The sequence below is a fragment of the Magnolia sinica genome, chromosome 4 (genome assembly GCF_029962835.1).
Source record: "Magnolia sinica isolate HGM2019 chromosome 4, MsV1, whole genome shotgun sequence".
In the NCBI taxonomy this organism is placed as follows: domain Eukaryota; kingdom Viridiplantae; phylum Streptophyta; class Magnoliopsida; order Magnoliales; family Magnoliaceae; genus Magnolia; species Magnolia sinica.
Window position 1 is genome coordinate 113,272,930 of NC_080576.1, and position 71,320 is coordinate 113,344,249.

A 71,320-nucleotide genomic window follows, 5' to 3' on the forward strand; every position below is an offset into this window, starting at 1 on the left:
TCCAAAACTTGTATGGCTCCCAAAACATTTTTAATGGTCAAAATTCATTAAACACTGTTTCCTATAATGTAGTCCCCTTGAGATTGACATATACTTCATTTTTTCTACCATATCATAAAATGATATATGAAAATAGATGGATGGCATGGATAACACACATACATTATGATGGGCCCCACAGAGCACTGACCACTGGCCAATGGCTGGTGTCAGGGGGAGTAGCCAATCCGTTCCCATACAGGTACATCACGGTAGGCCCGCCAACAGAACTGCCGGTGCAGAGCTAGGGATGGGCATGTCAGTTGCATTAAATGCAAGAGTCATATGTGGTGTAGTCCATTTAATAGTTGGATCTACCTCATTTTTGTTTTAATGCCTTAAAATAATCTAGAAAAATGATAAACAGTTTGGATATACGGGAAAGGATCGGCTACTCCCCCTGACACCAGCCCTGTGGTTGGTGGTTGGTGCTCTGTGGGCCCCACCATGATGTACGTGTTTCATCTATTCCGTTCATCAATTTTTACAGATAATTTTATGGCTTGATACAAAAAATTATAGGAATATAAATCTTAGGTGAGCCACACTACAGGACAAAAATAATGAATGAATATTCATAATTAAAATCCTCCTAAGGCCCACTGTAATGTTTATTTGACATCCAATCTGTTGATTTGGTCATAAAAACCCAGATGAAGGGAAAAAATAAATATCAGCTTGATCCAAAACTTTTATGGCTCCCAAAACATTTTTAATGGTCAAAATTCATTAAACACTGTTTCCTGTAATGTGGTCCCCTTGAGATTGACATATACTTCATTTTTTTTACCATATCATAAAATGATATATGAAAATAGATGGACGGCATGGATGACACACATACATTATGATGGGCCCCACAGAGCACTGACCACCGGCCATTGGCCGGTGTCAGGGGGAGTAGCCAATCCGTTCCCATACAGGTACATCACGGTAGGCCCGCCAACAGAACTGCCCGTGCAGAGCTAGGGATGGGCATGTCAATTGCATTAAATGCAAGAGTCATACGTGGTGTAGTCCATTTAATTGTCAGATTTACCTCATTTTTGTTTTAATGCCTTAAAATAATCTAGAAAAAGGATAGACAATTTGGATACACAGGAAAGGATCGGCTACTCCCCCTGACACCAGCCCTGTGGTTGGTGGTTGGTGCTCCGTGGGCCCCACCATGACATATGTGTTTCATCTATTCTATTCATCAATTTTTACAGATAATTTTATAGTTTGATACAAAAAATTATAGGAATATAAATCTTAGGTGAGCCACACTACAGGACAAAAATAATGAATAGATATTCATAATTAAAATCCTCCTAAGGCCCACTGTACTGTGTATTTGACATCCAATTTATTGATTTGGTCATAAAAACCCAGATGAAGGGAAAAAATAAATATCAGCTTGATCTAAAACTTTTATGGCCCCCAAAACGTTTTTAATGGTCAAAATTCATTAAACATTGTTTCCTGTAATGTGGTCCACTTGAGATTGACATATATTTCAGTTTTTCTACCATATCATAAAATGATATATAAAAATAGATGGACGGCATGGATGACACACATACATCATGGTGGGCCCCACAGAGCACCGACCACCAGCCAATGGCTGGGGTCGGGGGGAGTAGCCAATCCGTTCCCATACAGGTACATCACGGTAGGCCCGCCAACAGAACTGCCCGTTCAGAGCTAGGGATGGGCTAGGTAGTACGCAATCCGCGTCCCATGCGGTTCCCTGACTGTTGGCCCACTGTGATGTATTTTTCTTATATTCACGCCGTCTAGTTCTCCTTATCATTTAAGAGCACGATCCTCAAAATGCAGCAGATCTAAAATCTCAGGTAGTGGTCCACGTGCCGCGTGCAAGTATATAAGGGCATGTGGCACGTGTCTAGTTGGGAGAGGGACGCGGATTGCCTAATTATACAGCCAGTAACGACTCGCTCCGCGGTGCAATGTGGGCCACCAATCCTCAGTGTCCGTCCATTTGCCAGCTCATTTTAGCACGTGAGTCTAAAGCCAGGCAGATAAAAATCCCAGGGGAACCGTACCCACATGAAACAGTGGTGATTGAACGTGAATCATTAAAAACCTTATTAATGCCACAAAAGCTTTGAATCAAAATTTATATTTGTGCCAGGTCTTTGTGACCGAGGTTGGATGGAAAATAATCGTTAGGGTGGGCGTTAGGAAGTTTTTTAATGGTGGGTGTTTAGTAAACATTGTTTTATTGTGTGGTGTGGTTTATATGAGATTTGGATCTACTTTATTATTTAAATCATGCAAATAATCATCCAAAATGGATGAACGAGGTGGATAAAACACATGCATCATTTTGGGTCTCATACGACATCGTCCAATGATGATGACTCTATTAGTAGTAGAGCTGAGTATCGAGTTGAGTTGAACCGAGTTAAGGCTAATCTAGCTTGACTTAGTTTTGAAATAGACTTAATCTAAACTCAGGTCAACTTGGTACTGAGTTCGGCATGTCTGATTCGATCGAGGCATGAGCCTTACCTAAACTAACTTGGACCGAGTCCGACTCGGCCACAAGGACCGAATCAAGTCAAGTCAACATCGAGTCAAGTTGAGTTGATATTTATTTTTTTGCTAACCTTTAGGGTTTAGGTTTAGGTTTAAGGTTACAACTTAAGGTTTAGGGTTTAGGTTTAACATTTAGAAAAGGCTTAACTCGAGCCAGCCCGGATGTACCATGATCAGCCCAGATGCACCTGAGTCAACCTTGATGGACTCGAACCAATCCAAACTAAATACAAGCACTCAACCCATTTCAATTTATTCATTCAATACTATCCGATTATAATTTCACAAAACCTAAAAATTAAAATACCTTAGCATAACGTATTTCACAAGAATAAATGAAAATCATGAAATATATGATTTTTTGAACACAAAATTACATTTATTAGGTGATTTGAAAAGTTGTGTGGTTGTCGAGAGTCAGCGGCGAGCGAGTGTTATAGGTGGGTGCGGCAGAGCTACTCAGGAATGGCCGAGTTGCTAAGCCGGTGGTTGGACCGTCATGTGTGGGAGATGAAGGAGAGAGTAAAGGAGAGTGAGGAGAATGGTGACCTAGTGGGGGTGGGCGGCTGTCAAGCTTCGAGAGGTAGAGGAAGAGGGATAGTGGTTGGATTGGGTGCGACGAGGGGGTTAGATTATTTCTAAATTTATATACACACCAGCACCACTCGAATCTGAGCCAAGTTAGGTTTCTGATCGAGTCGAGTCCGGTTACCGGGTGACCCAGGTTCGACTTGGTTTGAGTTCGGATTGGGTGAAATCCACTCGGATCAGATCCACTCACCCCACTGGGGTCCGGTCGAGTTGGATCAGTCCTCGAGTCGAGTCGACTCGTCCCGTGTCAAGCTCAAACTGGCATCGTCCGTGTGCAATCCGCGTCCGGAGAGATGGACTTATTTCATGATCCAGCGCGGTGAAACCGGCAAAAAAGAAGATTCGGAATTCGAAGGAGAGAAATCGAAATAGCAATCAGCTTTTTCGACCATTTTTTATTTCATCCAATCGGCGTCCAAACGCACCTTTTGGGAATGCGAACCGCACTGAAAAAGATACTCCCGCTTCAAATAGCATTCATTTGATTTTTTTGCAGATTCTGCTCATCATTTCCAACACGGTATCCTATTTAAGAGAGAGAGGAAGCGAAGCAAAATACGCTGGAGGTCATCTTAACTGCCGCGGGAGAAGAAGAAGAGAGTCACGAGACCTCTTCACTCTTGCGAAAAGAGGAGGAATCCATGGACGTGGAAGAATGTCCACCGGAAAAAATCAACGGTGATCAGAGGATCGGATTCGATGTCTCCGACGATACGGCCCATCAGATTAGTCACGGTATCTGATTTCTTGCTCTCTTTTTTTCGTTTTAAAGTTTGAATTCGATTTTTTCCTTATTGAATCGATATTTCGATCGAAGATGTGAGAAATTATTTATTTATTTATTTATATTTTTTCACGTCAAATTATGACCGTCCGATCAACCTCCATAGTGGCGCAGGCATGCGAAATCGGCACCCCTTATCAGGTAGACCTTACTTGATTGACACACGGTCGTCCAAAAATCATGCCATTCCGCCTATCAGGTGGACTGCATACGCACATTGAGTTGGGGCCGCTGACTGCTCAACCACCATTCACAAACACTGAATAGAACCAATCCTCACTGCTACAGTGTTGAACTTGTGCGAAATCAGGAGTGTTCAAGAGGTGGGCCTTACTGTAAGTGACACCCAATCCAAAAATCATGCTGTTTCGCTGATCAGGTGGACCACCTGCAGACATTAAATTGGTCAACTGATTGTCCATTTTTAACTGTCCATTTCTTTAAACATGTTGGCCCACCTCACTTGTGGAATAGCTCGATTTTTTAGTAAACATTTGTTCACAGCGGGGTACTACCCATGGACAGCTTGGATCGTGCATGCGTTTATCACTTTGGCACCTATGGGACACTTGAAAATGGGTACCTGTGAGTAGCATTTCTCTCCATTCGGCGATAATCCCAAATTAATACAAGAAAACATGATAAACTACGCTCAATTGTAAAATCGATATCCTTTTCATAGAATTCTGCATTTGGTTTTATTTAAATTTCTGGGCATGCAGAAGAATATAGCTTTTACTGCTCCAACTCACAATTGAATTGGGGTTTAATTGCCTTTGTAAGTAAAAGCACCAATGGCAGTAGAATGCTCGGATTTTTATAGGAATATGTTAGGATTTTTCTCGATGCACCAAATGGAAATTTCCATAGTTAACATTCATATAAGGGAAAAACTCTAAATTGCAATTATTCTACTTCCAAGTTGGGCTCGAAAGGAATGCAACTGTCATTTTGTGGTACTTATGGATACGAAAATTTTGGAAGATAATAGCAAAGGGGTATTGCAGCAATAGGTAATAAGACGAGGGAAGTTAGAAATAGATGGTTTGGCTGTGTGTAACGGAGACGAAGAACGCACCTGTTGCTGTGCCTCAGTGTCAGTGGTTGACTCTACGCACCTGTTGCTGTGCCTCAGTGTCAGTGGTAGACTCTCAGGAGTTTTAACATGAGGTACGGGTTCAAGCATCCCTTGTGGTGCGAGTACGTAAGTGTGTTGGGGTGGGTAAGTGTGTGTGTAAAAAAACGGAGACCAAGAACTACATCAGTTAAAGGAATGTGTGAAAAGGCAACTAAGGGCCCACAGGACGTCGGTGGAGGTAGAATGAGAAGATTTGAGGACCTGTGGTTTTACTGAGGATATGGTCCTTAATATATTGGAATGGTGGGACAAGATTTGTGCAGACAACCTCCATTGGTTGGGATGAATCTTAGATGGTGATGAATTGCAATTTGGTTCTGTCATCTTTTTTGAGCTAGTCACTGCAACTCAATCTAATAGTGCGTCCAAACACAGACTTAAGTTTGCAATTCATGGGTCCACAACCGTATTAACTGATGGGATCCGCAGACTTCCAAGCTTGTGGACCGTATAACCACTCCTTCACATGAAGGGGCATACAAGATAAAGAATTGTTTTTGAAGCATTGAGAAACCTCGATTCAGAGGAAGATCATTAAATATTTCATATTATGGCTTTTTTCAGCAAAAATGCCATAAACATACTTAACATCACATCTGGCATGGTACAATCTTAGGCTATGTTTAGAATTTCCTGGTCCCCAAGGCCGACACAATGTGCTACGTCCAAGGACTAGTTAGAATGTTCAGGATCAGTATCTTCCAGCATGTACTTTTGACTTGGAACAGAGAAAGGAAAATGGAAGTCTGTTTGCCGCAGTTTCCATCTTCCAAGCTGCCCTAAATGTTGAGATTTGATGGCACATCCAAACACGGCCTTAGCAAGTATAATGATCATTTACTCTTTGGACAGTGCAAACTGCAAGCTGTGCATGCACTCATTGCATGGCCTACATAAAAAGACGATCTGTTTTTGTTACATCCGCCATTTTACCAATCTGCCAGTTAACAACTGTCATGGATCTTCATAACTTGACGTCTATGAAGTCTATGAAAATATTTTTCTAGGTAGATAGGCCACCAAATGTATGTTTATAACTCCAATCTGTGCTCACCAGAAGTTATTCCTTATTACCATATAAACCCAGGTGATATTTGTATTATTCTAATAGGCAAGATACTCCAAGCTGTTTATTTTCTAATTCAGTATTCAGTTTGCGTTTTGTTTTAATACTTTACTGATGATCTTGTCTTTTTATCTTGGTTGCTTAGATCCTTGGTATCAAGCAGCTTTTGTACTCACAACCGGTGTGAATAGTGCTTATGTCTTGGGATATTCTGGCTCTATCATGGTTCCGTTAGGTTGGATAGCCGGTACAGTTGGTTTAGTTTTAGCAGCGGCCATATCATTATATGCAAATGCTCTTCTTGCTCGTCTTCATGAAGTTGGGGGAAAGAGACACATCAGATACAGGGATCTCGCAGGTCATATATATGGTACGTTTGTGCTTGAACTTAACACTTTGCACTTCTTTTGTGCCCATCAAAGGAAAAGCATCAGATGTGGAAATGATTTAGATGTTTCTTACATTGATGTCCTTCGGTGTGCTATCAGCATGTTTGATTGGATGCTCTAAGAATGTCTTGATGCCTCTCATTTCTTTTGTGGAGTTCAAGGATGGTGGAGATCATAACTATCAGAATTTCTGACAGGAAATACCTCTTTTTATTCCTTGTGGTTTAAAATCTATAGATACACCCTTCTTGGTCCTCTAGTAGAACACAAGGTGGATTAATTGATTTCCAGCAGATGTCACTGTTCACTTCTTTGGTTTTCTATATTAATTTGTTAAATGTTACATATCTCAACTGCTGCAATCTTAGGCTGTGTTTGACTCCAAGCCATTTTGGATGCAGACAAAAATAATTTGCGATTTGGATATCTACTTCTATTAGAAGTTCAAAAAAATCTTGAAATGGCTTTATTTTTGTTGTTTTGGAACAAAAGAGCTCTTTCTCATCCACATGAGTATCACTCATTTCAAGATCTTTGAAATTGTACTAGGAGTAGAAATCCAAAAAATCATGAGTTATTTTTTCTCAAGGCCAAATCCAAATGCAGCCTTGAACTCACGAAACACATCAAAGTTGTTATTTGATGAGTTGGCGTTTATTACTTGGCAGTTCAATGCTAATCTCATTTAGTGATTGATATCGTTCACTTGTTTCCATCTACATAGAGAGAATTCATATTTACACCCACCTAGTTGGATAGATATTGCCTTGGATATGACTAGTGGATCCTAAATATAAGTCAGCATGAAATTGAGACTTTACACAAGGGATATCATCATTGTCATCATCGTCCACGTCATCATCAAGACATTGTCATAGCTATCAAAGATTGGTTTTATGAAAATCCCATTTCACCAGTCATTCCTATCTAAAGTGAACAAAGACATTGTCATAGCTATCAAAAATTGTTAGTCAGTGAACACGCCTTCATATCCATTCACACCACCTTCATCTAAGTCCTTTTGGGTCTCTCTCGTCTTTCTTTCTAGGCCCTTCAACCCTAGTCAAAGGTCTCCTTCTCAGGCATATATGTACGTGTATGTTTTTCTCTGTGCATGCATGCGTGCATTTGTGTGTAGACACACTTCTATGGAAACATCATCATCATCATCATCATCTAAACCTTATCCCAGCTGATTGGGTTCAGCTACATGAATCTTTTTCCGCCATTCCACTTTATTAAGGACCATATCCTCAGTTAAACCATAGGTGAGCAAGTTTTTTTCTTACTAACATCCACCCATGTCCTTTCAAGCCTTCCTCAGGCTTTTAGAGTTGTCATGGTGAACCAACTCACTCCTATCCAGTGTAGGTGCAGATCTTGGTCTTGCACATGGCTAAATCATCTAACTTTAATTTCCCTCATTACGTATTAGTGCAATTACTAAATTCCCTCTTGCATTCATTTCTAATTCTGTCCTTGTTTTGCAACTCATCAACATCCTCATCTCTGCAATGCTCATCCTATCGACATATTGTTCCTTGATTGCCCGGCATCCTGTCCCATAAAGCATGGCTGGTCCTATAGCCATCCTATAAAATTTCCCCTTCAATTTCATTGGTATGCGGCAATCACATAAAACTCTAGTGGCACATCTATGTTCCATCCACCCACCTCTATGAGCAACATCCTTCTTAATCTCTCCACTCTCTTGAATTAACAACACAAGATATTGAAAATGGTCGTTTTGGGATATTTTTTGGTCAGCGATCTTAACTACCTCATTTCCACTTCTGTTGTCGCTAACATTTCATTCCACACACTGTTTTGGTTCGGCTAATTTAAAACCTTTATATTCTAAAGCATCCCTCCATAATGCTAGTTTTGGGTTTTCCCCTACCTTTTGTTATCAATCAAAATTTCATCTGCAAACAACATATACCATGGGACTTTTTCCTTTAAATGCCTTGTTAACTCATCCATAACCAATGCAAAATTATACAGGCTCAATGCTGACCCCTGCTGGGAACCTACAGTAATTGGAAAAACACTTGTCTCTGCACTAGTGATCCTCACATTTATCACCGCTTCCTCGTACATATTGTAAATTATGTCAATATCATCTTGAGGCTCTTTTATATGAATATATGTATGTATAAACACACATATGGTTGTGTGATGTATATGTGTAAATACATATATGCATGTGTAGTGTCCATGCTCATCATTAGTTGGCTCTTCTTATATGTAAATGATTTTTTTTTTAAAATCTTAATGCAACACTACCATTTGATCTTCAATGCACAAGTTTTTGACATCATAATGGTGATATATTCTTATATTTTTGTTTGATGCATGCTGCAGGTAGGAAAATCTATTATCTTACATGGGCATTGCAGTACATAAATCTATTCATGATCAACACGGGATATATTATTTTGGCTGGGCAGGCTTTGAAGGTAAGAACAATCTAAATCACACACTTTGTTTATATCATCTTAAGATTATTACATAAATAGCAATGAACACCACTAGTCTGAATTTTTATTGCATGAAGATCTAAAAGATCCAACTATAAAACTATCTATTCACCCATATGGTGGAGTTGAGTACCTCTAATAATGCCACTAAATTTTCTTATTAACTAAGCTTCCATGATCATTGTGTACCACTCAAACCGAAAGGGAAATATTATAGGATAGCTGTAAGACCAGCCATGCTTTATAGGAGAATGTTGGGTAATTAAAGAACAACATGTTCCTAGGATGCGTAGCTGAAATGAGGATGTTGAGATGGATGAGTGGCAAGGTGAGTATGGATAGAAATAGAAATGAATGCTTTCTCAGGAAATTAGGAGTAGTACTAATGGGTAATAAGATGATGGAAAGTAGACTTAGATGGTTTGGTCATGTGCAGCAGAGACCAAGAACCATGCCGGTTAGGAGTGAGTTGGTACAAGTTGAAAGCTCTAAAAGGGCAAGAGGAAGGCCCAAAAGGACGTTGATGGAGGTAGTATGAAAAGACTTGATGACCTATGGTCTAACTGAAGGTCTGGCCCTTGATAGAGTAGAATGGTGGATCAGGATTCAGGTAGCCAACCCCAGTTAATTGCAATAAGGCGTAGATGATGATGATGATGATGTTACTTTCTACATGTGCAGATATGGTTGAACTCACCCAAGTCCTCATTGAGTCATATACTTTCACAAAAGACATACCTATACTCCTAGGGATGGTAGCTCCTAGACAAACGAATTTAGTCTGAGCCACCAAATGAGCCTTAATCAGATCAAGGATGCACCCAGTCTAAAGAGAGTGAGGTCTCTGGATCTTAGAAAATAGTGAAATTTGTCTCTGTACAGGTCCTCATAACCAAAATTCACCTATCAAATCATGGATACCTCTGTTCAGCATTACTCAAAAGATCATATTGAGTACATCCAAACAAAATTCCTCTGTTCTTACCTGTTCAATTTCTTATCCATGGCGCATCGGGTCGCATGATTTCAATTTAATTTGTGGGGGATGGCCCACCATAGTAGCTTGATGCTGGGGCCATTGCACATCGCCCATGTGTTGCACTACTGCATGGGCCTGGCACACCCCTATATAAAGAAAACCTCGGAACATCTTCCTTGTATACATCGCATCACACCATCATGCAGTCTCCAACTCAATTGATGGTAGTATGCATTTCTGATTGAAGTGTGAGTTGGTAACACTAGTGGATAGGGAATCCCCCCGGCAATCCCCTCACATGAATGCTAATTAGGGGATATATGAAAATGAGGTTAGGAATGTGCTTCCTTTCTCATTGTTTTCATTTTTTAATAAAGTGCCCTTCATCAAATTTTCATTTTTTTTTAAAGTGCTTCCATATGAAAAGTAAGGCCTTCATTTTCTAAAATATCCCAAATGCCTATTGTCAGAATCTTTTTAAAAAATAAAACAAAAGAGAAACTAAAAGTGAATATTCGGAAACTACTTCAAAAGCAGCAGTATATATCACTGAATAGAAGTTATTCACATTCTTCAAATTAAAGGTTCTTTAGAGGTAGTTATTCACAATATTCAATTAATATTTCTCTAAATAGGAACTAATACTGCAATAAATTGAAAAACACAATCTCAATCACCTAACCCCATGAATTTTTCAATCGAAAATTCTGCAAAGGAGCAACTTACAATAGGTACAATCTGATGAAAATTCAGCAAGCACATTTGACTATTTCAACCTTGTTGCATCCCAACCTTATCCTAGATCTTCCTTTAATCTGTTTGCTTGCTGTGCAGGCTATCTTTGTTCTTAACAGGGACGATGCTGTATTGAAGCTCCCATACTGTATTGCAATCGCTGGGGTAGTTTGTGCAATGTTTGCCTTTGGGATACCCCATCTATCCGCTTTGAGGGTTTGGCTCGGATTGTCAACATTCTTTAGTCTCATATATATAGTCACGGCATTCGTGCTGTCACTAAGAGATGGTATAAACTCTTTCACATCATTCAAAATAGACCCAAATTTGTTTGCCAGTATACCTGTTCTGGTACTGCCTAAAACTATATCAAGAGAATGTTATCAACTAATCTAGAATCTCCAAAACAGTTCTATTTATACTATTGCCATTTTCTTTGTCAACCTCTTCTTCTTTTTTTCTTTTTTTGTCAAGAAGGTGAATTCCAACTGGTTGGGCCATAAGTAATGTCCACCCAATAGATAACATCGAAAATTTTTGTGTGTGCAACATCCAACCCGTCCCGTGGCATCATGAGGATTGCCTAGTGCAATAATCAGCTACATCCACTCATCTGGTGTCTCATATGTTTATTTTGTTATTTATCGTTTCTATGGTGTAACCCACCTGATGAGTGGATGGGGCTGATTTTTTGCACTCGGTGATCCTCATGGTGGGGCCAACCTTGTGGAAGAGTTGGATGTCACATGCACATGATAAGTTGGAAGCTATTCGCTGGGTGGACCGTAAATTATGGTCCAACCGGTTCATCTTGAGACATGCTCTTTCTTTCAGCAATAAAAAGATTTTAATAAATGAAAGGGAAAAATCACATCAAAAGCAATTATCCCCTACAAAAAAAGGTGGGCAAGAGACCCCCTCCACAGATAAGAGCATCAGCCTCAATTTGCCTCTCTAATAGACATGGAAAAAGAATTCTGGGTTGATCTCCATAATTATCTCAACTCATTGACCGAAATTTGCTATATTCCAAGGGTACCCCTCTGGGTGCTGTTAGCCCATTTAGTGCCATTATAGACTACCTTATCCTTCGGCAAAAGTCCTAATATCTGAGAGGAAATAACACTGTGGTAAGTGACAACAGCTGACGGTGGCTATGGTTACATGCCATGTCAGCTTTTTGCTTTTCAACTGGAAATGCAGTTGGGTGAATTTTGGTGGAAAACTTTTAGCATTTTATTAAGAAGATTTTCATCATGTTTTTCGAGCTATTCTTTCGTTAAATGACAATGGGAAAAAGCTGATGTGTTTCTACTTGCAAACTGAACCTAATGTCAGTGTACTATGTCTTTACTTCTATAAGACTGTCATAAGAGGTGGATATCCTTTCAAGCCCAAAGGATAGTTCAGTCTGGATGTCTTCACTGATGGGAGATCTAGTATCTTTATTTCCACTCTCGTTCACAAATATCTGTATTCATTTGTAGACTCAAGCTTATCATGAATAGCAATCACTCCTACATGCTTCTATTTAAGATTAGCTTCAACTTTGCCACGGTAGCCTTTTCCTTTGGCCAGGATGTGGCTATTCTTCATTGTTTTTGCGGTCATTTTGGATTTTCATCTTCCTCATATGCATACGTCTCTCTCCCTCTCACCTTTCCTGCACGATTCGGTTTTCTTCTTCTTATAAAATAGAACTCTATTCATTACAACATTATTTTTTGACTCATGTCTATGTTTGACAATGGCACGTCTTTATCTTAGTTATATGTAACTATGAACTCCTGTTGGATCAACGTTCCATGGCAGAAAATGGGGTTGTTACCTCCATTTGCTCCCATAGACCATAGATCCATTTGCAAGACCACGTTGACATGGTCCAAGGGATTCCGTCTCATTCGTTCTTACACACATGTAGCTATGCTCATAGATGAGTGGTACATGCTCTCCTCATCCCATAACTTCAATAATGGTGAGAATGTCAGATGGGTTGTTCTTAGATGTACAACTGATATGACTTTCAATGAAATTACTTTATATAATTGTTTGAAGAAGCTCAATTACGGTATAGCATCACGATTCTCTATGAAAAAGAAACACGCCACCCCAGCTCATTTTACTGTGAAATGCACTTAAATGCTTTTCGGTTTGATGATCTCTTGATGCATGGTAGCATTCATTGAAGTCTCCTCACCATTTCTTATTGTGGATTATTTTCTGTGTGAGTAAATACATTTCTACTAAACTATTGGATGGATGACTATGCATTTCTTTGTTGTTGGATAGAGAAGTTCTAGAAGATAACTTCTGAACAGCGTTCATGGCTCACATACTTTATCTACTATTGTAGGAATAAATACTCCAAGTCGGGATTACAGCATTCCGGGATCAAAATCGAGCAAGACTTTTAGCTCTATTGGTGCAGCTGCTAGTCTCGTTTTTGCTTACAATACAGGAATGCTGCCAGAGATACAGGTAGGTCAAGCAAATCACAGTCATGGTTTACCCTGAAGAAGAAATATAGCCAACCGAAAGCCCTGTTTGGGATTGAGAAAATGAGATTGTGAATTTGGTAAATCCATGAACTTGTCAAATTCATGGATTTGCATTGGATTTGGATTTGACAAATTCCGGAGTCCATTGTTTGGGAATCAAACTACAAATCCATGGAGTTTGGGAGCATTTCATTATATATATATATATATATATATATATATATATATATATATATATATATATGGTTTGCGAAAATCAATGGATTTATGGAGGCATGGCCATAACAGAAACAAACAGGGGAGTTTGAGATCCATGGATTTCACAAATCCGTGCTCAAATTCCCTCAACCCAAATGGCCCCTAAGAGTACTGCTCACTAGACTCATGCATGTAGACATGGGCACACATTGCAACATGTTCTATGCATGCCCTGTAGATATGCTGGGTTCCTCGTCTGGTGTGCCACATGTATCCTAAAACATTAACAATTCTAGAAGTGGTGATGAGTGGGATGAAACATTGAACTTACGTGTGTGCATTCATCAGCTGGTGATGAGTGGGGGTGTCACCACCATTGTTAGTAGTATCCCTAATATTATCAAAATATCATCCCTGATATTATCTGTATCTCTAGCTTGGCGATACCGATAACACCGGTAGTATCAGAAATTCCAAGTATCGGCGATATATCGCCAATATTTTTTATTGTATAAATTCTAGGTGCCGCTTGTATCACAAGTGTATCAGTGAGATTTCAATAATATAGCCAATGTATCGATGTCGCTAAAAAACTGTTTATTACGAAAAATTCATTTCAAAATTTTAATGGGTACATGATTGTATGATGAAATGCACGTATATATATATATATGTGTGTGCATGCTTGCCTGGATGGATGGATGGATGTATGCATGGATGGATGGATGGATGGATGGATGTGTGTGCATGCATGCATGGATGGATGGATCATGCATGTGTGTTTGTATGATGTGTGTACATGCATGGATGGATGGATCCACCTTTTTCCCTATGTTTCCCCAATGTTTCCCTGAGTCAAAGATACATGCTTTTAGGCCCCATTAAAGTGAAACTTATTATTCGATTCCTCAATATGCAAATGTGTCTTTTTCGCTGTTATTTGATTCTTAAATGTGCAAATATGTGTATTTTAGCATCTCCTGAAGTTTCACTAAAAAAATCCACCATTTTCCCCATATTTTCCCAATGTTTCCCCACATTTCCAGGAATCTACGATATTATAGCTGACAACAATATTGTTTCCGTATCCCTGGCCAGTGAAACTCGTAGCTATACCGATACTTTGAACATTGGTCACCACTGAATTTCTCTACAACGCAGTCTGGTCATTGGAAATTCCATGAATTTTGGTCATGCCCAAGTTTTGAAAAACATGGGCATGTTCCTAATTTCACCAAAGACTTTTCTGACAGGAAATTGATGAAAATACTCATTCTGTATAACTTCGTGCATTATAAAATCACTTGTTTGGCCTTATTTTGTTGACAGGCAACAGTGAAACCTCCTGTCCTCAAGAACATGCAAAAAGCACTCTCCTTTCAGTTCACAGCTGGGGTTTTACCATTATATGCTGTTACTTTTATGGGGTATTGGGCTTATGGATCCTCATCATCGACATATCTTCTGAACAGTGTCAACGGCCCACCTTGGGTGAAAGTAACGGCTAACATTGCGGCCTTTCTGCAAACGGTCATTGCTTTGCATGTAATTTCATCATCTCTCACTTACTATTTTCTCGATTATTTTTCTAATTTAACTGACCAATTCAACCAATGTCTTTTTAACTTCTCTGTTTATTTATTTCTATTTTTTTCCACTTCCGTTCACTTAACACTGGCACTATGAGCAGATTTTGTGTTGTTAATGATTCTACAAAAGATAATAGGATGATAGTGATTTCCAAGATGGCAATTTAGGGAAAAAGATGTTCAACTGAGTTAATTGCAATAAATCAATTCAATAAAGAGGAAATGACCAAAGTGGGGGTGACACCATTTTTGTCACAATGATAACCAGCATCTAAGCATTATCACAACTAACTGGGGTTGGCTACGAGAATCTTGTTCTGCTGTTCCACTCGGCTGTATCCTCAGTTAAAAATATAGGTCATCGTCTTTTCTTACTACCTCCACCCTCATCCATTTGAGCCTTCCCCTTGCCCTTTTAGAGCCTTCAACTTGAACCAATGGCCTCTGTTGTACATTGCCAAACCATTGAACTCTACTTTCTCTTCTTATTACCTATTGGTGCTACTCATAAGTTCCCTCAGTGCGTTCATTTCTAATTCTCATGGTTTTAAGACTTGGTCGAGTCTGATGTGACTCAGACTCAGACTTGGTTGGACCTGATCTGATTAGGTACCCTGAGGCACCCCCGACTCAGCCGAGTCCCGACCCAACTCAAGAAAGGGCAAGTCAGTCCACGTTCCCGAGTCCTTTAACCATGCTAATTGTATCCTTCGTTATCTTGCTTCTCATCCATCTCAACATTCTCATATCAGCTACACTGATCCTTTGAACATTGTGCCTTTACTGCCCAACATTCCATCTCATAAAGCATGGCCCATGATATGGATGAATGGCAATTCAAACAATCATGATCAAAACACAAGTTGCAAGCCCATGTGTTTCAAGATAGAATATAAACAAATAGTAATTGGGAGATTGTTCCTGCATTACGAATGGCCTGGGGCGATCCCCACATTGGTCATTTTCTCTTTATTGAATTGATTTATTATTGCACACACAACCCAAGTTGTGAGGTGTGCTCGTTGGGCCGTAACCACTAATTGCACCAGGTCACACCTTAACCATACATTTCTTTCATTTCAAAACTGATTCCCTACAATTATCATCAGCAAACATGAAAGTCGTTGTCATCTAGTTCACTAAAAGAAAACCCAGCCTTCTCTCTATTTAGTAATTTTGAATCCAACTTTGTTCATGTTTCTAAAATCTAGTGTGAGCTTTCTCCATCCTCTCACCTTCCACCTTCATATCTTCGTCATTGCACTAACTTTTGAAGCTTCCATGCTTTGTAGATATTTGCGAGCCCGACATACGAGTACTTGGACACCAAGTATGGAAGGAATAAAGGAGGGGCGTTTTCTTTTCACAATTTGTCTTTCAGAATCATTGTGAGAGGAAGCTATGTGGCTATAACCACGCTTGTCGCAGCTCTCCTACCATTTCTTGGAGATTTCATGAGCCTTACGGGGGCCTTGAGCACGTTCCCGCTCACATTCGTTCTTGCAAACCACATGTACTTAATGGTGAAGAGAAACAAGCTAACGGCATTGCAAAGGGCATGGCATTGGTTGAATGTATGTGTGTTTAGCTGTTTGTCGGCCGCAGCGGCGGTGGCTGCATTTAGGCTCATTGCAGTAGATTCTAAAACGTATCATCTTTTCGCTGATCTTTGAAGCTTTTATCGCCTTATTGAGTGGCCTGTATGAATATTTGGAATTCATGATTCTTTGGGTGGGCCAGGGTTCTTTTTCCATAAACGAAAATCATGTACTTACAGTCCCTTATCTCAAGGGATTTGAGAAAGGTTTTCAACGGCAATGGTAAAGTTTTTTATTCTTTCTTCTTCTTTTCTTTTTTGGTTTTCTCATTGCAAGCTTATGGTCGTAACTGGCAGATGTGGGGCCCACATGATATATATGCACACCATCCAACCGTCCATTTGATGCATCACCTCAAAAAATCCCTTGGACCAAAACCTCAGCCTGATCCAAAAGTGTAATGGGCCACAAAAAGGGAACGATCTGGGATGTAACCCCGGCCCTTGAATTTCACAGGGACCCACCTGAGTCCCCGAACAGCGTGAATTCTGATATGACCCTTCGTCTGGACTGGATGAAACGTCTTAACGGCCTTAACATTGTGGGCACCCACACTAATCAACAGTCGGCGTTCCTTCTCAATATCTTCCCTGTGCTGTGGCCCATCTGAGTTTTGAATCGGGCTAATTCTTGAGATCTAGTGGTTGTTCGAGGTGACCCGTCTTATGGACGGGTTGGATTGCGTGAACATATCACGAGGCCCCACATCTGCCTGTTACCACTGTAACACTCCCTTCCATGTGATACATCAAGTTTTACGTGCGGGACCCATGGTTTGTTTATCTAAGCCATTAATCTGATGGCCCCATCATGGATAGAACATGGTCGAGAGATTCTACGGATTGGATTTTTTTTTTCCTCCGTGAATGTAGAACGGTGCATTTCTTCTTAACAATGGATGTGTAAATGCCAACAATGGAAAGGTTAGAATTTGACTAACTCAAAGAGTTTTTTTTATAGCGCGGTTCATCCATGATGGGGGCCATCAGATCAATGGCTTGGATAAACCAGCAATGCCACCCACATGAACAGATTCGGTACAAAGCAGGGAACTCGGCCTCCTGTATACTTGTTATTTATATTGCGGCTCCGATCAGAAGTATCAAAGCTTCCTTGCATTTCTGCAATCAGGACCGAACGAGTCTGTCCGAGTCAAAAGTTTGAAATGGGCCTAGCTAGGCCTGTTTATTTACTGGGCTTAAGTAGTTCAGTCCAACCCTAGCTCATTCATTCATAGACCCGGCCACTGAAAGCATTGACCATGTACGGGTCCAGGCCTTTAAAGATAGCTGTCAAGCCCAGGCATGGCCTAGGGCTGTCAATGTTTCCAGGCTGGCCGTTGGGCTTTTGGCCATAGCCTGTTTCAAGCCGGGCTTAGTCTGCAATATCAGGCCTGTAAGCTTGACCCTGGCCTAATATTTTAGATCTTATTCATCGGGCCCAGCTCAGGCCATGTCGAAGAGCCCATCGGTATACCGTGTTGCCCCTGTTTCGGAATCTTTCGGGCCAATACACCTAAAACCTGCATATTCGCTTGATGTGGCCAACTTAAATTTTGGAATGGTTAGATTTTCGGTGCTCCCCTTAATCCTGGTGGGGTTCGGGATCGGATGACGTATACACAACACAATGGACCCCACATTCCATCTAGAAGATTCTACGGTAGTTTTCTGCTCCCCAACTTCCAATGTTTTTCTATTTGGTGGTGCGCACACAGTATTTACATCCCTTTTCTGCACACCGACGTCACTATGGATTAAGTATTGGTAGAATAGTACTCACGTCCAAAAATAACTTCATTTGATCTTCCTTTGGGGATACGAAACTAATATTAATGGAATGGCACATACGCATGCCTTTAGATGAGCGAAACGTCACGTGCCACATGACCATGACTAGTGAGTTGTGATTAACGAATCAATTAATAAGCCAATGTGCTCAACACATCTATAAAGACTCACCAAGAGAAAGAATTCTACCACAAATTTGACCATGATTTACAAAAGAATCCTACCATGAATTTGGCTATGATACACTCAGTGAGACAATGTTCTGAATATTCGAAAATCATATGATATCCAAATGAACTGGTTGCAATATGGACCTAAATTAGAAGAGGGTGAATACCAGTAGATCAGGTCCCTTGCCATACAACAACTAGAAGTAAAAGAATTGAAGAGTTTGATCTAGTGGATTCGGCCCCACTAATTCCACAATCAGAAAGGACCAAGATCATGGAAAGATGTAGAACACCAATTGAGTCATTCAAATGCAACAATGACTTGATTGATTTGACGTACATGATGAACGGTAGAGATAGATCTGATTGATCCAAATCTAGATGCAATAGGGTCATGAAGGTCTCCAATATGAAATTATTTATATAAAAGTGAAGTTCTAAAAACCAACTGTTGTAGATTTACAGAGATCTTTTATTCGAAATGTAGAATGTAAATGTGAATGATCCAGAATCGGTAAGAAAACCCAGCAAGGGTTTTACTACCTTAACAACCTATAAAAGGAGCAGTCGATGAAGAGCTCATTGTCTATGCCAAACACAATCTATCTTTATATTTATCTCTGCGTTTATTTATTCATAACCTATTTTCAACATAGATCATTGTTGTCCAGTGTCGTTGCTATAGTATCATAAGATTAAATGCTAGATCTCAATCAACCGAGTTCTTACTTGGGCAATCATCTTTTTAATCACATTCTACTAACCATTTGCCTCGATTATTTTTACATATAGATGAAGTCTTTATCTATCACTTCGTTTATTTTTCTAATTTATCTAACACCTTGTCAATTATAATAAGTTTCATTTAAATATTAAGAAATTTGTCTTTGTTTTAACCTCTTATTTTTGTTCATTTTTTTCCCTTTATAAGAAATATATTTAGCTGTAATAACTAGTGAAGGAATAAGCTCTTGTGTCAAAGTAAAAAAGGAATTCATCAAATGGGATTATTTCCCCCTAATTCCTGAAACTGGATGGTAAAGTTATTATGCATTTTTGGGGCTGTCTAGCGTCCAATGTGGGGCCCACCAGATGAACGATAACACTTGTTCGGGGGCTTGACACGTTCCCAATACTCTTCGCTTCTAAGAAAAGGCTAGAATTTTCATTCAAACCAGCAAACGTGGAACAACAAACTCCACAAAACTATCGGAAGACTCCTGCCACTAATCCGGTGGCGGTGACCCACGTACTACCAATAGAGTCAAACCATACGACAACCGGCATGTTTGCCTTCGTATACTCGGGTTTTCAATTCTAACAACTGGATCCCATGGTTGGCTAATCTAGACCATTGGTTTCGAGTCCCACAGTGGATGAACAACGCCCCAAAAATCATCCCATACATAAGATCCCAGCGACCCCCTCTCAGTTGCATGTGCGCCGTTACCATGCATCTCAACCGTCCATGGTAGGAACTAACAGACCATGGTCTGGATTACCAAAACGTGGCCCCACTTCTCAGGATACAAAACCTCTGCGCAGACGCTGGCCACGTGTCATGTAATTCCTAACCTTTCGACTGTGCAGCCCACCAGAGCAAACGGTCCAGATCACTGATATGTGGGTCCCACTTGAAAAACTAAAAACCCTGAAAATTGAAAACCCGAGTATAGCATGCTATCATCCATTCGATCCTTCACCACTCTCACTCTATAAAACTCCTCCGGAATCCATTTTCCGACCTCAGAGGCTCAACTCATTCCACACAGAAGAAAATGGGCACCATCTTCGGCAAGATCGACGTCGAGACGCCGAAATTCGAACTCCTCCACTCCTCCCCTGACTACGAGATCCGCAAATACCCGCCGTCGATCGTAGCTCAAGTCACCTACTCCCCGTCCCAGCTCCGCGGCAACCGCGACGGCGGTTTCACCATCCTTGCCAACTACATCGGCGCGCTCGGCCGACCACAAAACAAGAAACCAGAAAAGATTGCGATGACGGCCCCTGTCACAACCCAAACACCAAAGGACACCACCGAGAAGATCGCAATGACAGCACCTGTCATAACACACGGAGCAAGCAACGGAGGAGATGAGACGATGGTGACGATGCAGTTTGTTCTGCCGGCGAAGTATCAGAAGGTCGAGGAGGCGCCGGCGCCGACAGATGAAAGGGTGGTTATAAGAGAGGAAGGGGAGAGGAAATATGGGGTGGTGAGATTTGGTGGGGTGGCAACAGATGAAGTGGTGAAGGAGAAGGTAGAGAAATTGAAGAAGAGTTTGGAGAGAGATGGGCATGGAGTAATTGGAGAGTTCTTGCTGGCAAGGTATAATCCTCCTTGGACACTGCCAGCTTTCAGGACTAATGAGATCATGCTCCCCATTGAATGAAATGGAAGCGGATTTGAAATATGAAGTTTATTATTATTATTATTATTATTATTATTTTAAAGAATGTGGTTTTGTAGAATCAAACTGATTTCCTTCCTTCTCAAAATGATTTTTTCTTTTTTTCTTTTTGGCTAGGAATGTGATTTTGTAGTTAGAATCAAATTGTTTCCTTTCCTTCTCATAATGAAGATTTTGTATCTTAAGGGTCGTTTGGATGCCTGTAAATGGTTTAAGTTGTAAATGATTTACAGCCTGTCTTGTTTAGCTTTTAAGTTGTAGATGATTTAAAGGTAAATGATTGTTTGTGTTTGGATAGCCTATAAATTGTTGAAGTCCTGCAAATGAAGAGCCAATCTTCTTTTTCATTTATAGTTGTTAGGATGTAAACAAAATCCCAACTTTTTTGCCTGTAAATGAGATGGGGTAAATGATGTAAATAATTTACAGCCCATAACTGTAAATGATTTAGTGGCAAAAAAGGCCATCCAAATGCAGAGTGTAAATGATTTACCCGTAAATCATTTACAATTTAGCCCATTTATAGGCACCCAAATAGGCATCCAGACGACCCCTTGGGCCTCTTTGGATTGGTGTAACTAACCTAAAAGGTAGCTGGTGTTAAGGGATCCAAGTAAAACCGTGTGTAGTGATTGTTATCAGTGGAAAAGAATCCTAAAGAAGGTTGCTTGTTTTAGTTTTTAGTGATTTTCAAAGAAAAGTGCAATGGTCATAGGTAAAAAAGTGAAATCTGTTTATCAAAACTGTGGAAATGTAAATTAACAAGTTTTAAAACAACAAAGGAAAATGCTCTTTTTTAGGAAAACCATGGAACAAAACAACACACTTTTCTGCAGTTGGCGTAAAACGCTTTTGGATTCCAACAATCAAACACAGGCCTTTTGTGTGTTTCTAGTATCTGGGATCTCTCTTAGGTTTTTACTGATAGTGTGAGTTAAAAAGAAAATTAATAATAAATAAATAAAACCCTCTTATGCACGATGATTAGAACATGCAAGCAAGCAACTCTGTGTGTGTGTGTGTGTGTGTGTGTGTGTGTGTGTGTGTGAGAGAGAGAGAGAGAGAGAGAGAGAGTATATGGGCATAGTCTGCAGCATACAGACCACTGCCTGTCAGATGAATCCTCTAATGCCGTTGGATTCTCGTTACGTTGACAAGACATGCTTCATGTCAAGGGGATATTTTATACTATAAATAAAGATTGCGAAAGAGAAGCTTACCATACTGTATCAGTCTCTGTTCAGTTGGTTTGGACTGAAATCCAACCACACAACATATGATCTGTGGTCAGTGTTGCAAGTTATCCATGAACAAAGCACATTGGTTATAAGGAATTTTTGTAGAAGCCGAGCACCACCAGATGCAGCCTACGGACACGGATACAGACACGGATTGCGTCCTACCACTCCCTCTCCAGCTGCGAATGGGCAGATCTGTGTGGAGCCCCACACTGTCCATCTCTTTTCTCATATCATTTTAAGATATGAACCAAAAAAAAATGAGAAAGATCCAACGCTCAAGTGGACCACACCACCGATGACTCTTGCATTTAATGCAACCCAAGTTTACTATTTGGTGTGGTCTACTTTAGCGTTTGATCTGCCTCATTTTTTTAAGTGAGCTGAGAAAAGGGATGGACCGCGTGGATAAACAGATGCACCAGCTCATACCTTAAATGATCTGCGGGGTAAGATGCAATCTGCGTCCGCAGCCTACAGCATGCATGGGACATCCAAGCCCTGCATGCAGGGCCCCACTGTGAGTGCACGACCTTTCTGAACAATCAGGACAGTACACAGGGCAAATGAGCCACACATTATGAAAGCAAATAACCAATGGACGATCTGAAAGAGAAGCCAACAGTCCATATTCAACATAGGCATGTTGGCACCAGATAAGTGGAGGAACCTGATATATGCCATGTCATCTATACGCTTGGGCTGACCTGATGCACAGCTCAGGTGTCCCACACGCCAAGGCTGCCGAGTGTGGGCTAGGCAGAACTCTGGTTATAATTCATAATTAGGCAGAGCAATATCCTGGTTAGCTGAACTGAAATTCGAGAATTATGTAAATGGGATTTTTACGGCACAATTCCTCGGGAATTCGGACTTTACCAAAAATATGCCCCGAGGAACTGAAATTCCGCCAGTGCTTTTCAATGGAGGAAATTATGTAAATGGCCTTTGCTTATCTTTTGTCTTTAAAGATTGGTATATCGAGAATTGTGGGCCCTCATGGTATGTGTCTAACATCTAATCCAGCTAATAGATGAGCCCCCACCGTGATTATCAAACTAACCAAATATCTGACAGATCTAATAAAAAAAGGTGGGCCAAACCATAAAAAATAACATACACCACTATAAAACATCCAAATTCATGAGTAGCCTATGTAATGATTCAATTGGCTCGATTTTTGGTTCAGTGATCAACTTGGTGGGTTGCATATCTTAGACAGGCCGGATGTTATACAAATAGTACATGGGCCCCACAATTCTGGACTTCACTACTTTTAAAAGAAAAAAATAAATAAACCAGGCATTGTGGTAATTTCATCCCCCAACAAGCATCTCCCCGAATTTTGATTCATGCAGCCATTATTTGTCAAAATGCAAATTTCCAAGGAATTCTGCAGTTAAACCCCCGTGTAAATACATCTCAACCAGGAAAAAATATAAAGAGATAAAGAGTAATTGAAGAAAATGAAATATGTTAATGTACAATACAACCCGTGAACCTCCCAAATGGCATGTAAGAATTCAAACATGCACTTTTCCATGACCTCTAAACTGGTGGGAACCCACATATGTAACCCAATTGACCTTCACCCAGACACCAGCATGACAATAATGGTGATTGCGTTGAGAGCCATTAAGGGAAGTCTCAAGTACTGGGTTGCATAGATGAGTCCAATGACCTGCCCCTTCAGTGACTTTGTCCTGACTCCAGGCACTTCAGAAAAGCTCCACCCTCTCGGAGCAAGGAACCGATCCTCATTCAGTATCGCCAAGGCATTTGCGAGGAGGAGGAAGCCTTCAAGCAATGTCCACAAACCCATCCCTGCAGGCAACCAACATTTTCTACTTCAGTTCAAAAACTTTCAACAGATTGCTCTGCAAATTTTCCGTTCATTTCAGAATCTGATTTAGAAATAGAAATTGTGGATGCAAAGATAGCTACAGAGAGCACTGAGGCAGTGAAATGAGCAACTGAAATCAGTAGAAATGGAAAAGGTTCGCCATTGACGTGACAGTTTAAGATTGTTTGCATGGCAAAGAGATGAGAGCATTCCACAAAGCAATTATTGTACTTTTCCATAATTTGGATTCTTAGGCATAAGAAACTAGATAACCGTTGTCTCACAAATATGAGATTTCCACTTGCTATTCAGTTGCAGGATGGTGGATATATTAACACTTTAAATACAAAATGGCATTCGCTATTTTACTCATGGCATAAAATTTTCAGTCTCTAAATTGGATCTTTGCATCAGTGGATCCTTTTTATGTTGCTCCTGTACCCTTTTTTTACCAAAATAAATAAGATTTGGTTATCTGTGAAAAAAAATAAAATAAAATCCCCTAAATCCTCAAATTTTAGAATCTTGACTACACCCCATGGTATCTTGGTTCCTGGACAGCCCTGTGCAAGATGGTGAAGACCCATGCTCTATATTACATTCACCTATCCCATGAAAGACCCTGCAGGCCAGTATGGATTGGTGGAATAAAAAATAGATTTAGAAAGGAAAACGTCACATTCAAGGAAAACCGTGGATAAGAAAATCTGTGAAAAAGAATCCTAAAAAGGTTGGTTGTTTTAGTTTTTGTGATTTTCAAGGAAATGTGGAATAGTCAATGGTTTTTAAGCAAGAAACTAAAATCATCCATTTGATTGGATCAAGGACAACCCCACCATCACCTGCTAGACTGAGATTGTCTCAGATAGAATCAGCAAATCCAACGTAAACCCATACTTAAGGTGGAATCCATATATTGCAAAGGGTCTAACAGCCATTGCATCAGCCAAGGAAGAACTTCAATGGAGTAGAGAGGTCCTTTCTCATTTACATCCCATATAGCTTGACTGGCAAGAGAAACTAAGAAAGACCAATTCTCTCATGCTGAAAACCCAATTACGTGGTGAACTTGCATGAAGGACATATTCAAAATGAGGAAGTGCGCAATGCAGGAGTTGATCGGTAGTAAGACTGAAGGTCCTAGTCCATTCACTTGTTCCCATGATCCCAAGCATTCTTGGGCATGGAATTGCCAATGCTTTCCTCACATGCGCAGAAGGAACCTCTGAAAACCTCAATAGAGAGACCTATATCTAAAATATCCCAAGTGCTGTCTGGAGATTCAGAAGGATGTTGCCCATAGAATTCAAGCAAGGGTGACAGAAATGGAGATGTGCCTCTAGAGTTTTATGTGAATGTCATGTAGCACTCAAACTGAGGAAAATTTTACATGATGGCTATAAGACCAGCCATGCTTTATGGGACAAAATGTTGGGCTGTTAGGATGAGTGCAGCTGAAATATGGATGTTGAGATGGATGAGTGGCAAGACAAGGATAGATTTAGAAGTGAATGCATTTGAGGGATTTTAGGAGTAGAATCAATAGGTAATAAGATGGAGGAAAGTAGATCTAAATCATTTGGAGTTTGGACACATGCAACAGAGACCAAGAACTGTGCAGATTAGGAGGAGTGAGTTGGTGCGACCGTGCAAGTTCAAGGCTCTAAAAGAGCAAGAGCAAGGGAAAGGCCCAAAATGGCCTTGGTGGAGGTAGTAAGAAAAGACTTCATGACCTATGGTCTAATTGAAGTTATAGCTCCTAATAGAGTGGAATGGCAGAAAAATATTCATGTAGCTGACCCGAATTAGTTGGGATAAAGCTTACATGATAATTTTTTATTTTTTTTTAAAGCAACGGAAGAATTCATTAAAAGACGGAAGAATTCATTAGTTGGGATAAAGCTTACATGATAATGATGATGCTATCTTATCAAATCTTCCTTGTCATCAACCCACCATATATTGATATGTAAACCTAGGTATTACGTAATGATATGGCCTTGTAACAGCCTTTTTTTGTGTTTTATTTTTATTTTTTCAGGGGGGAGTGGGATCTAAAACATTATTGGTAAAATTCAAGAAAAAATGTGAGGACCCAAAATATGTATTCTTTGGTCAAAATGTTGTTTGTCTGTCAGTGTCAACTTGACCTGATGAAATTTGACTAAATAGGCCCTAAATGAATACAAATCAAGCTTGATTTGGTGGTTAGGGCCCGTTACATATAAATACAAAAAATCAGATGGAATTATAAATAAATAAAACTAGCTTACCCTTCTTCCACTATTTACTAAAATGGTCCACTCCACTTCATTTCATTGCATCCCACTAAAATTTTGTGTTTTAATCCTCAAATTAGGCCTATATCTAATTTAAAATTAGTTTGTAAGATTCCTTCATGGTTGAAATGAATAAAGAAGTCAAAAAATGAGAGAAAATTGAAAATAAAAGTTTTCAAAATGGACCCTTTATGTCCATATGACCATATTGGCTTGTAACGACCATATTGGCTTGTAACGACCATATCAGCCCAGTAACAGTGCCGATACATGCTTTTAAGTCGGATTTTTTAATGGCGCATTCATGCCCGTGTCACATAAAGAGGATGATCATTTCCTCTACCTAACAACCAATATGGCAGTTAACTACTTTTAAGGCCTTCTGCAATTGCACAATTTCATCAAAGCTCTTCCAACAAAGAACCCATGCCCTGGAGTCCAACAGACCCAATCACCCTCCTAAAGAAACTATATAATACCCATACCTGCTTTTACTCATCGAATATCTAAAGGTAGGGAAAAAACCAAACCTAGCAGTTGGTTGCCACGCCACAAGTCAAACTAGAAGAAAATGGATACATTACCACCCAATCTAAACTATCCTGCAACAAAGACTAATCCCCAACCAAAACAATATGTGTAGACCCATCTTGCTTTCTTTTAATCAACACACACACCCCAACCTGCAATATTTCTCAATCAAGATGGAGAGCCAGCCATTCGACTATGACCAAGAGAAGATAGAATGTATATGAAATGTAGCACATTTTCCATATTGTGTTTCTTCTATTTCAAGTACATTTCAGATTTATCAATAGAAACAATTAAGAGTTTGATACTCTAACAATATATATATATATATATATATATATATATATATATAAGAGTTTGATGCTCATTACCCTTCAAAAAAAAAAAAAAAAAATCAGAGAAATGATGCATAAATAGACGTTGCTAAGAATAAGTGCATATAACTTTTGATTCAGGGTGCGTCTGGTTGCACCAAACATCATGAAATCTAATGATTTGGTGCAACCAAACACACCAGAAATGAAGAAGCTTATCATCCGCTGGATTTCTAATTTTCAATATTTCAATTAAATTATAATGGAATTAAGTTTATGAACAGAAACTTGTAATGTACTGTAATCTGAACTAAAGAATGGCCTTTCTACTCATGCCAGCATTCTGTACAGGCGTGGCCCAGCATTGCATACAGGTGGGGCCCTACTTTTAGCATCCATAACATCCAACACATGGAACCACGCAGATGGTGAAAGATAAATCGCCTCCATACACAGCCATCCAATCATTTCACCCTATTAATGTTGCTTACTGACGGTTGAGTATATCTTATTTGCAACCACCCATTCCCATTTACATTTCAATAACACCATGGCTATGGTTGTGCGATGGAAGAGTGAGTTTGAAGTACCAAGGTAGGGGCCCACCAGATGAGATTTCTTGAACGCTCGAAGGCAGGGCCCCATCTGTACATAATATTGGCCTACATTAAAAAAACGTTGGTCTTGTGGGGATTTATTAGTCTACAAGCCACTTGAACCTTGAGCCTGTAAAGGTGAGGTCCATGGCCCACTGATCTAGACCATCGATCTCATCAGGCCCACTGTGGATGGAGCTAGTCCCAAAAAACTTCTAGATTTGAACAGATCTTAACCATCCAATCCCAGCATTCCCTCTGGTAAATCTGGACTGTTGTTGATCTTTTTCGTTAACTGCCTAGCTGTAGGCCTCCAATCAACGGTTAGGATCGTGTGGCACAGGGAAGATTGGGGCATCAAGATACCTTATTTGATGGTCTGCTTCATCGAACTATGCCCCACTGTACGGATTCCAGGACGTGATGCAGATACTCGAGTCCAGGATCGCACTGCCCTAATTTGATATTAAAAAAAGGAAAAATAAAAAAAAAACCTAAAATGATCCCAGAAAGGACTTGTAACTCAGAAGAAGAGATTTATCAAAACCCTAGAAGAAAAGGATGAAATGAAACTGACCTGCAATTTTCTTTTGATCTTGTTTCTCCGCAATTTGAAAAATTAGGAAATAGATGGGGTTTTCTTGATTTTGTTTCTTTGACGGCTTTAGCTTTAGATAGTTTGAATCTGAGAAATTGCAAAATGAGAAATCTCTGAGAATTCAAAACGAGACGAATACAAAAGAAAGCTTTCGCACAGAGAGGTAAATTACCAGGTCACTTGAAATTGCGCTATCGTCGTACCGAGCAGAAGTGGGCCCCACATGATATGTATGTATCATCCACCCCATCCATCAGATGCCTCACCCCAGGAAACCTTAAGCACTAAGAAACCTGCTGGATAAAATAAAAATAAATAAAATAAAATAAAACTCAGGTGGGCGATTGCGTAGGGAACAAGTTGAAATGGGACGGTCATCCTTGATTTTCAGAGGATCCGCCTAAGAACAAACCACCTGATTTTTGGCCTAACCCGCCACCCGGACTTAGATGAAGGAAATGAACGGCCTGGATTCCATGTAACTAACACGTTGGCCGTCCACTCAAATCAACGGTGGGCGTTCCCTCTCACCTTGTTCTCTGTTATATGGCCTACGTGAGTTTCGGATCCAGCTGATTTTTGGACTCCGGTGGTTTTTTGAGATGAGTCATCTGATGCACAGGTTGGAATACGTTCACACAGCTCCAAATGGACCTCACATCTGCCCGTCTTAGATTACAGACTGCAAATGGACTGAGTCGACCTGACAATTAGAGGGCCTTGTGTGCAAAATTTACACCCCAGGGTGCAATTAGGCTTCATAAATTTGAACTGAGTTTCTAAATGTCCAGGGTTAGGTCCTCTCAAAACCCACTCGACCTAATCTGAACTAACCAGGACCCATTTTTAAATGAATGGGTCTAACTCGAGCCATAATAAAATGGACTTAACCCAAACTTAAAACCTGTTTATTATATGGTATTAGGTGGGATTAAGTGGTATGGAAGTGCATTTGTTCTTATGCAAATTCCTTACCGCAGTTGGAAATATGGGGAAGGATTAGATTAATTCAGGTATCATATCATCGGGTACCAATAGTTAATACCGTGAGATTTTGATGGATTTCAAAAGCCCACTTTGTGAACCTCACATTGATACGTGTGTTTTATTCATTGTCTATCCATATGTACCCTTTACACATCACATTTGAATTGCATATGTGCACGTGGTTAGCATCTATTGTGAAATCTAGAATATTAATTGCAACCTCATAATTCACCAAATGCAGGCTTCATTTATTATTGTGTTTTTCTTAAAGGAAGAATTTAATCCCAAATATATTTTCAAACATGCAATTTATTGAAACATCATTTGTACAAAAGTTCAGTTGTAATTTTTATACCTAACATGAACCCGCCTGACAAGTTTAATAATTGAGTTGGCTATTTTTCACTTGGACTTAATCTAGACCCAAACTCGAATTTGCATTCACTTAAAAACTACACCACATGGTATTCGTGTAATACAATCCATACAACTAACTTCTTGTCTCTCATATGGGATGATCCTAACCACGTGATCCAGACCATTTAACCCCGTGTAGCAGGAAGCCTCGCCCTTTTCCCTCTCCCTTTCTTTTTTATCTCCTATACTCCCTTTCCACCTGCGTTGCACATGCCATACCCCTGGTATTATACAACTTGAGTTGCTTAAGACAATTTTACTCATGGAATTAATATCTCCAGAGTCCAGAGTGATGAACTTTGGTTTTTAAATGGACACGGAAAGGATTTAAAAATAGTGCTGAGGACATTTACGTCATTTACTGGCTCGTGGCCAGTATGTCTTTGGGCAAATACAAATGTGCGTGGAAAGGGCATACATGGCCAGTTCAGACCAAGGTCAACCCAAGCCAAAAACAAGCACATTTCTGACCCGGGTCCTGATAGATTCGATCCAAAACCTGTGTTTTTACTCATTACCCACTACCATCCCCAGATGAGACTGGAACCAGAACAATGGCGGCGGGTCTCGGATGACACCACAAATTCCACTTGAAATCTCAGTGAATCAGTGCCGGCTGCGCAGAACACACACCCTCCACACATGCCGACCTGGAGCAAACATTGGAACCTTAACGTGTAGATGATTTAGCCCAAAACCAAGGCAGGTTGGCCGCACTCGTCGGTCCAATTGAAGACAATAGGTGATTTCTTTTTCACCATACCATTGCTCTCGTGGGTTTGTGGTCCACCTGATGAGTTGGTCATCCTAATTTTTGGGCAAGGTCATCTAGGCAGTTTGGCCCACCTGATGCTCAGCTCTGATGTCCAACAGACATGTGGCTGCATGTGGAGGAGCATGTAGAGCAGTCCCACAATGCTCTCTACTAGTATAGAATGGAAGAGAGGAAGACTTGAGAACCTCAACAATGAAAACCATTTGCATATATAAATACACAAAGTCCCACAGCAGAAACAAAAACGAAAACAAAATTTCACACCAAAACAATCAATACAACTCATACAAGCAAGGTTTTAGGAGACGCTCGGTGGGACCCGATCAGGTTCAGAACTGAATATAGGGTGACTCAGCCTGATCCAACTCAGCTCGGGACTAACCCATCAGTCTGAGTTCCCAAGTCTTAAACCATGGACACAAGCATAGAGTAAAGAACATGATATGAACAAAGAACTTCAGTCCTCCACTTTCATCAGGATTGTAGATTTGAGGAATTATACAATCAGAGGCCCACATACAGCATATGCAGGTTTTCAGTTCAAACAAGTCGGGCCTATGGTTCAGTAATCCAGACCATTTGTTGTGCCCTATCAGATGGATTGTGCCTTAAAAATCTCCTTGATAGGACAATCTTTAACCTTTCCATTGGGGAGAAATACAACAAGGATCCACATTCAATTGAAAAGTTGGGATCTTAAAGAGTCGACGAGATTTTTGGGGCATGCTCCATTCAAGATGAGGCTCAACAATCAATGATACGGAAGAGTGAACCATGGGCCCTACTTATCAAAATTGAAACACATGTATACCATGGGAAGATGTGGGCCACATCATATAATTCCTCTACTAGATCTGCTATATTCTCAACCAATCCAAACAAGGACAGAGGCCCCAGCAAAACCTTGAAGGGTAGTCCTTGATGTAGACCTCTCGGCTAAGTCCGATGATATAAAAACTGAATGAACGGCGACGATGTGCCATTGTGACACGAGTAACTGGCACGACGGAGATGGCATGCCGCTCGCATATGACCCTTGCGGTGGGAGGGATCGGTGGCCTGTCCGCAATAACATCAGAGGAGAACTTGTTGAGGAGAAACGAGTCAGCAAAGAAGGCAGGGGTGCATTGGTAGGCCTGCGTGTTGCACAGCTGGACCCCTTTGGCTCTGTGGAACACCTCGTCTGGAACCGAGGCAGCACCACTGGTTGCATATACTTTCCGGGTTGGCAGTGTCCTCCTGCACTTGCCACATTACACCATGTGTTCTTTTATCTTGAACCCAAAAAAGAATCCAGATGCAAGTAACTAGATAAGATAGGATGAATGATTGGGTACACCTTAGCGGATGGCAATTTACAGTTTACCAAAGGTGCAGTGACATGTCAAGTACAAACAATATCCGATCATCTTTCCAAAAAAAAAATATTCTGAGCCATGCAAACGATCAGTCCCACTGGAGGCAAAAATAGGCTGATCCGATCATCAGGTGGACCACCAATGCTAAAACAACCGACACTTTAAATTAATCCAGTGATACTCTTATTATACATGTCTCCCACCTGAACATTGGGTTTGCCCGATTTTTGCACCTGGTCTTCTTCACCATAGGATGCATCTTTTGCACCACTAGAATGTTGACATGACACCAGTGCTGCAATGGGCAGTAACTTGCCTGCACGGTGAGTGCAATCAACCAACCACATATGCATACTTAGATTTCTGCACTCAATGCATTCTTCCATGTATGTGTTCATTGTGAATTTATGCATGGTGAATAAGAATGATCATAAAAACAACTATTTACAAGTCCTACCATGCATCGAAATAATATATACAAGCGGAATTCTACAAACTCCAAATGAGTATTTGGGGTGGCAAAACCTGCATACTTTCTAGAAAAACAGATAAACCAACACAAGCACATATTTTAATCGATGTTGTTTCTCAAATCATCCTAGATGTGTCTTGCTATGAGATGTGATGTCAATATATATATATATATATATATATATATATATATATATATAGTTTCGAGAGAATTCGAGGTTCGTTTTTGTAGAACATGTGTTGTTGATTTTGTTCATTTCTATAATTCTGAGACCCATTCAACAACTGAATTATAGTTGCAGAGTGTGAAGTAAAGCAGCAACAGGTTTGGGAGCAGGAGCTGAGAAGTGACTGTTCTAAAATTTTGGCAAAGTGTAGATAGCCATGGGGCGGGAGCAAAAGTCTGAAGGTCACCTAGAAGCAGAAGCAAAGGGTCGAAATGGACCAGGTAGCCCATTCAACATGATGAGCCCAACCTGACTTTGGGCCGGGCCAGGACCTACTAGCTCAGCACATGAGCCAGGCTTGGGCCTCGCATGCATGGACTGATAAATTTTCAGGTCTGGCATGGACTCAAGTCATTTTAGCCCATCCTGGTCTGACCTGACTTCATAAGTACATGTGTTTCAGGTCAGGCATGGACTCGAGTCATTTTAGCCCATCCTGGTCTGACCTGACTTCATAATTACATGTGTTATATCCTACAAATATGCCATTCCAATACCAGTTAGGTAACTAATCTGCCTTGAATGTCGACCGTTGGTTGAAAATGAAAAGAATGTAGACTGTTGGTTCCATTCCTCCAAATGTCTATTTCTTTGTGCATGTATGGCCCACTTGATCAACTGATAGATTAGGAACATTATAGTGGATAATAGGGATTTTATCAATTTTTGGGCTAAACCAGGTTGGTCAGGTTGGGCCTGGGCATACCTCGGGCTTTGGCCTGCAGTGCTAGGCTGGGCTCAGGCCTAGGGTCTTGAATGTCGGGCCTCCAGCTCCTTCCCATCCATAGCAGGAGCAGCACCTCTAGGTTATGCAACAAGCATTTGGTCACCTACAACCATATCCTACAACCCATTTTGCAAGCATTTTGCCCTTGAAATTTTTTTATTTTTTATTTTTTTAAAAATGGTAAAAGTGGAAACAAATTCATTAGGTGTAAATACTATACGACCTGTTGTAGGTTATCAGTTCTCATTATTGAAAGAGGGCATTATAATTGGTTCTTTCAATCAAGGACATATTAATCAGCCTCTCAGTTCACACAAGTATTTTTTGTTGCTTTGTAATTTTAAAAACTTCTATATCACAAACAAGCACACATACCATCTAACAATGGCGACATTTCGTGTTACAAGAGAACCTTTTCCTTGACACTTGCCGCATTTCACAAGCCCACGAGATCCACACATTGTACATGGAAGCTTTCCCTTGCCGCCGCAATTTGCACACCTGCAACAGAAAACGAATAAACACTGATGTAAAATTAAACCGGGACTGAAATAGCATCACGAAAATATCATCTCACATTGTATCAGAGCCATCTCTATGAGCAATCAAACCCCTCCCATAACAAGCAGCACACTGGGCCATCTGATTTTCCTTGTAAAATCCAGGTTCTTGACCAGGATTACATGTAGGACAGGTGATCTCCCCACGTCCTTCACAATCTGTCAAATTTTTAAGATTACACTACGATTTGCATGGTAACTAAAAGAATATGAGATGATTTGCCCATTCTATAGAAAAAATATATATATATTGTTTTATGGCAGTTTGCTTGTTTCATAATGAGTTGTCTTGTTCATGGCAAAATCCAAACTAAAGGTTGCGTTATTACTCTATTTGTTATTACCAAAAAGGAATTTTGGACATTAAGCAATCAAGATTGGGGTATGCTATAAGCTTTTCAAAAACGGTGGGGGGGATAATTCTTAGAAAATAGACAGCGATTTCACTGTTTGAGACTCAAGAATCCAAGAATACTTTTGTTACTCCTGATTGATTTCTCTGAAGTGTCCAAGGTACCTTGACGACAACAATTATGTGGTTCTTTTTTTTTTGGCGGTGGCAGTGGCAGCGATGATGATTCAGAGAAATCAAGGTTCCCTTGGACACTTCAGAGAAATCAATCTGGAGTAACATTCCAGAGCCAAACTTTGTAGGATCCATGATTCTATATCCTTACCTGAACATCTCTCAATATTTTCGGAATGGGGAACTTTAGACCTGGTTTCTTTGTGAGGTATAAAAAGAAGTGGGAACTCCGACCTCAGATCCAATTCCCATATCCCTAGCTCAGGTCCATTATCCTTGCCATCAATTTTTATGCCAAGGTATGGCTCAGTTTCTCTTAAAATTTCTCTCTCCTCTATAAAAGTTTCTAAAGTTCCCACATAGACGTTGCAGTCTTCCACTGCATGTATTTTCCATTTCCGAGCCGGACGACTTCCCCAACAGCAACGATGCCCAACATGATCAATGAGTAACTCCCGAATTTCCACCTCATCCAAGACTTGCCTGTCAGGAAAATCCATCCGATAAAGTTAATTAAAAGAGAGTTACTACTTACTACTTGCTTGGTAAAATACTATAAAATGAAATCACTCTTAAGAAAGAAAACTCTTGTGTGTGTGTGTGTGTGTGTGTGTGTGTGTGTGTGTGTGTGAGAGAGAGAGAGAGAGAGAGAGAGAGAGAGAGAGAGAGAGAGAAAGAGAGATTCTTCAAGAAAAATATTCCAAAACAAAAGAGGGTGAACACTATATGATTATAAGAGTAAAGAAAAGGCCCAAGCCCTTCACATATACCCTAATGAATAATCTCAAAGCTACCACCAGCCTTTTTCTTTTCTTTGGCTTTTTTTACAGACAAAACCACCTGCTAGAGATACGTAAATGTATAATTTTACATTCCCAGTCTAAAAGAGCCAAGGGGTCGTCCAGGGCTCTAGCAGGCCAATGGCCACCACAACAATGCATATTTCAAGTTACTAGGGCCCCCGAGGATTTTTTTTTTTTTAATTTTTTGGTAGGCTCATGGGAAGGGATGAAGTTCTCACAATCAATCACCTGAGGAGCGGAAAGTGGCCAGCCCTAATTTGTGTATCTTTTCCCACCAGAATGAGGAATCTGTTGAACACCTTTTTCTTGCTTCGCAAGTTTTTTTAAAGAATTTTTGGTATATTCACAGTTGATTGGATGATGCCAGGGTGGATTCAAGACTTCTTCCAGGTGCAGCATGAGGCTCAGATGGGTCAAAGAAAAAAGATTGCTTTGGTGCCTCCATCTGCTTGTAGGATTATTGGGAAGGAACACAACAAAAGAACTTCCAAGTAAGAAAACAAAACTGAAGAAGGTAACCTTCCAGAGGACTAGACAGAGATTAAAATCTTTCGTGGCCACAGAAGGGAGCAAATTGACGAGAGATTGGGATGGCTAAGGCGTTGTTTATAAGATGATTCCTCATCATCTCAATCAGTTGCATTGGTCCTTTCAGCCTCTCTTGTTTTTCTTTCCCCTATAAGAAAATTTTATTCTTCGTTCCAAAAAAAATTTGTTCTTCAAACCCTTGAAGCATGCTAGAAAAAGCAAATGGCAAACATGGTTGTAAATATCAACTGCTACAACTCGGTATTTGCCAGGTTACGCTTTGGGTCCAAAACGGACAAAGTCACCACATCAATATGGGACCAAAGCATACCGATACGGACAGACACAGTGTGAGCCATTCCGGTTTCCGACCCCTGGTGAGATGCACTCCAAAACCACTACTTAAATCCATGAATCCAAATGAAAATAATCAAATACATAAATAAACAATAAACAAATACCCACTATGCTACCTACTGGTCGACCAAAACAAACAATTCATTAAATTCAATTCAATTCAATTCTAAAGGAGCAGATTACCCAACCTCACCTCCCAATTTCCTTCAAAGTGTTTTGACTAACACCTCCAATTCCACCATGAAAAACAAGTGCTTGCTCTGCATAAAGTGGTATATAAGGTAACATTAGATGGCAAGATCATAATCATCATCATCATCTAAGCCTTATCCCAATTAACTAGGGTCGGCTACATGAATCATGTTCCAACATTCCACTCTATCAAGGTCCATACCTTCATTTAGGCAGACCATGGGTCATATGTCATACAAACATGCTAATGGCAAATAGAGCAATTGATCAACTTCTACAACCAAAGGGTGTAACCAATTTACCATTGGATACATTATTCATAGGGGAATGCATTGCATCCATCAGCCACCCAATTTAGGCAGGCACATTTTTCATAATCTATTTAAGGTGCCTTTCTTCCCCAACATTAGCAACTGTATAGCTTCAAATTTGAATTGAATTTATCAAGATGGAGAAGTGAGTATATCACATTCCATCTCCACAAAAAGCAGAAACACCTATACAGATTCTTAATCTCTTATATAGATGTCGATAAATAATTTAAAAAATTTCCAACACCAAGTAAAATAGTAACTACAAAATCATTGTTTCATTCATTATATAAATAAAGAAAGCCTTCTCTCAATAAATGGCACAAGTCCATTGATTCTTCCACACATCAAGGGCCATAAAATGTGCCCCACCAAAACCTGGCACACATTGACATAGGAATATGGCAACAATTACCTGGGTGCATGCTTGTACTTGTAAGGCTATTAGGGTGAATCAAAGGGATGTTGTAAGCGGGGTTTGGGGTTCTTCTTCTTTGTAAGGGTTTTTTTTTTTTTGTAATTGGGATGAAGCCTCATCATCCATTTTTTGGTTTTAACAAATTTCTCTCAAAGCTAAACAATAAAAGATAGAAAAATTAATGGCAACAAAAAAAAAAAAAAAGTAATAATATATATATATGGGAAAAGTTACTATGCGCTCGACCTCACGAGTCCGTCCCATGATGTCGAGCTGTGTGGGCCCCACCGTGATGCGTTTCGAACATCTACCCCATCAGTCAGATGCACCATTCCATCGTGGGCCTAGGTCTCGCCACACCACATACAGAAGTGGGGAGGGGCCGTGCACCATTAAAACATTCATAATCATTTTTTGGGCCCACCGAGATGTGGTTTGCAAATCCAGCCCATCCATTATGTGTGTCCCACTTGGATGAGGGTTCAGACCAAGTTTCAGCAGCATTCAAAACTCAGGTGGGCCCCACCAAGTGCTTTTATATGTTTTAACGGTGTCTTCACATGATTTTAGATGGTATGGCCCACCTGAGTTCCGTATACGGCTGATTTTTGGGATATCCCATAATTTAGAGGGGACCCATCAAATGCACGGTGTTGATGGTCGACACGCATCACAGTGGGGCCCACACAGGTCGACCTCACGAGAGCTTATCATGAGGTCGAGCGCATAGTACCTTTTCCCTATATATAAATATAAATATATATATATATATATATATATATATATATATATATATATATATATTATATATATTATCGTTCAAAAAAAAAAAATCTTGGGATAATTAGGGTTATCCACCTGCCTTTTAGTCGATATTCGGAAACACGCCTACTTTTAAGTTATTTAAAGTAATGCGCCTACTGTTTGAAAACACGGCAAGAAAACCGCTCAGCTGATTTTGACAACTGTGGCAGACAGAAACACACCATTAATGTATGAAAATGACCATTTTATCCTTGAGGGCACACCTTTTCACAAATCTATCTTGTTGTTTGGGAACGGCATGTGAAAGAGTCTATGGGTCCCGTCGTTGAGTATTAGTTGATCGAAACTGTTCATCTGTTTTGTACACTTATATTAGGCCGCCATGAGCTAAAAGAATGAGGCTGATCTGAATTGCTAGTGGGCCATAGGAAGGTTTCAACAGTGGACAATCTTAGAACCGTAAAATAAATTTACCTAATGTGGTCCGCTTGAGCACTGGATCTACCTTATTTTCGGGGTCATACCATGAAATGATAAGAAAAAAATGGAAGGTCAATGTGGATTTTTCACAAACACCACGGTGGACCTCAACTACCTTAACACCCAAGGATGTGGGGGTGGAGTAGGTGTGACCTTGGCATTGGCCAACATGGTGTGACCCTAATGGTGGGGCCCACCTTGATGCATATATTGTATATCCACACTGTCCAACTTTTTTATAAGGTTACACAAAACTGGATGAGGGGGGAAAACAAATATCAGGTTTATCCAAAAATGTTGTGGCCCATAAGAAGTTTTAATGGTCAAACAAAACTGTTTCCTGTGTTTTGGTCCATCTAAGATTTGGATCTACTTAATTTTTGGGTCATATGCCCTAAAATGATCTAGAAATACGAATGGACGGTGTGGATATACAATACAAACATCAAGGTGGGCCCCACGGTTAGGGCAGCATCGTGTACAGTGAAACCGAGGTCGCAACCCAATTCACTCCCTGCCATGGGGACGCAGATTGCTTACCGGCACTGCCAGTAGCAACGTACGGCGCTTTGTGGGCCCACCATGATGTGTGTTTTATCCATACCGCCCATCCATTTTGGATAATTATTTTCGAGACTAAGATTTTAAAAAATAATAAGGTCGATTCAAGTCTCAAGTGGACCACCCCACAAGAAAATAGTGGTAATTGAACACTCACCATTGAAAACATCCTAGGGCCCATTTTAAGGGTTATTTGCCATCAAATATATTGATAAGGTCACAAAGACTAGGATTAAGGAAAACAAAAATATCATCATGATCCAAAACCCATGTGGCCCCCAAGAAGTTTTTAATGGTGGACATTAAATCATCATTGTTTCCTGTGGTGTGGTCCACCTGAGATTTGGATATGTCTCAGTTTTGGGATAACGTCCTAAAATGAGCTGAAAATACAGATGGATGGTGTTGATATACAATTAGTACATTAAAGTGGGCCCCACATTCAGGGCAGTACCTTGTTGGAGGAGATACGAGCTGCGCCTAATCCATGTCCCTCTCTTTGCCAGAACTGCCAGCAAATTACCACGGGCTGATTTGATGTTTGAATGATGTATCTAACCCCAATACAAGTAGGGCCCACTATGATGGTCAGAAGAAATTCACTCCGTCCATCCGTTTTGGCAGATCATGTTAGAACATGAGGCCAAAATCAGGCACATATGAAACTTAAGTGCGCCACATGATTGGCAACAGTGGGAAAGGGGGCTGCCTACCGTTCAAAACATTTTGGGCTCGACCGTGATGTTTATATGCAATTCAAACCATTTAAAAAGTGCCCCAACTGTTCATAAGAACATTAACACTGGGATGAATTGAAAGAATAAAAATATTAGCCTGATCCAAAGCTTTTGCGGCCCCACAAATGTTTCAATGGTGGGCTACAATCACAACCATTTTCTGTTGTGTAGCCCACTTGAGCTTTGGATCTGCCTCATTTTTTGGGCTCATACCATAAAATGATTTGGAAAAACATATGAATGGGGTGGATTTCTCACAAACACCATGGTGGGCCCCGCCTAACCTGGGATCCACTAACATTAACAGCCATTATCTGCTAGGTTACGTGTTTTAAATGAAAGGTATTTTAGCATTTTTTAAAAATACGGTTTTAAAACAGTATCCAGTGGCAACGGCATATGACGTTAGGCGTAAATTGATAACCGAGAGAAAAGGAAGGCAGATTACTTTAAATAACTTAAAGTAGGCGGTTTTTCATAAATAAACCAAAAGGTAGGCGGGTTTTAATAAATGACTCTAAAACAAAATAAAATATTTACCTTTCAAAAAAAAAAAGATAAAAATTTTATGGCAACAATCATTGCAAACAAATGCTGCATAAGCAGGGAAAAAGGAAGATTGCACCAATTCGCATTGAATTTATATTATTTCCACCTCGAACATGGTTTTCAGACTTGGAGACTCGGACCAACTCGCTTGGTACTGAGTCAAGTCCCAACTCAGCCAAGTCAGGTGGTGATTCAGTTTTCAATGCTCACTTGTGGAGCTGAACTGGATTGAACTCGACCAAATCCGAGTTGACTCGGACGAGTCATCAATCCGTGGTCTTGAAAGGTCATCCAATAAATTTTGGATCAGCATTGGGGCGCGTTTGGATGGACCATTGAATTGAATTGCAATAATTAGTACAGTTAAGTGGTAAAAACCAATCTTCAATCACATTTTTCATTGTTATAAATGGATGGATTAGACTCTAATTGCAATTATGTCACTTTCACAAGATGAATAATAAGCCAATTACAATTTGGTTTTTTATATTTAATTGAACTAGCCCATTGCCATTCAAATCAATAGTACCCCTAACGAAATTCCCATTTTGTCAAAATAAGATAACGAGAATTCATCCAACCACAGTTTTATCAAAGACCGAGCACTAAAAAAGCAAGATCACGAAGGAGATCTAAAACCCTAATTCCGTACCGTTGGGCTCAGGTTCAGGTGAGCTGATCAAAGCGCCATGGATTGAAGGCGGATACAGGTCGGAGATGGCTGAAGCGGATCGGATTTCCTCGACGCTTAGTTCGGCAACCGCCGGCGAAGGCGTCGGAAGCACGGAACCGCTCCTTCCGACGTACTGATACGAACTCCATTTCTCCTTCTCTATATCTACATATTCGCCTTTTTCTTCAGATGAAAGACAGAAGAGAAAATCATAGCTTTGTAAGAGAGATATATACCTGAGAGAAGAGGCTCTTCCATTTCTAGCTTCTGAGAGGGAGGGAGAAGAGAGACAGGAGAGAAAAATGCTGGAGAAGACAGAGGCGGGGAGAGTATAAATACTGTATGGTAGAACCATGGAGTCCTGATGCAGCAGAACCTTCCTTGCGAGTGGGCCCCACGTATTGATGATCTGAGCGAAATTTACGACTGTGACCCACCTTTTATCCAGTGGTTTTTACGAAGCAATACAAACTTAACGTACGCACTTAGACCTCCTCGTACGGACACCGAATTTAAGGACGAAAATACCCCTGCCTTCCTCGTGCTGGCGTGCAGGGACGAGCGCTGACGGACGGTCCGCCGATGGGAACTTAGGGGCCCACTGTGATGTTTGTGAGAAATCCTTCCCGTCTAAGTTCATTCATAGGGTCACAAGGACCTGGATGAAGAGGAAAAACAAATTTCATAATGATCCAAAACTTCTGTAACCCTGAAAGGGTTTCAATGGTAGACGTTCAATTCCCCACTGCCTTTTACAGTGTGGTCCACTTGATAGTTAGATCTATCTTATTTTTTGTCTCAAGCCTTAATATGAGCTCACCAAATAAATGAACGGTTTGGATATAACACAAACTTCATGATGGGACCCACAAAAGCAACCTAGAAAAAAGAAAAAACATAGACAGCCGCGGCACTATCGCCGGTTTGGTGGCAGTGCCGCGGCTGTCCGGCAGATTTTTTTTTTATTATTTACAGAGAGAACTTTTTCTCTCTTACATTTTTCTCTAATACATAATTATGTAAATATGTATATATAAGTATATAAAAATATTTTTCTATCTTTTAATTCATTTCTCTGTCTATTTATTTAACAGGCATATCTCTCAATTTAGAATGTTGTTTTTTCTTTTTTTTACACACGTAACACCCCCATGCACTCATACTAGTGGAATTTCACCACGTATGGATACTCGAACGCTTGATTGGGTGTTGAAACTCCTAAGAGTCTACTACCCGAGCAAGAGTAAGAATCCTAAACTAGAATGATTTACTTACAGGAAAAAATTTGGAAAAAATTTGGTTCATGGTGCGACTCATTAAATGATTAGCCTAGATCACCAAACCATGCGTCACAGTTGAATAAACTCAAGACCCGAAAATACTATTCATATTATCTTGTCAACGATCATATCATTCCTCTCCAAGTTTTACTGTTGGCTTTGATTTTCATATTTATTTAAATAGCTAGGAAACTATTATGAACTCACAATCACACGATTGATTGAAAATGCAAAAGCAATGAAGAAAATTAAAGAACACAATTATTTATGTAGTTTGTCATGAAAGTGATTATGAGATTATCAAGTAGAGTTAACCATATGAAGATTACAAGTAAAAGTTGTGAACACGTCATTTTTTGTGTTCTCAAACCCTATTTCAGTTGGGAGCAGAAAGAAAGATTCAGACCCAAAAAACTCCAAAACAAAAGTTTCATCCAAACAAGGAAACTATGTGGTTTATACATAACGAAATCACCCATAAAAACTAGCGGGGCAAGTATGAAAATGAGCGGGGCAAACATGAAAATCAACAGGGCAAGCATGAAAATGAGCGAGGGAAACTAGAAAATCAGCGGGGCAAACTGAAATATGAGCGGGGCAAACTAGAAAAACAGCGGGGCAAACTAAAGTATGAGCGGGGCAAACTAGAAAAATAGCGGGGCAAATTGAAATATGAGCGGGGCAAACTAGAAAAACAGCAGAGCAAACTGAAGTATGAGCGGGGCAAACTAGAAAAACAGCAGGGCAAACTGAAGTATGAGCGGGGCAAACTAGAAAATCAGCGGGGGAAACATGAAAATGAGCGGGGATAACTATAAAATCAGTGAGGAAAACATGAAAATGAGCGGGACAAACTAGAAAATCAATGGGGGAAATATGAAAATGAGCGGGACAAGCATGAAAAATGAGCAGGGCAAACTAGAAAATCAGCGGGGCAAATTGAAGTATGAGCGGGGCAAACTAGAAAATAAGCGAGGCAAGCATGAAAATGAGCGGGTCAAGCATGAAAATGAGCGGGCCAATCTCAAGCATTGAGTTCCATGTGCATTGAACTTCATCGACGGGCATAGTGAGACAAACTGAAAATATAGTGGGACAAAGTATAAAGTTCATTTCATCATCCACCAATATTACAAAGTATGTTATACATCATAACTTACAATTCCGGTGAATATGCAGAAAATTTCAAAGTATGTAGTCTGGCAAAATTACAAAGTATGCTATGCATCAAAACTTACAAAGTATGCCATACATCAAAACTTACAATGTATATTCAACGATGTATATAATATAATGTATACAACATCTTTCCAAAATTCATCCCACACCCTAGATAAATATCATTTACAAACTAGATACAAGCAATCATATGCTATTGACTTCCTCCAATCGGCGGTGAATTTTTGCATGTCTGTTCCTGCCAAGGTGAGACCGCTCATTTTCATGTTTGCCCCGCTCATTTTCATGCTTGCCCTGCTCAACTTTATTCTACCTACCTACATTTTTCTCTAATACATATTTATATAAATATGTATATATAAGCATATAAAAAAAAAATCTCTCTTTTTATAATTTCTTTCTTTATTCATTTAACAATAGAAGAGAGTTGTCCTCTTTAAAGAAGTATGCGAATACCCTATTACGAAAACATGAATCTGAGTGGGGCAAACTTGAATTTCAGCGAGGGAAACATGAAATTGAGGAGGGCAAACTAGAAAATCAGTGGGGTAAACTACAAATTCAATGGGATAAACTAGAATATCAGTGAGGCAAACTATAATTTCAACAGGGCAAACTAGAAAATCAACGGGGCAAGCTTGAGCAGGGCAAACTAGAAAATCAGTGGGACAAACATGAAATTGAGCGGAGGAAAACTAGAAAATCAGCGAGGCAAACTAGAATATCAGCGAGGCAAACATGAAATTCAGCGGGGCAAAATAAATAATTTCATGCCTTGAGCAAAAAAATCTAAACATATCCAATGTTCAAATGGACCATACCACATGAAATTTTGAATTGAACTTCTAATGTTGATCATTTCTTATGGGCCACAAAAGTTTTGGATCAAGCTTATAATTGTGTTTTCTATTAATCCATGTTTGTATGATCTTATGATTAGGTTTGATAACAAACAAACATCACTGTTGGACCGACTATGGTTTCAACGGTGGAAATCATTATGCCCACTGTTTCCCATGGTATGATCCACTTGATCTTTTGATATGCTTCAATTTGGCTGGCGTGCAGATACGAGCGCTGACGGACGGTCCAGCGATGGGAACTCAGGTGAGGCCCAATGTGATGTTGTCCCACTGAAAAATAGCATACTTTGTAATTTATTTACTATTTTGATGTATAGCATACCTTGTAATCTTAGTGGATGATGAAATCAACTTTCTACTTTGGGTATAGCATATTTTCTAATTTGTAATTTGTCCTGCTGCATTTCTATTCTGGCCCGCTCATTTTCATGTTTCCACTACTAAATTCCTAATTTACCCCGCTCAATTTCATGTTTCCCCTACTGATTTTCTAATTTGCCTCGCTCATATTTCAGTTTGCCCCGCTGTTTTTCTAGTTTGCCCCGCTCATACTTCAGTTTGCCCTGCTGTTTTTCTAGTTTGCCCTGCTCATAATGCAGTTTGCCCCGTTGTTTTTTTAGTTTGCCCCGCTCATATTTCAGTCTGCCCTACTGTTTTTCTAGTTTGTCCCGCTCATATTTCAGTTTGCCCAGTTGTTTTTCTAGTTTGCTCCGCTCATATTTCAGTTTGCCCCGTTGTTTTTCTAGTTTGCCCCGCTCATATTTCAGTTTGCCCCGCTGTTTTTCTAGTTTGCCCCACTCATAATGCAGTCCGTCCCGTTGTTTTTCTAGTTTGTCTCGCTCATAATTCAGTTTACCCAGCTGTTTTTCTAGTTTACCCCGCTCATATTTCAGTTTGCCCCGTTGTTTTTTAGTTTTTCCCGCTCATAATTTAGTTTGCCCCGCTGTTTTTCTAGTTTGCCCCGCTATTTTTCTAATTTGCCCCGCTCATATTTTAGTTTGCCCTGTTCAGGTGGTAGACTCTTAGGAATTCCAACACCGGATCAAGCGTTCGAGTATCTATAGGTGGTGAAATTCCACTAGTGTGAGTGTGTGGGGGTGTGTGTGCGTGTGTAAAAGAAAAAAAAATCATTCTAGTTTAGGAGATATGCTTGTTAAATACATAGACAAAGAAATGAATTAAAAGATAGAAAAATATTTTTATATACTTATGTATACATATTTACATAATTATGCATTAGAGAAAAATGTAAGGGAGAAAAAATTCTCCCTGTAAAAAATAATAATAATAATAAAATAAAAAATCTGCCATACTACTGGCAGTATGTGGTTTTTTTTTTTTGCTATGTTGCTTTTGTGGGTCCTTTCATGAGGTCTGTATTATATCCAAACCATCCATCTATTTGGCGAGCTCTTATTAAGGCTTGAGACGAAAAATAAGATAGATCTAACTATCAAGTGGACCACACTGTAAAAGGCAGTGGGGAATTGAACGTCAACCATTGAAACCCTCTTAGGGGTTACAGAAGCTTTGGATCATTATGAAATTTGTTTTTCCTCTTCATTCAGGTCTTTGTGACCCTATGAATGAACTTAGACGGGGAGGATTTCTCACAAACATCATAGTGGGCTCCACCTGAGTTTCTAATGGTTGAAGTTCATTCAACACTGTTTCCTGTGATGTGGTACACTTGAGATTTGGATATACCTCATTTTTGGTCTCATACCATAAAATGATTTGGAAAAATATATGGACGGCATGGATGAAAATAATACATCATGGTGGGGCCCACAGACCACCGAGGATCCGCCAACCCGTTTCCTTGAAAAGGAGGGGAATTTTCGTCCTGGAATTTGCCGTTCGTACGAGGAGGTCTAAGTGCGTATGTTAAGTTTGTATTGCCTAAAGAATATCCAATGGATAAAGGGTGGGGCCCACAGTCGTAAATTTCTCATGATCTGAACCTTCTGTCCCGTGGAATATGGACTAGGATCGCGTAGTGTAGAACACAGCACTGAGGTCGCTACCGTGTAGACGTGGCAAAGTTCTGTGGACCCAACATGTTGTATATGTTATATCCACACCGTCTATCCATTTTTCCATATAATTTTAGCTAATTATACAAAAAAAGAAAACCAGATCCAAAGTTTAAGTCGACCACACCACAGAAAGCAGTGAGGATTGAACATCTAGCATTGAAAGTTTCCTGAGGCCACATAAGTTTTGGATCAAGCTGATATTTGTGTTTTCACTTCTTACAGGTCTGTGTGACGTTATGAACAGGCTGGATGGCCCTAATAAGGTTTCAACGTTGAGTATCATTGTCTCCCCCGCTTTCCATGGCTTGGTTCACTTAAGCTTTTCATTCTATTGCGTGGTTCACTTAACCTTTGGATCTGATTCGTTTTTTGTATCTTTCTCTAAATTGATATGGAAAAACGGATGGACGGTGTGGATATGATACATACATCATGGCGGGCCATACTTTGCCACGCTAACACAGTACTGACCTTCCTACTGTGTTGTGCACTACGCAATCCAGCGTATGGCCTTTTCTTGTGGATCGTCGTTATATGTACAGTTAACGGTTCACTTGCAGGCCTTTGATCGAAGTTACAAGCTTCTGAATGTTTCAGATCAACGGTTTGGATTACTAGACTGTTGGCCCGATTTTGTGGAGGCTGTTGCATCAGATCAATATTTCGATTTCTGTATGATGCTTAGTTGCGAAGGAAGCGCCGGACTAGACTGTGGTAAACTACTTAAGTAGTTGTGTTCGGCCACATTTCGCGAGATACGCTTGTAGTCAATCGGAACCGTCCAACTTGTCTGACCCTGTTTTGTTTGGTAAGATTTTCTGACATATTTATAGATGAAGCGACAGCCTTTCATCCAAGCCACACGTGAAATAGTGGCATATCATTTGGGACCGTCCATCAACTTGTTTCTAGAGTGGATGGCAAATGTTTCAAATAAACACATATCAGATGAAATGATCAATCATCGGTGGTCTTCAAAGTGACCACATAAACCAAATTGGTTAGTGGTCCGCATTTAGAGTGAGAGAGTGAAGAAAGCAAGTAGAATTAGTTATGGTTTTTTACACATGGGACATTCATGATAGGACCCAGCGGATGGACGGTCTAGATCGATAAATGAGCCCACCACATTGCCGGACAGAGATGGCTTTACCATGTCGTGGTTCATCTCCCATTACAATGTGGTGGTGAACTATCACCGAGTTCTGCTGCTTGCAGGCAGGACGGACGGGTTTGTCTTGATTCGTGAGCTGCGTAGACGCGTGGATGAGTTATTTGGTACTCTATGAAACTTGATACTCAGGCGCTTGGAAATTATACTAGTCGCATATATTAACTCAAAGCAAGTCGAGTAAACCGTAAAATCCATTGTCTATAAGCCCCAGACCTAAAATCATATTGGTTGAACAATCTTGACCTCCGATCCTTGGGCACTTATTCGTTGAAATATGACCGTAGGATCAGTTTTCGACCGTCCAATAAATGTTCACTAATCCAATAATCAAATAATTAAGCATAATTTTTTGTTAATGATACATCTAATCTGAGACCGGTAATTTATAATTTAAAATAATTTTGTGTAACGAATGCAATATCTTTAGTAATTTCAAAGTGCATGCGCATCATCTATCACACTCTGCTAGAGCATCAGTCCTTCTCCCACGTGTTTGATCCGTTTGACTTCTCAGGCACGTGTTCCGACGAATGTATATAAAGGAGGAGCTGTTTGAGGGCAGCAATAAGGTGCGGCCCTTACCGCGGGGCCCACTTAAGTGTATGTATTCTATATCCACGCCGTACATTCGTTTTTCCATATTATTTTAACCATTGATCCAAAAAAATGAAGAAGAAGAATATCCAAATCTTAGGTGGACCATATTATAGAAAACAATGGTGACTGAACGCCCTACCAGCAAAAACCTCCTACGGCCCACTGTAAGGAGGATTTTCATTCATCAAGCTGTAAAGAGATGGGGCACCTCTCAGTTTTAATTGGTTAAATTTCCCATATCGATTGAGATACCAACCTGTTTGGCTGATAAATCTTAATTGGCTTGGACACAAGTATGGGTTTTAGGCTCATTAATGTAGTTATCAGACTCTGCTTGACCCCATGAGTCTCACAACATGGAATATTTCAGTATATTTTACTATAAAAATATTTCTTAGGAATTTTTATTATTCTTAAACACAATTTTTTTTTTTAGTTTAAATAGTTTTTTTAACATGATATTTGAGCACAGATGAGCCATATTCCAACAAGAATCAACAGAAAACCATGTTGAGCCATACCCAACATAGGTACTCCAAGGGATTGGAGGACCATGGTATCATTGCAAAAACCTCCAATGGCAAACATTGGCTGTAACACCCAATGCTCCATCTGTAAAAGGTTTTGGATTCTCTGTACAACACTTGCCTTTTAATTTCTTTTCTTTGAGGGGGCATTTGAATGCCAGAAAAGCTCACTTGAGACGGAGATGCCCATGTCCATGTCCATGGACTTCAATGCGTGCTGAGACATTGCGTTTCGATGCATGGATAGAAGGATCCATGGATGGTCAAATTCTATGTTTGGATGGCATCCTTTAGAAGTCCCTTTTTTAATCTTCCAACGAGTGTACTGCAGAAACATGTACTGCCATACAACATGCACCTGCGCAAGGTCCAGGCCCTATAATAATTTTATCCTAGAATGAGAACACGATCGCTCATTGAATCAGGTGTGGTAAATCCTGGTAACTGGGGGGTGGGGATCCATGTTGGGCAGTCCTGATCATCATAGCATTTACAATTCATCCATAATTCAATAAATCACAAATTTTATGTTTCACTTTATGCCATCCACAAGCAGATCACATCATCATTAGAGAGGGCAGATTCGACCTAAGCTGACGATAGAACTAAGTTTTCTCTGATGGTCTTGATTGAAAACTAATTCCTTGCCAGCTATTCCAAAATGTCCAAACATTACCACTCATCCAGACCTCACACTGCATGGATGGACCATGCCCCAAAAAATCCCACAAGTGAAGCCTAACCTTTCAATTTGCAGCCTGCAAATATAATTCGATTGAGAAGAGGCCCAAGATCAGTGCCAAGGTTCTTGCAATCTGGGTGATTTTTAGAACATGGTCCAATCCATAGTGGGGCCCAACCGAACAGTGATATGCAACGCTGGATCACTAAACAATTCGGCCTGCACGTAGAAACTGAGGAAGATATTTTATGTGGTTAACCTTTCTAACCTACGATTTTATAAAAATTTCCCAAACTGTGATGATTTCATTTTCAAACTCGGAAACATCGTTTTGGGTAGACTGTAAGAACAAATTTAAAATTTATTGGAATAGATTCCAGAAAACTTACTAACATCAGGTCTTCCTCAAAAGTTTTACAAAACAAAGGACAAGGACTTTTATTATACATCCCCTTGGGTCTCAGCCTGCACAGTTGCCTGACCATTGGCAACCACCATTTCGTCAACATCAGTGTGGGCCATCCTTTCATCATTGTTGTCAACGGCCAACTCACCACCATTTTCTGTAATATGCGTCCCTTCAGTATTATCAATTGTTGGTTTTGGAACTCCTCTTACTGGAGTGACTGCTAATAGCCTGCTAAGACCATCAAATATATTCTTCGATTCGGTAATCAACGCAGCCCCACCAGGATAACAACGTCCAAAGCAAGTCGCGCAATGAGGAAAAGCAACCTACAGGCAGCGTTATCAGTGATAATGACGATCTTTCTTACATAAACTAGTATAATAGATGGGTCTAGACGAAGGGGATAGCTCATCACCATTTTCAAAAGGCAGAAACTCAAACACCATACAAGTGGCATACATGCAAGCGAATCTGGACAATTTCAAATAAACCCATCATGTACAGAGCATAGCCCAAAAATGACACTGAATGAATGATTGTAACCATCCAATTGATGGCAATCAAATGAAAACATGTGAAGATGGTCAACAGTCCAGATTCAATGAGCGAATCAAATGTGAAGATGGTCCTATACTGCTATAAGCAGAATTTGGATGGTCCATATATATGTACATACGTGTCAAATGGAAGGTGGATGAGCCATGGATATTTTGAAAATGGTGGTAAACTATTGCTGTAGTCTAGGCCTAGGCATACGTACTGGCAAGGAAAATCATCCATCCTCACCTCAATGAATGCTCGACAGAGTGAGAGAAAAAGTGTAGACTCATTCTCTCGGAGCACCCTAGTCGAATTGTACCTCATCAGAGTCTCCGACACAGCTCGCAATCCCTTGACAACTTCTTGAGCCAGAATGTGCTTTAAGCTTACAGGTGCACAGGGCCGTAGTTCATTCATAGCCGCCGATACACCTGCATGGGAGAGAATAATGGGGAAGGAAACAGGCAAAAAATCAGGGCATGCCCAACTACAATACTCATCTTTACCATACAAAAAATATGCATAGCTCAGGATACATGTCCTTTCAGGGACAAACATAGTGCAATATGCTGCAGTTGAGTATACACTTAATGTTTCTTAAATCAACTACAGTACTGTGCAATGAACTTCCCAAAGTCATTTCTAGTGGATGCTTCATTTTGACAACTTGAAATCTGGGAGATGTTACATAAGAACACCCCATTCCACTGTGCGATCCGGATTATGGCCCATGTACGATCCAGATTGCTATATTTAGGACGTGTTTGGTAGCAGCTTCTCTTTCAAAATAGAAGCCATTCTAACTTTAAAATAGCTTCTATTTTGTAAGAGAAGCTGCCAGAACTAGAAGTAGCTTCCGGTGGTGTTACTGAATGCATCCTTAGGGACCCAAAATTATGTTTCTATATTCTTATTACTGATTAAGTTAATGCAAATTTACAATGTACAGATTTATTCTTTTATTTATTTAGTTATAATATCAGACTAAGCATGTGGGGTACACTACATAATGAATTTAGAAATGTATTGCATGTGGCCCACCACGTGAAAGAGGAATTTACATATGATTGTCTATTTCTTGTTCCTTTTCAAATGCCCCAAATCGGTTCTAGTGAGGCCTGAGAAGCTGAGGAGAGATTTCTTGTGGAAGGGTGCCACTGATAGTTGGAAGTTCCATCTTCTTAGTTGAGAAGAGGTGTGTAAACCGTTTGAGGGAGGGGTTGGCATCAAGCCTTTGGGTGTTGTGAGTACGACTCTTCTTAGGAAGTGGATTTGGAGATTGCCACAGAAGACTTTGGAGAAAGGTGGTGGCTGCTAAATATGGAACCCAACAGGGCGATTGGTCTGTGAAGGCTTCTTCCCTTCATAGAGCGTCACATATGTGGAAAGTTGTGGCGAGTATCGAGTATCTGGTGAGAAGGGGCATATCCTTTGTTCATGGCAATGGGTAGCGCATCCGCTTTTGGACGAATGCTTGGTGTGGTGACAATATGCTCCAAGATCTCTTCCTGTGTGTTACTCGCCTCACCCGGGACCACTAGTTTAAGTTAATCGGGGATTTGGTAGTTTGATGGGGACATCGGAGGACCTACTCGGGTGTACCAAAGACGGAGACGACCACCCACATCAGCGCAACTTTCTTTGTGGATGAGAGACGAGTTCTAGATGGGGCCTGCCGGGCCATTTTGAAGACCCCACATGCATTGGACGTGCATCGAGAAGACCCCACCTTGGGATGATGCATGCGAGATGCTTAGGAGATCATTTTAGTCATAGGATTTCTATTTTGTGTCGATCCCACCGTTGAATCTTGTCGATCATGCCATCGGGTCACCCGATCTTTTAGATCTTAGCCCCTTAGACTCTGATCTTACTTTTTTTATGTTTTTTGTTATTTTTAGAAGTTATTTAATGGTTGATATTGATAATAGATGTTTTAGTTTTCTTATTTTAGATGATAGTCCACTTCACTTAAGTGAGTGGCATAGTTGTAATTATGCTAAATTTTTTAATTCCAAATTTTTAATTATAAAAGCACAGGGTGGGTGGAGTTCCAACCCTAATAGAGATTTGAGAAGAAAAAAGAAAAAGAGAGAAGCTCTCTTGTGTGAAGGAATTTTTCTCCTTATTTTCTACCCTTCCAATTAAATTGTGGAAGGGTAGAAACTTGTTTAGTAGTGGATCCCCCAAGGTACATCCTTCTTCGTTCTCTTCTTCGAAAGATATTTTTCTTCTTACATCTTTCCTCTCTCGTCTTCCAAAGGTATTCTTCTTCTTCTCTCGTCTTCCTCTTTTCTCTTACATTACAACCTTCTAAACCTTAGATCTTTAATTTCCTATTTTTCTTAATTTCTAAAAACCCCAATTCCAAAATCTCCAATTCCCATGAACCCTAATTTTCCAAATTTCAGATTTTTCCCTTCCCAACTATAATCATAAAACCTACTAGCCATTCCCTTGAGTGTGGAACGTGCCTATGCTAAATTGAAAGTTCTATCTTTCCATCGAGCCTAGTTTTAATTGATTTATGTGATTTTTTAGCATGCGGGCATGTGATTTAGGTTAAATACGATTTTATTTCATATTGTTTACTCTTAATTACTTGGTGGATTAGCATCTTTTGTTAATTGAATTACTTTATAGACTCTTTCATAATCTCTACGTTGCATGCTATCATTAAATCACGTGTCCTGCATCATAGTTTGGACTCCCCCAGCTTGTAGGAACATATCTGAGGTTGAGATTGATGAGTTTGTGGAAATGCTTCAAACCTTAAAGGGGCCAATCCAGTGGTCCAATCTGGGGACTCAATGCTTTGGTCGCACAACGCTTCTGGGAAGTTCTCAGTTAAGTCACTTTATCGGCTGATTTTGGACATTCCTCGACATGTTGGTCCTTCTATTCCATTTCACCAATGGTTTTATGGTGCTCCTCCCCAAGTGACGGCTTTCGTTTGGCTTGTGGGTTGGAAGAGAGTTCTTACAATAGATAATCTACAAAGGAGAGCCCTCATCCTCCCCAGTATGTCTCATGTGTATGATTGATGAGGAGTCTATTGATCACTTGTTTATTCATTGTCCTTTCGCCTACAAGATTTGGAACCACTTCATCGTATTATTCTGTTCTGGATGGGTAATGCCTAAGTCGGTGGAGGACCTTCTTTGGGCTTGGCATGGAGTTGGGAGTGGCAAAGTGGGGAGAGTTACCTAGAGGTTGACTATCATGGTGGTTTTTTGGGCCATTTGGGGAGCGAGGAATACGTGTTGCTTTAGGAATGCCAACGCAAGTTTAGAGGAGACTATTAGTAAAATCATAGAGCTTGTTTCGATCTGAGTTGTTCGTATATGGGCCCTTGTTGGCGGTTTCTTTTAGTCTTTTTTGTCCTCTAGCTCTTATTCTTTTCTTGCTTTTTGCAAGCTTCTAATATAGTTGTTGTTACCTCTCAAAAAAAAAATTTGCAAAAAAGATGCATGCATGATAACTTTTCCTTTAATGGGGGCCTAAAAGCATATAACGCTGACTCATAGAAAATTTGGGGAAACATGTGGAAAATGATGGAATTTCTATATGATACTTTAACAAATGCTAAAATTACACATTTGCATATTTAGGAATAAAATAATAGCAAAAAAGATGCATACACAATAAGTTTCCCTGTAATGGGGGCCTAAAAGCATGTATCATTGACTCGGGAAAACATTGGAGAAACATGAGGAAAATGGTGGATCCATGCATGCATATACATACATACAAAACATATAAGAATGATCCATCCACCCAACCATCCATGCATGCATACATACATGCCCACGTACATATATCCAACCATCCATCCATCCATCCATGCATACATACATACAAACATACTCACATCCATCCATCCATCCGTGATCCAATACACACATGCATTTCATCAAACAACCATGCACCCATTAAAATAAAAAATTTAAATAAATAAATAAATAAGTAAACTGAAATGGAATTTTTTTTTATAAATAGAGTTTTTGCGATGTTCATACATTGGTAATATTATCAATAATATCGCCAATACATTGGGTGATACTTTGTGATATATCAGTTATATATCACCAATACCTGGAATTTCTGATACTACCAGTGTTATCAGTATTGTCGAGCCCACGATACTGATAATATTGGCGACATTGTCAATAATATCACCAATACTCAGAAAAATGGACACCACAATATTCAAATTTTGTGGGCAGCCATTTCAATAGACAGGTCTGTCTTAAGTGAATGCTGCATCCAAACCCTTGAGAGCTCCCAAGGACATGGACATCCATGATCCATGTCTTAAGTGGATCCTTCCATGCCACCAAATGAATATACTTCCTTTATTCTATAGAATATACTTCCACCCAATCAAAACTAAAATGAGTAGAGACCGTGCATGAAAAGACCTTCCATCAAAACAAAGAAAATACAAGCAAATGAAATAACAAAGGAGTAGGAGTGGTGATAAGTAGGGTTTGGTGCTGGGGTCAGCCCAACCTGAGCATTTACTAAACAGGCTAATAGTCCAAACGTGAGCCCAACGCATGAGCCAAAATTTAATGACCACAACAGACCCATGAGCGGATTCTTAAGCTCAAGCTCAGCATAGCGCTGGCCTAACCTACTTACAAAGAGATGGGCATGAAGCCATGACCTTTCGCACCCAACCACACATGCATACCACCAAACAAGCACGCACTTGTGAACAGTACTTACCTACATATATATATATATATATATAGACAGGTGGTGGGCCTTACCAATTTACCCAAATGGGCCATGCTTTCTGACATAAGCTCAACCCAAAACCCAATAAATTGAACCCAAGCCAATCTTTTAGGCGGATCAGGTTGGTAGGCCCTCAGGTCAATGTGGCCCATTGCTAGCCCTACCCAGAAACATTTGTAAAGCAACCCTAAACAAGAAAACATATTCAGTCACCAACTTACCATTAACAAACACAGCAATAGGTGGATGCTCCATCAAATAAGAAGGCGGGGTCACGTCATCCTGACTTTCATCAGTTGTACCGTTTGAAGTGAAGCCAACTGCTGGTAATGGAACCCAACGATGTGAATCCAAGACAAGCTGACAAATGGCAACAGTACATATACATCATCAATAGTTAACAATGAAGTGAACAAGTTTTCTCCCAAAATGGAGACTACGGAATGTGAGAAGTACTGAAATTTGCATGCAAAGTATTGTGGTCTCCAAAGAAATCTTAATGATAATGAACTGGCAACCAAGTTCATAAGCAGTGTCACAATCCAAAGCAAAACTAATGCCACTTGCCTGCATACCTGAAAATTCTCAACTGCTGTATTCATATTCTTAGAGAATAAGTTTAGTACTGCGCTGAGAAGTGAACAAATAAAGTTAGACGAAAAGTTGAATAGATCAGCGATATTTGCAGTTTACTTACAGAGAAAAGATATGCTTACTCTTCAAAAAGAGGTGGAAGCAAGCCTCTGAAGTCCAGTCCGACCCATCCAAGACCCATGGCACAATACTGAAAGCACCCAGAATAACTTATGGTAACTAGGCTATCATTGTAACAACACTAAAACCAACTCATAACAAACAGGATCAGGGTCATATGTATCAGTATGAACAGGCTACAACTGAGTTTATTGGCAAGATCTGATAGGTACAGCAAATGTTACTGAAAATTGCCCTTGTATGTGTACTAAAAAAGAAGGCAATAAGGCCACCAAGAATCCAATCTAATGCACACCATGGTTTTGGAATATGGTTAGGATACAGCTGTATTGGCGGCCTCCATTATGCAATATGGGGATAAACCAGTCGATTTGAGAGAGAGAGAGAGAGAGAGAGAGAGAGAGAGAGAGAGAGAGAGAGAGAGAGAGAGAGAGAGAGATATATATATATATATATATATATATATATATATATATATATATATATATGCCGATGCAGGTAGATACGACCATGAAGAGTCAATTTTAACTTTTTCGACCTTTTTTTCTGTAGTTTTTTCACCCCTTTCTTCATTTCAACCCTGGAGGAAGCTTAAAAACTAATTTTTTTTATACTAGATCTACGCCTATTTTATGGATCCAAACACAAGATTTGGGTGAGATTGGATGAAGAAGCGGAATGAACCATTTTGGGAAAATTATGAATTCTTTTCTTATTCCATATTTTTGTCATATTTGAATACAATGGCCCTAATCTATCGATCATGCTTGATTTATGTTCGATTAGGGCCTATTCAAGTCAAGCCGACAAACAACATTGTTATCAAAGAAGGGTTGATATACCATTGAACATGTTAAAAAAATGACAGATTGTCAATAGAGAAGGAAAAGGAAAAGAGAATGGCTATCTCGAAGCAGAAAGATAATGGAAAAGGAAAAGAGAAGCTGGAAGCAAATGTTGGGGAAGAACGGGGTGGTTGGCACATTGTATCGAGGAAGAACCTGGCATTTCGGGGATCAAGGCGAAGTAACACAACTCCATTGCCAGAATTCCCAACCCTTTTTCATGGAAAGTTTCCCAAATGAGTGGTTGCCCATCAACTTCGAAAGGGTTTTTCGAAGTGCTACGATTGTCATGGAGATTGTGATTCCAAGAGAGAGGAACTCTAATACCTTGCGAGGTTTAGCTTTCGTACGCGTGAGATCAGAGGATGACATTAGAGGACAAGGTTAAGAAGGCATTGCAACTTTTGAATGGAGAGAGTTTCAGGGGCATCAAGCTTAAGGTGCAGAGAGCATGGTACGGTCCAAAAAGGAAGAACAAAGAAGAAATTGGCAGAGATAAAAAAGGAACTTTAGCGGCAAAGAGGGTAGACAGTTTGGTGAATAGAGAGAAAGTCGGGCAAGGGTCTCAAAAATGGGGGAAATGTGTCCAATTAGGGAAAGGAAATCCTATAAGGAGGCAGTTTCAAAAATAGATGAAGGAGAAATCAAAAGCTCATAGGCTATGCGTAATCCGAGAGGAAGGTGGGTATGGAGGGAATCGACTACTGAAGGCCTAGTTGTGAGAATCCACAACAAAGTACTAGAGGACTTGCTCAAGACATTTGAGTTTTGCAATGTGGTACTCATTCCGTTTGGGGTGGCATAATCAATGGTGGTGGAATGGTTAACGGGCAAATGCATGGGACTGTATGAAGAAGATATTGGGGTCAAAAGTATTCATCTGAACACGATGCTCGTCTCGCTGGGAACTAAAGATCACACAAAAGCTATATTTTCAGCTTGCAAGATGAATTGAAAAGAATTGATGATAGATATTCAAAAATGGGAAACATGATCAGTTTTCGGTTGGGAAGAACACTGGTACTAGATTTGGAATATAGGACTCGAGTTATGGACCAATGACCTTCTCAAAGAGATAGGAGCTTGCATCGAGGTAATCACAGAGACAAATAAGTGAATGGACAACAACGAAGAACTGTGGTTTGCGCATTTAAAAATCAGAAAAAAGAAGTTAGTTCTGTTCCCAAATCACATAACTTTTAAGGGTTGACAACGCAAAAAATCGTTACTACAGTGTTTCAAGAGCCAACAGTTCAAGTTGTTGATGTTGGAGAAGAAGAAAGAGGATGGTCGATGGCGTCTCTGAACTTCGACGAAGGACTACCGATTCCGTGCTCCCACGTAAATCTAGATGTACCAAAGAAGAGTTGTCAAATGATGATTGGTTCTAATAAAGTTTTTTCAGCCAAAAGTCCCCAGATGATGACACGTGGAACTTCAATAGCTATAACAGTGACCATTGAGACACGTGTTGAGAGACTAATGGGAGATGTTGAAAAAGCAACTACGTTTCCTGCTCCTCTTGTGACACGCCAAACAATAGAGTTGGAAGCAATTAATGAGGAGATATTATCGGATACGTTAAGAGCTAGGTCGAATATCGATAACGTTACTCGCGCCTTTGAGTCAGAGTGTTCACATGCGGTGCAGGGCACTTTTCTTGTGTGTGAGGGCATCGATTTAAGGCTCGTCACGTGCGACGATTCCATTCCTTTAAAATTCGTTCGCAACTCTACTTGGGGGGGGGGGGGGGGTTTGAAGGAAACTGTCAGGAGAGCTCTATCACAAAAGAGGTAGGGTGTGTATAAGTCTCAGCTAAGTTTTTGCCACTGCTTTTGGAATCTCCGTGTGAAGAGGAATCACGAAGAAATGCCATAGAATCTGTGAATTCGGGGATTGACGAAGTACTTTGTTCAAAGAGTTGCGAAGGTAGAGATGGGGATGCGTCAAAATATATGATTGTGTCGCAACCTGAGAGGACGCGGTTGTTGGGGATTCTCGCGGATGTTGGAAGACTCCAATTGGTCCTAGTTGTGGCGGTGGAGAACTCTCCTTAGGTCTGGTGGATCCCTCACGTACGAATATCAGGTAACGAATGTGGCAGGGATCCCATCCTCTGAAGCAATAGGCTCTCAAAATGAGTCAGTTGTGGTTCCTTCAAATGTAGAAGGCTTTCGAAATCTTATAACCATGTCCCCTTTAACTATCGACAGTCATTCAGGAGCTATGATCATGTCGAATAGGAGGTTGGAGGAATAGTTTCGAGTTTCTAAGATTCCAAAGCTGCATAAACTACAAAGTAGCAGGATTTTGATGGCCCAAGGTATGAAAAGAATTAAAATGGAGACAATGGAGGTAGCTCGCCTAGTGGGGATCAGTTTTGGGGATAGGCCAGAGGATTATGTCGCCTGTTTCGAGTTTGTTGAAGCCAGAGGAAGACAATTAATTCCAAGACAGATTTAAACTTCTAACGGAGAAGCGGTGACTATGGTAGATAGTAACCCAATAGGAGGAAACAAAAGGGTACACAGTACCAACAGGGCCAGTTTGGGATCAGTTTAGTGGTCAATGAAGATTATGACTTGGAACGTCAAGGGAATGGGGTGTACTAAAAAATGTGGGTATATCAAAGATATTAGTAAAAGATATAAAATACAAATAGAAGCTTTTCAGGAGACTAAATTGAAGGAAATTGATCAAAAGGTAGTAAATTCATTATGGAGGGGTCAACATAAAGATTAGGTAGCTGCAGATGCGGCAGGTGGCATTTTAGTTATTTGGCATTCAACTATTTAGAGGGAGGACAGGTGGAAGGGAGATTATTCATTGCCAGTGGTGCTAGAAGACGTCAAATCCGGTTCTACATGGCTGTTTTCATCAGTCTATGGGTCATGTAAACCAAAATTTCGTGCTGACTTATGGGCAGAGTCGGATAGTTGTCGTAACGGATGGGATTTGCCATGGGTTTTGGGCAGCCATTTCAATGTTGTTGGATTCCTTCATGAGAAATCAAATGGGGGCCGAATATCCAGAAGTGTGAAAGATTTCTCAGAATGGATCACAAAAAATGAGTTAATGAACCTATCAATGGGAGGAATTAAATATACATGGTCGAATGGGCGAGCATCGCCAACCAAGTCTAGGTTGAACAAATTTCTTACATCTACGGAATAGGCGGATAAGTTTCCGATGATTTATCACTCTAGTTTGCCTAGACCGTTTTCCAATCATTGTCCAGTTCTGTTGGAGGTAGATGAGGAGAACTGGGGACCTAGGCCTTTCAAATTTAAGCTTGCATGTATCCTCTTTCAGGACTAGAATCCATCCTAGGAAGCTTCTGGGTAGAGTAGATGATGTGATTTTGCTCCAATTTTTATAGATAATGGATTCTCGTCCTGAAAGAGGATACATGAAATTACAAAGGATTTTAAAAAAAAAAGGGGGAGGGGGGATAATAGGCTAATCAGTAACATGATAAGAAAGATTAGAATCATAAGAGGGACAACCAACTAAGGATCCATAGATCTCAACCATCTGATGTTAGCTTTGAGTTCTTGGACAACCATAGCCAATGGAAAAGATAGACAAAGAATGATCAGAGAATTCAAGCAACATGAATTTCCTCAACCATAGAATAAAACATCACAAAAAAAAAAACCCCATAAAAATCAATTAGAAAAGAGAGAGAGAGAGAGAGAGAGAGAGAGAGAGAGAGAGAGAGAGAACGGCTAAAGAGTACTTCAAGGTGCATGGCAACATAAAAACCATGTAGACTAAAAAAACAAGGAGAACTACTCACCATGCACTGATCAAGGATATTTGAAAGTGATCCACCTTCAGTAATCTTGGGGAGCATGGTCTTAAGAATTTTCAGGTGAGAAGTAATTTGATGCATGGCCCAACTAAAAAGAAGGCCACCATCATAGTTCTCTTCACTTCCAGATGTATCATCGGCGAATATGGCTCTGTATTGATTAACAACATCAAAAAGATGCATCCTATGACAATTCACCATTCCTTTTAAGTACTCATAAACATTTCTCTGGTCCAAGTCATCAAGAATGCCTGCAAGCCACGCCTCTCTGCACCTCAAAAACTGTTTAAAACAAAGACATAAAAGAAGAAACATCAGAGTAGAAATTCAATCAAAAAAGTAAAAATTATATGCAACTCCCATCAACTAGCATCACAACTAGATACATGGACAACATAGCTATCCCAAAGAGGCAATGATAGATCAATTGATACCAATATTCCAATGCTAATAACCAAATAATAATAACAATACTGAAATGAGCACAAGATCATGTACAAATCATACCTGTAGACGCATTTCTGATTCACTGAATACTCCTATGCGCCTTAAGTACCCAATAATCCTTAGACACTCTGGCAACTGCACCCCATTGAGATAAATAAATAATACATGTAGGAAATTACATATATGATTATAAGATAAACAATTGGAAGATCAACACATGCTACTTTGAGTTAACTGATGGCAACAGCTGTATAAGCTCACAGCATCTATAACTAAAATGGAAGACTTTTCAATATTCATTTTCCACCATCTTTTTCTCGGCCAACCTGAATATTTGATCGAAGTTTCTGAAGAAGCTGAGAAAGCAAAGACTGGGTAGTCTGCCTGACTTCTGTTGCTAGAGATTGAATGACTGGCAACCTTTGCTCCAACAAAGCACAAGTTAGCTGCCAACTCAAGATTCATGTGAAAAAGAAAAGAAAAGAAAAGAACAAAAACACATTAGTTATCCCCAATGATAGAAAAGGTAAAACTCACTTTGGATGCATTGTAGACAGCTTGCAAACAAAAGCTTCTAAATCAAGGGCTTCATCATAATTTCCATTACGCACACATCTGCAAAAGAAGCAAGCAATAATGATTCCAAGTGATAATGCTAATTAAGACATTTGTGTTAAATCTTTAAATAAAAATTAAAAATTAAAAAAAATTAAAATTAAAATCAAGGACAAATTTGCCTTGTGTGTGTGTGTGTGTGTGTGTGTCTCAATGAGAACATGGCCAAGGATGATGCGACATAAGTAGACTCAACTGGCAACATATATTGGTTGCCAAAAGGCAATACCAGGCTCTTTGTTGCACAATCCTTCCATGTAAGTGCCACTAACAATTCAAATCTCACTTCCAGCTCAGGCACACACTCCTGCTTCTAGATGTTTATAGTTGCTAAAATTTTGAAACAGATGCTTCCCCGCTCCCGTACCCGAATTTGTTGCTGTTTCACTTCATGCTTTGTGCAACTATAGCCAGGCTACTTAGACAACACATGCAAAACTCATACGAAGTCACAGTGGAAGCAAGATATGCGTGCAAGAGCTAGGAGCCAACAAATGACTTTGCCCAAAAACCATTTATGCAAGATTGAGAAAAAGCGAGCCATAAGACAGAAACAAAGAACAAGAAGAATGCAAAATGACGAAATTCACAATAAACATCAGAAAAGATTAAGCATACCACAAAGAATTATATGATTGGCCGTCATTAATTTTTGTCTAGACTAAACACCAGAAATAGAAAATGAGCAGCATCAAGAATCTCTTAATTACAACACATACAGATTTCCAACGCACCAGCACCAAGGCCTTTTGGGAACTTGAACATATATAATCCATCCATCTATCCAAGATAGCAAATAAGAAATTTCTACTTCGAAAAACACATACGTGTCCATAAGTTGTGGAATTTCAAGCAAGTCAAGCACAATACTATGATTGGCTAGTAATGTCCGATTTGACTTCCGCTTCTCCAGAATCTGTTCTGCAGAGTCAATAAACTCAGTGCAACCATATGTGAGCTTTGGGATCTCAGTTATCTGCAGCAGATTGCATTAAAAGCATCAATATTTGAAAATAACAAAACCTAAGTTCATATAACACGTCTCCATATGCTGTACACAAATGTGATGTAATGGAACTCAAATTAAGAACTGACGATTGTGCACAAAAAATGACACTACAGAATATCTAAACAATCAGTGGGTTCCAGCATGGAATCACACACACACACACGCACACAGAGATTTTTAAAATAACAATAACAATAACACAATAGGGGGGGAGAGGCATAGATCACACACATAAGGATATGAAACTCTTCACAGAAAAACTTCCAGTCCATTAGTAAACCAGGTCATTTGATCTATTTGGTCAGTGTTCATTTGCTTTCATCCTAATGTGTTGGTGTTGTTGCAGACTTGCTTCCCGCTCAGGATACAGATAAATGACTAATTGGATAGTAAAGCTGGGTTTCGTATCGCCCAGCTGTGATAACCGATATATCGGTGATATCGCACGATGTTGAAAACACTAACCATCCTCAATATTTTCCTAAAAATATCCCAAGTTCCGTTTGTAGCCCAATCAGCATGATTCACTATTAATTTCATATAACTTATGTCTATAGGGCCCATTTGGATTGAGGGAAAAGAGAGAAGGGAAAAAAAAAACGAAGAAGAAGAAGAAGAAGAAGGAAAAATGAAACACTTTTCCCATGATGGGCTTTTCCCATGATGGGATGTTTCACTATGTTTGAATAGCAAAAAAACAAAAAATTTGAAAGATGACTTGATTAAATAAAAAGAAAGAGAAATACAAGAAAGGAAAAAGACATCTGCTGAGAAGGCAGACAACCCTAAGCAACAAGGAAGCTGAAATCATAGTCCTTTAGAGGAGGAACAATAGTAGCCCATTCCAGGATTAAACATTTCACCCTATCTGAGACTGAACCTGCCGAGTTTGAAGAATTCTCCAAACATCTCCTATTTCTTTCCATCCATACAGACCACCAGATAGCGAGGATAGACATTCTCCAAATTCGCTTCCTCTTCTTGTCCAAACTGGTACCATGACACACTGGGAGCAAGGAGTCCACCGACTCAGTAAACGACCAAGATAGACCAAACCGCACACGGAAATCTGCCCAGATTTTGGAGATGAAAGGGCGGTGAACCAGCAGGTGATCAACCGTTTCTTCGTTCTCCATACAAAATAAGCAGATGTTAGGGAGCTGCATACCCCTTTTTTTCAAATTGTCCACTAAAAGAATCCTTTTTTTTACCAACTAGCCATCCGAAGCAAGCTACCTTAGGGGGGAACCGAATATCTCCAAATGAATGGGAATGGAATCTCTGTTTCTGAACACGGCTAGAATTGCGCATAGAGAGATTTGACGGAAAATATACCTTGATTGTCTAGCCTCCATACCAGCGAATCAGCACTCTAGGAGTTGGGCGAAGATTGGTAGATGCAAAGCAGAAGGTGCGCATATTCGGGAATCTCCCAGTCTTGGAGGTTCCTCCTACAGGCCACATTCCACACTGTCTTACCGGAAGAGTCTGAAAAACAGTTGGCCACGGCGACAGATTTGTCGGGGGCTAACCTGAAGATGTTAGGGAATCGGTATTTGAGGGCCAAGTCCCCCACCCATATGTCTTCCCAAAATTTGATGTTAACACCATTACCAATACTGAAGCCGATGCCATTAAGAACTTTTTTCTTCATGCTTAAGATGCCCCTCCACAGGTGGGATGCCTTGTAAAGGGAGGAGCTTCTGGTCCACCAGCCACCCTCAGAAAGCCCGTATTTGCTCCTTACAATGATGTTCCAGAGCTTGTTGTTTTTGGTCCCCAACCTCCAAATCCATTTCCCTAATAGGGCGCGGTTCAAGTTCTTCATGTTTTTTATCCCAACACCACCCTCCTGAAGAGGTTTGTACACCTCTTTCCAATTTAGAAGATGGAATCTCTTCTTATCATCCTTGCCGCACCAGAGAAAGTTTCGTCTAAGTCTGTCTATCGAGGCTAAAAATAGTAGTGGCTTCCACATAACAATCATTACACTTTTCCATAGTCAACTTCCCTAGCACAAGATATGAGGTGAGCGATATTACAAAAGAAAAACAAGAAATACAACCCAAAGAAAACTCAAAAAGGGTTGTCAGCTGAAGTGGCCTTGACATAAACCGCCGAATCTTGCACAAGGCCTTTAACTTTCCTAATAGCCTCAAGGATTCACCACATTCATTCCTTAAACACCGCCCATTCCTAATCCCCCAAATGACCCAAAACATAGCCATGATAATCAACCTCCAATAAGCTTTTCCACGCTTCCCCACCCCTTCCCCATGCCAAGCCCAAAGAAGATCAACCACTTTCTTCAGCATCACCCGATCAGTTTGAAGCAAACCCAGGAAATGATCCCACATTTGAGTGGCGAAAGGATGATGAATGAAAAAGATGATCAATCTATTCCTCATTTCCCATACACATCAAACAAATGTTAGGGAGGATAAAGGACCTTCTCTGAAGATTGTCGACTGTAAGAATTCTCTTCCAATCCACAATCCAAACAAACGCCGCCATGTGGGGAGGCGCTCCATAGAACCAATGGTGGAACAAATTCCCCGGGCCGGCCGAGCTATGCGGCTCAACAATCAAGCTAAAGAACGATTTGACAAGAAATTTGCCCGATCGATGTCTCAACCACACCATCAAATCACAATCCTGAGCAATTGGTCTAACCTTCTCAAGCAATTGAAACAGTATCATGAACTCAAAGATCTCATCCTCTGTCATATTCCTACAAGGCTACAACACAGAGGAAACCAGAAACCACCACTGATTGAGAAGCAATTTGTTACTAGAACAAAACAATCGGGAGCTAGTGTAGCCAATCTTGGGAAGATTTGCAAGCTCTACCACCACACCAAACATCTACCCAGAAGCCAAAAGCGAATGCAACGCTCATTGCCGAGCGCGAAGGAGATTCCCCCCCGGAACTAAGTGTTCTATCAAAGCCACTACTTTCCAAACCCTCGAAGCCCTAAATAGGGACGAATGTTTCACGAACCAATTACTCTCCTAGGTGCCACATTTGGAGGCAACCAATTCCCTATAAAGCCTCCTCTCTTATGTACTGAATCTCCAAATCCACTTCCCAAGAAGAGCAGAATTCATATCACCCATGAGTTTGAGCCATGCTCCCCCATCCTTGATTGGTTTGTAGACCTCATTCCATCTAAGAAGATGAAACTTCCTTCCTTCGCTAACACCTTTCCATAGGAATTGTCTTCATAACTTTTCAAACTAATCCAACACCGATTTCGGGCATTTTAACATGGAAATAAAATAGACAGGCATACTAGAGAACGTCGCTTTGATGAGGGTCACTTTATCTCCCAAAGATAGGTAACAACATTTCTAAGTAGCCAATTTCCTTTCAATTCACTCTATGACCATGTACCAAAGATGCTTGGCTAGTTTCCCAACGCATAGATGCAATCCTAGGTACGTCGAAGGAAAGGAAGCAAATTCACATCTAAAGATACCTATGAAGTGGTTGAACTCGTCACCCTTCACATGAAAACCTAGCATTTAGGATTTTAGCCACGTTGATCTTCAACCTCAACATAGCTTCAAAACACAGAGTAATTTTTCAAAGATAGTCAATCGATTCCATCTTCGCCCCACAAAAAAAGCAACGTATCATTTACATACTAAAGATGACTAATATGAGTCCCAATGCCAGAAATCGAGAACCCACAAAAGAACCCGTTCTCCACCCCTTAATTGAGCATATCATACTAAGAGCCTCTCCAACAACAACAAATAGATAGGGGAAGGTTCCCCCTACCTGAAACCTTTCAGTGCTTTGAAATATCCTTTAGGCAAATTGTTGATCATAACGGAAAAAGACGCCAAGCACACACAAGACCTGATCCAAATCCTCCATTTCGGCCCGCATCCCAATCGATGAAGCATATATATAGTCTAAGAATTTTCAGTTCACCAGTCCGCTTCTTTCCTCTCTATGCATGGTGTCAATGCATTCATGAGCCACAGGAGCACTATCCAAAATCCATGTTCCTGCCACAAAAGCACCTTGGTATTCTGAAATAACCTTCGATAGCACCTCCCATAACCTAGAAGCAAGGATCTTTGCCAGAATTTTGAAGGGACCCCCAATAAGACTAACTAGCTTGAAGTCCTTTAGCTGCTCAACCTCATCTACTTTTGGAGTGAGGACTGTGACGGTTGCTCGAAGGTCAGTAGATAATTTGCCTCGTTCATGAAATTCCACCGAAAAATCCAAAACACCCTTTCTAAGAATATACCATAATTTATGATAGAATAAGATAGGGAAGCCATCAGGGCCCGGGGCCTTATCCCCACACATCGAACCTAAAGCATTCATCACTTCTTCCTCTAAAATTGGCTTTCCTAGTGACAATGCATCATCATGAGAAATCTTGTTGAAGTAGAGATTATCCAGTTTCGGTCTCACCAACTACTCACCCTCAGTGTTTTCAGTAGCGTTGTAGTGTAGCGTGTAGCGTACGCTACGTAGCGTAGCGTAGTGAAAACGCTACGTAGCATACGCATGTAGCGTAATTCCCTAGTAGCGTAAGCTACAGGGTATGTAGCGTAAGCTACGCTACATGTAGTGTAAGTTATGATGCATGTAGCGTAGTGTAGTGTGTAGCGTGCATAGCGTAAGCTACCTGAAATCTCATTTTTTCAAGTGTTTTTTCTATGTTAGTTAAACACCTATTTTTAAATGGTGATGACTTATACCTATTGACACATGGCACTACATTAAACTAATCTGGACCATCCAAATTGTGGTCAATATCGTAGATAAAGCACTTAGATCAATATGGACCATCCAAATTGTGGTCTATATCATGATATTGTGATGTTTCAATAAATAAAAAAGAAGTCATATTTAGAGATGTCTAAAGGCAAAGAGAGAGGGATTTTGCATGGAAATAAGTGGTTGATGATCCAAATTCATAGTCAAGAACTCATAGAAATTATGCATTTTGTAAATCTTATCATATAAGGATTGTGTAGCTTACGCAGCTACGTTACACGCTATAAAGGGCCAAACGCCACGCTATTTAAAACACTGCTCACCTTATAGAAGGTCTTCATAAAACGAGACAATAGAATCGCAAATCTGACACTTATCTAAAGTAGAGGTCCCATCAACAACCAAACTAGAAATTTTGTTATTGTAGCAACAAGCGCTATCAATGTTATGGAAGAAACGGGTATTCTTATATCCTTCCTTGAGCCACAACGCTCTAGACCTTTAATGCCATTTGGTTTCTTCTTCCATAGCCCAGATGGCATATCTAATAGAGAGTTTGGACCTCTTCATTCTTCCTTCTTCCGAAAGACCACCGCCTTCTTCCAATAGGTCAAGCTCATAGATTTCTTCTGCCATCTTATCAAACTCTCTCCCTAGCCCCTAAGACATCTTGTTTCCATATTCTTAGCCTTTCTTTCAACATCTTGAGCTTCCTTCTAATCCAAAAGCCAGCATAACCGTCAAATAAAAATGATAACAACCAATCAGCAATCAATTGCTCAATACCATCCACCTCTAGCTAGGAAATTTCAAATCTGAAGAGTCTAGGGCCCCAATTAATGCAGGGGCATTTTCACACCAGGCTCGAGTGGGGTTGCCTGTGGGATGCAGGGGCACACTCAAGGTGGGCAGCCCGTGTGAGGCGGGTGGCTCATGCGGGCCCCACCCGTGTGAGGCAGAACCCATGTGAAGTTGGGGCCCACGAGGGGGGTTTGGCCGAGGTCCTAACTCATGCGATGTGGGGCCTGGGCTATGAGATAAAGGGATTAATTCGTCATGCTCTATTAGTTCGAGCTTTTGGAGCAAGTGGTTAATTGTCCTGCATCACCAATTCTCTTCAATAGCCTCGAGAGCAATAGGTTGATGATCAAACGCCACCCATGAGAAACTTCGTTGATTTACCAATGGGTATTTGTCAATCCAGCTCAAGGAGACCAAAAATTTGTCCAGGCATGACAGTATCACCTTTTCTTAGCCATTGGATCAAGTGAAATTGGCCCCCCACAATAGGGAGATCCACCAGATCATGACTGCCCACCCAATCAGAAAACCTCGCCATACTTTGTAGATACTCTTCCCCCCTTTGGACTTCTCGTATGAAAAGCGAACCACATTGAAGTCCCCACCCACACACCAGGGAACATCCATGCAAAGGCCGTACACAACCGTGAATACCCACTAAAAGCCAAAACAGATATAACCCAACAAAACAGAAACAAAAAAGGAGCCAACAAAAGAGTTAATCTTTCTCCATATGTCAGACCTCCAAGCCATCAGAATTCCCCCAGCAGTCCCCACAGCATCAAGAGAAACCCAATCTACATTTTTTAACCCTGCAAATAGAACTAAATAGTAAACATACTTGTATTGAAGCTTAGTCTCTTGCAAAGCAATAATATTTGCTTTCATCTTTTTTATCATTCTTCTGACCTGAGCCCTCTTAACCTTGCAATCTAACCCCCAAACATTCCAAGATATGATCAACATTGGTCACCAGATTTGCTTGATCTTGTCTACTTGCTTCCACTTGGATTAGATGCAGAATCATAATTGATGGAGAATTCTAAACTCATCATCTCTCACCATCCCTTAGGAGATTTCTTAGTCTTTGAAATTTGGAGGTCTTGTTGATGTTGAGCAACTCTGGACTGCCTGAAATGAAAGAATGCGCAGACATCTCCATCTCTTGCTCCATACAACATACCTACCAATCCTCCAACTCTTTCCAACACATCATTGCCACAAAGGAATTGTTCTCTACTTATGGACTCCTTAACGGCAAGAATCTCTGTGATTATACCTTCCACTGTAGACTCTGTGACGAAATTCGTGGCTGAATTGTCTTTGGTTTTCTCTATGCAAAGATCCCCAAATTTGGAATCCATGGTTCAATAGTGCCATGGAATCCTTGGGAATCCATCACTGAATAATCATTACACGTTTCTTTTCCTTTCTTTTGTTTTCTCCCAACCTAGACATGTCTCCTAAAGTCCAGAGACCGGTAGATCTGGATTTTATTTCCTGGGATAGGGTCTCCATATGCATGGATCGTACTATGGTACTCCGGTTTTTCGAAGGATTTGATAATCATAGCATCCCATATGAATGGAATGCTAATTGTTTAGTTGCAGCATGAACTCTCCCTACATCCAGACAACAACTATGAATAAAAGAACAGTTCAATTGGAGCATAATAACCAAACCTTGCATGGTTTAGAAAAAACAGAATTAGATCATGTGATAAAAAAATTAAATTACAAAAAAAAAAAGGAGCATGTGATAAAATTAGATCATGTCAAATAAGTGAACCAAAATGAGATCATGTAATAAAATTATAAAAGGTAACAAAAATTAAAAGAGCACCCTAAAATTCAAATGATTATGATTAGATGCAAAAGCTAAACAAAGATGAAATCATGAAAGTTCCAAACATGCAAGCTGATCAGAAATTCCAATCTAAATTTGAGTTTTGCTAAGCCCACGTGGTGCATGTATAGACCTACACATCTCTACATGCAACCACGTGTGCCAATTTGTCAAACATTCAGGATCAAGCTTTCCATCGGGGTGGGCCACACTGTTTAAGTCATCTATCCTCAATTTCAGGCTGTTTCATTCAGGTGCACCACCATGTAAAGAAACAAATGGATGGCTAAAAAAATTTGTTCCATCCATCAGTTTCTGCTGTACATTGTGGCACAATCAAGAAGCACAACAGTGTAGCCCAACTGATGGAAAGCACGGAACTCACAAGCTGCTTGCTAGATAGGAATTCTTTACAGGGGACTTATGCATGAGCATGACCCAAAACACTGCTAGGATATAACGCAATGCTTCGTTATAAGTATCTATGACCTAATAAATGATGTCTCTATCCAAAAAGAGATGACATTTTTTGTTAGACTCAGAAATGGAGTAGGTAGGGTCACCTTTCGCTAATCTGAGCAGTTCAATGTGGTGGGCCCCATAATTTGTATGGGCCATGCCGAATACCTCCCCTGACAGATGATCCCAGCTGTCAGATAGGTGATTTGAAAATGGACGGGTAGAATCAGTGGTCCGCCTTTAATGAGAAAGAGGCGAACCCAATTAGATTATTTGCAAAACACAATGGATGAGATTCTAGGGTATCTCCAATACATGAAGGGGCGCCTACCATACACACAGTTTGGATCACTACAAAGGTAGGCCAACATATATTTCTGCAGTTGAAATTTTTGCTTGGTCAACCATTGAATAATGTCCTCCTTTAGGTTGTGTTTTGTTGCACAAAATATCATGAATTTTGCACCAAATTAGAATGATTAATCATGGAGTTTCATGATATTTGCTTAACCAACAGCTTGAAGAATAGAAGCCAAAAAATACAAAAACGAACTAACTACAATCCAAAATAGAATGTGCAATCGATATGTCCACATTACAACAACTAGCTGCCCATTCTATTGCATCCCTCTCGATTTTCCACAGAGATTCTTCCTAAGGCCCCTGAGAGTTTCGATCCCCCAATATTCCAAAGTACAGCTAGCAAGGATAATTGCCATAGAATCCGACTATACTTGGGGAGCTGCACAGCATGCCACCCAAACGCACCCTCAAAAATAGACAAGTAAGAAAAATAGAGGTACCAGAGATTCCAGATGCTTATCGACAGCAGAAACCTCCTCGCGTATGGAGAGCAAGGCATCGGCTGCGGCTATGAACACTCCGTAATTTCCTACAGCCACCTCCTGCATTTGCCGCCTAATGCGCTCTGCATCCACACGAAGAAGCTCTGGTTCCTGCAAACACGCATATGAAACATGGTCGACAGGAATATTTTACTGAAGGAGAAGACATGAAAGCAAAATTGCTGGGAGGAGCTCTAAGAAAGCTGGAGGGAAAGACCTTGTGGAGGCGATCGAGAGTGAAGGAGAGGAGCTCGGAGACATAAGGTTGTTGCGAGGCATTGGCCAGGTGGAGGAGTCCGGCGACCATCGTATCTTCGGAGGTCTCA

General features: G+C 40.2%; 5 protein-coding genes across 14 annotated transcripts in view; 2 read left to right on the forward strand and 3 right to left on the reverse strand.

Annotated features, from left to right (window-relative positions):
- Positions 1-3,561: 3,561 nt before the first annotated feature.
- On the forward strand, positions 3,562-16,868 carry LOC131243914 (probable proline transporter 2). Of its 2 annotated transcripts, XM_058243529.1 has the most exons (8): positions 3,562-3,909; positions 4,065-4,543; positions 6,308-6,532; positions 8,916-9,010; positions 10,845-11,034; positions 13,099-13,223; positions 14,771-14,986; positions 16,323-16,868. In XM_058243529.1, exons 2-8 carry the CDS (start codon positions 4,405-4,407, stop codon positions 16,701-16,703), a joined length of 1,371 nt encoding a protein of 456 aa, XP_058099512.1. In that variant the 5' UTR covers positions 3,562-3,909; positions 4,065-4,404; the 3' UTR covers positions 16,704-16,868. The 2 variants fall into 2 exon arrangements, with proteins under 2 accessions (XP_058099512.1, XP_058099513.1); XM_058243530.1 differs by lacking the exon at positions 4,065-4,543 and having other exon boundaries at positions 3,563-3,909.
- A 3,390-nt stretch (positions 16,869-20,258) lies between these two features.
- LOC131243915 (heme-binding-like protein At3g10130, chloroplastic) lies at positions 20,259-21,031 on the forward strand. The gene has a single exon (XM_058243531.1). The coding sequence runs from the start codon at positions 20,367-20,369 to the stop codon at positions 20,982-20,984; it is 618 nt and encodes a 205-aa protein (XP_058099514.1). The 5' UTR covers positions 20,259-20,366; the 3' UTR covers positions 20,985-21,031.
- A 2,648-nt stretch (positions 21,032-23,679) lies between these two features.
- Positions 23,680-29,210, reverse strand: LOC131243916 (uncharacterized). 4 transcript variants are annotated; one of them, XM_058243533.1, is made up of 4 exons: positions 28,933-29,210; positions 28,574-28,697; positions 28,381-28,456; positions 23,680-24,064 (listed from the first exon to the last, which is right to left on the reverse strand). In XM_058243533.1, the coding sequence occupies exons 2-4, from the start codon at positions 28,649-28,651 to the stop codon at positions 23,829-23,831; spliced, it is 390 nt and encodes a 129-aa protein (XP_058099516.1). In that variant the 5' UTR covers positions 28,652-28,697; positions 28,933-29,210; the 3' UTR covers positions 23,680-23,828. The 4 variants fall into 4 exon arrangements, with proteins under 4 accessions (XP_058099516.1, XP_058099515.1, XP_058099519.1 ...); XM_058243532.1 differs by having other exon boundaries at positions 28,574-29,210; XM_058243536.1 differs by lacking the exon at positions 28,381-28,456 and having other exon boundaries at positions 28,574-29,200.
- A 1,551-nt stretch (positions 29,211-30,761) lies between these two features.
- Positions 30,762-41,147, reverse strand: LOC131243917 (uncharacterized). Of its 3 annotated transcripts, none has more exons than XM_058243539.1 (7): positions 41,060-41,147; positions 40,803-40,988; positions 36,331-36,391; positions 34,601-34,932; positions 33,941-34,082; positions 33,739-33,864; positions 30,762-31,819 (listed from the first exon to the last, which is right to left on the reverse strand). In XM_058243539.1, exons 1-7 carry the CDS (start codon positions 41,079-41,081, stop codon positions 31,438-31,440), a joined length of 1,251 nt encoding a protein of 416 aa, XP_058099522.1. In that variant the 5' UTR covers positions 41,082-41,147; the 3' UTR covers positions 30,762-31,437. The 3 variants fall into 3 exon arrangements, with proteins under 3 accessions (XP_058099522.1, XP_058099520.1, XP_058099521.1); XM_058243537.1 differs by having other exon boundaries at positions 36,331-36,397; XM_058243538.1 differs by having other exon boundaries at positions 36,331-36,397; positions 40,803-40,982; positions 41,060-41,117.
- Positions 41,148-49,507: 8,360 nt separating this feature from the next.
- LOC131243918 (conserved oligomeric Golgi complex subunit 8) overlaps positions 49,508-71,320 on the reverse strand; it is a 22,035-nt gene continuing 222 nt past the window's right edge. The window contains exons 1-12 of one of the 4 annotated variants that reach the window (XM_058243541.1): positions 71,212-71,320; positions 70,953-71,105; positions 62,119-62,267; positions 61,214-61,291; positions 61,003-61,096; positions 60,737-60,811; positions 60,215-60,511; positions 55,573-55,640; positions 55,432-55,486; positions 55,078-55,216; positions 50,433-50,544; positions 49,508-49,801 (exon numbers count right to left, since the gene is read on the reverse strand). The exon at positions 71,212-71,320 is cut by the window's right edge and continues 222 nt beyond it. In XM_058243541.1, the coding sequence (XP_058099524.1) occupies positions 49,606-49,801; positions 50,433-50,544; positions 55,078-55,216; positions 55,432-55,486; positions 55,573-55,640; positions 60,215-60,511; positions 60,737-60,811; positions 61,003-61,096; positions 61,214-61,291; positions 62,119-62,267; positions 70,953-71,105; positions 71,212-71,320 (1,525 nt within the window). In that variant the 3' untranslated portion in view covers positions 49,508-49,605. Of the gene's footprint in view, positions 49,900-49,925; positions 50,045-50,359; positions 50,545-55,077; positions 55,217-55,431; positions 55,487-55,572; positions 55,641-60,214; positions 60,512-60,736; positions 60,812-61,002; positions 61,097-61,213; positions 61,292-62,118; positions 62,268-70,952; positions 71,106-71,211 lie in introns of those variants that run through there. The other 3 variants (XM_058243542.1, XM_058243540.1, XM_058243543.1) reach the window with 3 other exon arrangements.

What these genes read in the sequence shown, in the direction of transcription:
- LOC131243916 (XM_058243533.1), bottom strand. Translation starts at nt 28,651, where the DNA reads ATGGGGTGGATGATACATACATATCATGTGGGGCCCACTTCTGCTCGG. An exon ending in GCGCAATTTCAAGTGACCTG is followed by an intron (nt 28,457 to 28,573) that starts GTAATTTACCTC and finishes AAGCCGTCAAAG; the next exon opens with AAACAAAATCAAGAAAACCC. An exon ending in AGATCAAAAGAAAATTGCAG is followed by an intron (nt 24,065 to 28,380) that starts GTCAGTTTCATT and finishes GGTTGCCTGCAG; the next exon opens with GGATGGGTTTGTGGACATTG.
- LOC131243914 (XM_058243529.1), top strand. Translation starts at nt 4,405, where the DNA reads ATGTTGGCCCACCTCACTTGTGGAATAGCTCGATTTTTTAGTAAACAT. An exon ending in ACACTTGAAAATGGGTACCT is followed by an intron (nt 4,544 to 6,307) that starts GTGAGTAGCATT and finishes TTGGTTGCTTAG; the next exon opens with ATCCTTGGTATCAAGCAGCT. An exon ending in TCTCGCAGGTCATATATATG is followed by an intron (nt 6,533 to 8,915) that starts GTACGTTTGTGC and finishes TGCATGCTGCAG; the next exon opens with GTAGGAAAATCTATTATCTT.
- LOC131243917 (XM_058243537.1), bottom strand. Translation starts at nt 41,081, where the DNA reads ATGGAAGAGCCTCTTCTCTCAG. An exon ending in GGAAGAGCCTCTTCTCTCAG is followed by an intron (nt 40,989 to 41,059) that starts GTATATATCTCT and finishes GCGAATATGTAG; the next exon opens with ATATAGAGAAGGAGAAATGG. An exon ending in AGAGATGGCTCTGATACAAT is followed by an intron (nt 33,865 to 33,940) that starts GTGAGATGATAT and finishes TTTCTGTTGCAG; the next exon opens with GTGTGCAAATTGCGGCGGCA.
- LOC131243915 (XM_058243531.1), top strand. Translation starts at nt 20,367, where the DNA reads ATGGGCACCATCTTCGGCAAGATCGACGTCGAGACGCCGAAATTCGAA.